Source organism: Taudactylus pleione, unplaced genomic scaffold (genome assembly GCF_031769625.1).
Source record: "Taudactylus pleione unplaced genomic scaffold, aTauple2 ptg000349l, whole genome shotgun sequence".
NCBI lineage: Eukaryota > Metazoa > Chordata > Amphibia > Anura > Myobatrachidae > Taudactylus > Taudactylus pleione.
Window position 1 is genome coordinate 2,997,796 of NW_028284750.1, and position 72,089 is coordinate 3,069,884.

The 72,089-nt window shown below is 45.1% G+C and overlaps 1 protein-coding gene across 1 annotated transcript; it reads left to right on the top strand.

Moving 5' to 3' along the window:
• Positions 1-20,681: 20,681 nt before the first annotated feature.
• ZCCHC10 (zinc finger CCHC-type containing 10) lies at positions 20,682-41,097 on the top strand. Its single transcript, XM_088444104.1, has 4 exons — positions 20,682-20,820; positions 26,162-26,323; positions 29,783-29,824; positions 40,005-41,097. The coding sequence occupies exons 1-4, from the start codon at positions 20,780-20,782 to the stop codon at positions 40,285-40,287; spliced, it is 528 nt and encodes a 175-aa protein (XP_088300230.1). The 5' UTR covers positions 20,682-20,779; the 3' UTR covers positions 40,288-41,097.
• Positions 41,098-72,089: the final 30,992 nt, after the last annotated feature.

Genomic DNA, 72,089 nt, shown 5'->3' on the forward strand with positions numbered 1-72,089 from the left:
GACTCCTCTCCTATCCGTTGTTCCTCAAAAGGATCCTTGAGTGTTACACCTGCTACTGCTGTTGCTATAATTGGATTGTCTGTCACACAGTCCCTTGCATTGGCGAACAAGTATGACAGCAAACACCCAGCTGCACAGCAGATTACTGACACCATAACAGCTATGTTGGTATTAGATGTGCGTCCAGTGTCCGCCATTAATGCAGTGGGTTTTACCCAGTTAATGGAGGTACTGTGTCCCCGCTACAATGTGCCTTCTAGATTCCACTTCTCTAGAATAGCAATTCCCAGTCTGTACAAGGGCATTAAAAAAATCTTTTAATGTCCTCCGAATTGCCATTGTGCCTACTGTCCACTTAACCAGGAGATATGTGGGAGAGGGCAAACTAAAGATTACATGACTGTGACAGCCCACTGGGTAGATGTATTGCCTCAAACTACAAACAGCAACAGCATCTAACAAATGCCAGTTCATTCAGAGGCAGGCTACTCTGTGCATCACCGGTTTCACTAAGAGGCATACTGCTGTGAACCTCTTAGAAAAGCTCAGGGAAATAATTGAAAAATGGCTTACCCCACTTGGACTCTCCTTGGGATTTGTGATTTCTGACAATGCCACCAATATTGTGCGAGCATTACATGTAGGCGAATTCGATCACATCCCATGTTTTGCTCACACAATTAATCTGGTGGTGCAACATTTTTAAAATAAATTACAGGGGCGTGCAGGAGATGCTCTGGGCCTGAAAGATTTCTGGACATTTTCGACATTCAGCAACTGCGTGTCGGAGATTGCAGAACCAGCAAGAACTGTTGAATTTGCCCTGCCATCAGCTGAAGCATGAGGTAGTAACTAGGTGGAATTCTACCCTCTATATGCTTCAGCGGATGGAGGAGCAGAAAAAGGCCATCCAAGGTTACACTACGGCCTATGACATAGGCAAAGTCAAGCACAGTGGATAATAATTTCCATGTTGTGCAAGGTTCTCAAACCCTTTGAACTTGTCACACGTGAAGTTAGTTCAGACACTGCCAGCTTGAGTCAGGTCATTCCCTTAATCAGACTTTTGCAAAAGCAGCTGGAGAAACTGAAGGAGGTGCTGAAACAGAGTGATTCCGTATGTGGGACTTGTAGATCAAGCCCTTCATTCACTTTGACAGGATCCAAGGGTCATCAATCTCTTGAAATCAGAACACTATATTTTGGTGACCATACTTGATCCTAGGTTTAAGTCATACCTTGTGTCTTTCTTTCCGACGGACATAAATCAGGAAAAGATGCAAAGAGCTGGTGGTGAAAAAATTGACAGCTCAAGCGGAACGTGACATGGCAGCATTTCCTCCTACATTTTCCTAAGAGACCCACTGCTGGTGGTGATGCAGATCAGTCAGCAAAATCTAATGACATCTGGTTGGGTCTGAAAGAACTGCCTACAATGAGTGACATGTCTACCGTGACTTTGTCTGATACAGTCACCATTCAGAGAATGGTAGATGACTATTTTAGGGATAGCATCCACATAGGCATATCAGACAGTCCATTTCACAACTGGCAGGAAAAAGAGGCAATTTGGAGTCCCTTACACAAACTGGCTTTGCTGTACTTAAGTTGCCCACCCTCCAGTGTGTACTCTGAAAGAGTTTTTAGCGCAGTCGGGAACCTTGTCAGGGATCGTTGTAGGAGGTTACTTCCCCAAAATGTGGAAAAGAAAATGTTCAACAAAATGAATTACAAATTCCATGAGGAACACCTTTACCAGCACTTAAGTCCAAAAAATACAGAAGCGTCTGACTCTGTAATGGTGGATTCTAGTGGGGACAAATTCATACTGTGTGATGAAGAGTAGAATGCGCACACTGATGGGGATGACAATGACGACATCTAATCTAATGTATTGTAAAGCCAGTTTGTGTATGGGATCATTGCCACCAATGTCCACTGCGTATTGACAGCTTGTTTTGTGGGGGGTCCAAACAAACCAATCATTTCAGCCACAAGTGGCAGTCCCTGTCGATGGAGTGATTGGTTTGTTAAACTGTGAATGTCCTGTTTCATATACAGTATACAACATAAGGGTGGGTTGGAGGGCCCAAGGACAAGTCCATCTTGCACCTTTTTCCTTTCCATTATGTGTTGGTTGGGGCATTGCTGCTTGAAATTTTTTATGTTATGGTTTATGAATGTCCAGAAATTGTAATTGCCACAGACAGCATCTCCTGCATGCCCCTTTCATTTTCGTAAAAGAAAATTCTGAACCTATTGCTGCTTGTTGTGTCAACCCGACGGCACAAGTCGCACAACAGTGACATTCAGCCAAGGGTTTTCAGCCCTTAAGGCTGCTACATGGCCCAAAGACTGCATCCTGCTTCACGGCCCAAAGGCCACCTATCGTCACTCCTCACCAGCCCTCAAGGCTGTAATGGCCGCAACTTGCCAAGAGTTCCAGGCCTCACGGCTGTTGCAGGACTAATCATAGCTCTGTATTCCACTACTACTCAAACTGGAGGCTGCATCAACAATGAACTATCAATTATATATTCTTCAGCCAGTGGCTGCACCAATTATCAATTCTTCAGCCAGGTGCTGCACCAATTATCAATTCTTCAGCCAGGGGCTGCACCAATTATCAATTCTTCAGCCAGGGGCTGCACCAACTATCAATTCTTCAGCCAGGTGTTGTGATTCCAGGAGGGAATCGACTGCATTGATGTGGAGCCGACTGATAACAGCCTTGAGGGCTGGAATGTACTTACTAGTCACGGCCGAGGGTTAAAGATGTGATGCAGCCCTTAGGCCATTGATGCAGCCTTGGGGCTGATTTGCTTCAACTAGTTGTGGCCGTGGGCTGGAGATGTGATGCAGCCTGTGAGCTGTTGGAGCAGCCTTGGGGCTGATAGTGACCTTTATAGTCGTGGCCAAGAGACTAGAGATGTGATGCAGCCTTTGGGCTGTTGTAGCAGCCTTGGGGGCTGATAGCGACTTTTATAGTCGTGGCCAAGGGACCAGAGATGTGATGCAGCCTTTGGGCTGTTGTAGCAGCCTTGGGGGCTAATAGTGACCTGGGCCCCAGGACAGATGCAGCCTTTGGGCTGATGAGTCTAAGCTGAAGTATGCACAAGAATGTGGAGCTGCTACCAATGTCACCAAGATGACACTGGCGACGGTGTGCTAGATTGCACACGAGGAACCTAGAGTTGTTACCAGTGCTGCCGGGATGACACTGGAGACGGTGTGCTAGATCGCGCACCTGGAAAGCAGAGTTGCTACCATTGCCTCCAGGATGACACTGGTGACAATGTGCTAAATTGCGCACCTGGAGCGCAGAGTTGCTACCAGTGCTGCCAAGATGACACTGGCGACGTTGTGCTAGATTGTGCACCTGGAACGCAGAGTGGCTACCAGTGCATCCGGGATGACACTGGCGACGGTGTGCTAAATTGTGTGTGACCAGTGCCGCCAGGTTGACACAAGCCTCTGGATGGTGACAGATGATTCTGAGGCAGGAAGCGCACCGTGCTGCCCAGATGGAGCCGCCTGGATGAAACAAACGGCAATAACAAAACACAGCAAGACTGGCTCAGGAACTCAACTGACAAGCAGGAGACTGGAAAACCAGAAGTACGAGAACCTCTATCACTGGCATGGAGTGAAGAGATGGCTGGAATTTAACAGAACAGGGCCCAACAAGAGCAAGCCTTCCTGAATGACAAAATGGTGTGTATCTGGGCTGTGCACAGACAGGAAAATCAATCAGCGTGCACCTGACACTGCACACAGACAGACAGTAATTGGTGCAGTGTCTCAGCGGAAAATACAATGATCTGCTAAGTGCAGATCCTAACACCAGTGGCTGCACCAATTATCAATTCTTCAGCCAGGGGCTGCACCAACTATCAATTCTTCAGCCAGGGGCTGCACCAATTATCAATTTTTCAGCCAGGGGCTGCACCAACTATCAATTCTTCAGCCAGGGGCTGCACCAATTATCAATTTTTCAGCCAGGGGTTGCACCAATTATCAATTCTTCAGCCAGGGGCTGCACCAATTATCAATTCTTCAGCCAGGGGCTCCACAAAGTATCAACTCTTCTTACTTCAGCCAGTCACTGTGCCAACTATTAATTCTTAAGCCAGTGGTTGCACCAATTACGCTGTACAACAAATTACTACTTTTAATTTGTTTCCTTTCTAAAAATAGTCATACATTACTAATTTGAGGTCAAGAAAAACTAAAATGATTTCAGAATGTTTTTACTAGCTCTATTTTTTGGGCTACACTACTTGCACTAAACTGTATGTACATTAGTAATATAGTCATAGTGAAAAGCTATTTTCAAATTTTCTTTATAGAAAATAAATAACAGTTGTTTTAATTCAATCAATCACAAATAAGAACACAAAACGAAACAAACATACAACATATGAAACAAACATACAGCATACGAAAGTACTATCTAATACAGTGGCCTATTCATGGGGGTGCTTTCTCTTTGCTTGTCTCTTGTACTCCTCTTCTGGGGCATCTCTTGTCACTGTCCAACAGTAGTGATTCACCTACCCTGATATCTTTGTTCCATTGCTGAAATGTCTTGGTGGAATCGCTCACTATGCTTGTCACTCAGTGCACCACAGTTATCTTGTGTGGGTAATCCTGTGGATCGCATATATTTGAATAGGGAAGGGGACAAATAACTGATTCATTTAATTGGGTCATTAGGCCCCGCCCCCTCTGCGCGGAACGCAGATTGCTGGTAAGATTCTATCCATTCTGCCCACTTCACTAGGAATACCCCTACATCGTCATAAATGGGCTATATCTCGGAACTCAGAGCTAACTGAGTTTTAAATGTCATATTCATTCTTTGCTGAAATAAATTAGAGGTAACTATTTTCACATCGGAAACATTTTCATTGTTGTGCAGTGTTATCAAGTATCAACTATTCTTACTTCAGCCATTGGCTGCGCCAACTATCAACAATAAATTCTTACTTCAGCCAGTGATTGTATCAATTATCAACTATCAATTCTTCAGTGCTCAAGGGGAACCCCAACCATCATCTTTGCACAGTCCTCAACTCTATTTATCACTCAGTTTTGAGCCAGCTAGCTGGATGCAACCTTTTGGCCCTTAAATAGATGAAAAAAAAATCAATATTGTGAGCTGTGAGGTGGTCAAAATTTACTGGAAACGAATGGAAATAAATAGTATTGAGGTTAATAATACTGTAGGAACAAAAAAAGGCCAATTTTTTGTGATTTTAGCTGTTTTTATTATTTTTTAATAAAAAATCCAGATCCAAAGCCAAAACTGAAAAACCAGACACGGAGGTGAGGTTTTGGAAAAAACAATCCAGATCCAAAACCAGGGGAGATCCAGATCCAAAATCAAAACACGGGGGTCACTGCACATCTCTAGTCTTAACTGTGCTTCTGATCAGTGCTCTGTTGTTTATTTGTGTTTGACTAGTTGTTTGTGGCTCCTGTATGTCTTTTGGTAATCACAGTTATCTCTTTATAAGCCATTATTATTACCCAAACAGAAGTCCTGGAGGTATCCGAGAAACACATCTGGCTTTATGGTAAAGGTGGGTGTTATAGGTGAAGCTTTTGGTTCTAGTGCTACAGGCTTATCATGGTGGTACCAGTATGAATTATCATGGTGGTACCAGTATGAATTATCATGGTGGTACCAGTATGAATTATCATGGTGGTACCAGTATGAATTATCATGGTGGTACCAGTATGAATTATAGACTGGACAAACAGGTTCAATAAGAAACCGTTTTTGGCAGTGTGGGGGTTCCAACTATATAATGAACAAATAAGTCTATGGTAAAGCAATATAATGACATCAGAAGACCTTGTGGAAGTCCATCTTTAATATGATATTGCCACATGAATTGATATTATTGGAATATATATCTTATATGTGGTCATGAAATCTCCAATTTTTACCCTGCGTTTTACACATTTCTAATGCATCTGGACTTGAGCCTCTGTCTACATAATGTTTATAGTAATTTCCAAAGCCCTGAGTTTTGTTTATAGAATAAATACTTTACAAGCAAAGTTATATTTTACACTTCACAAACTTGTCTAGGATTAACCCTTTCCTGATATGTTCTGAACAAGACTTATGGTGAATAAATGCTTCTTTCAATGTCTGAATTGAAAACAAAAACATTATTTATTAAATTCCTCTAGAAAATATAGATGTTTATTATTTACTGGACTTTCCTGTTTGTCTAGATGAGCCATATGGTTAGTTATCCTCACAATCTTATTCATATATTATACAAAAAACAAGAATAAACTGCGCTCCAATACTAAAGTGGGGACATCAATATTGCACAAAATCAGATGTTAACCAGAAATACATTTTAATCAAATCAATAAAATACAATATATATATATATTAGGGTTGTGCAGGCTCGGTTCTACTCGGTTCCGTTCGTTTTTTTTCCCCGAATCTTATTGGGTTTCAGCTGTCACGAGTTTTGGATAGCCAATAAGATTCGGTAAAAAAAAACGAACGGAACCGAGTAGAACCGAGCCTGCACATCCCTAATATAAATATATATATATATATATATATATATATATATATATATATATATATATATATATAAGCAGCGATGAAAAAATAATAATAAAAATATATATATAAATATTTTAAATTACACTACATACATTTTATGAATTGATAACTTCAGACATTAAGATAGCATGAATGAAAAAAAAGAAAATAAGTGTTAAACTGCAATAAAAGAGCGTTGATCAGACTCTCAGTAAAACAGAATATGTAACAAGCTGTCTCAGGGAGACAAAAATGTTACTGTTACCAGTAACTATTCCAGGTATGGTCGTTTGTATCCAAATGATTGATACTAATATATTTGAGTCTCTCAAACACTGATCGCGCCCCCCTGGCTTTGAGCAGGGCTGAGGGGGCTCAGAGCACCCCCCCCCCTTCGCGGCGCTGCAAAACTTTTTTTCTTTATGTTGGGAAGGGGGCATGGCCACGCCTCCCATGATTAGGCCACGCCCCCTATTAACCGGGCCCGCCGTGGCTCTCAGCGGGCCTGGCCGTTGCTAGACTTCTTGGTGCCCTGTGCCAGAGAGAGCATTGGCACCCCTTCCCCCCAATTTTTAAATAGGGACATACGATAGTGCACCAGAAAAAGGGCCATGGCCTCATGGGGAAGGGCCAGGGAAGCGATAGGGGAGGTCAGGAGATGGTGGGGATAAAAGAAGAGGAAGCTGCAAGTGAGAATGATAGTAAACAGGAAAATTGACAGGCCCAAACAGCGCCCCCTGCCCTGCGGTGCCCTGTGCCATGGCACTGGTCGCACTACCCTAGTTACGGCCCTGAATGACTGTGAGATCATGCAGTCTCAATGATCCCCATATCATATGGCCACCAATGAGCTCCGTAACATACAGTCTACAAATATGATGTGTATAAAGCAACCATACTGTAGGTCCACATGTAGGCCTCCAAATCTTCACCTAGGGTCCCCACTTTCCTTCTTTATGCCCCACAAGTCCTTTCTCAGCTGGTATATTATTATTACTGATAGTAAGGGTAATGTGCAGGCAATACGAAGGTTGGAAGGCCACACAAGTGGGTGTATCTCAAGATGCATACAGCTCTCTAAAGGCAGCATATGCACCCATTTTATACAGACTAGTATTATATGTGCCAGGTTTAATCCAGAAAAAAACAGCAGTGTATGCGACTGGCTTATAGCTGGATCATCCAATAAGGGACTCTAGGCTCCAACATGGGGCTCAGGAGCTCATTTAGACCCACTCGCTAGATGCGTACGCTCGCACCCAGCGTATGCAAATTCGGCTAAGTGATAGCACGGCAGGCGATTGCACAGCAAGGCATAAGCACGCCCATTGTGTCTTGGCGTGCGATCTCTCTGTGTATGTAGATGCCCACCAGCCTGTCATAAGACGCCCACTTGCGCACATCATCTCCAGGAAGTGTATGCAACCATCGGTACATCGGTTACCATCAGATGCGATCGCAGCGCTTGAGGTTGACTATACCCTGCCGCAAGCACTGCGATCACTTCAGTGTGAAATACAACCAGGTCGCGTGTACTATGACGTTGCCCAGGGCAAAGGTTCCCAGTTGCGCGCCCCCCCCCCCAAAAAAAGAAAGAAATAACTTTTTTTAGATCGTGTTCCCCTGCGCGCAAGCTTCCGGAAAGGGGGCGTGTGCTTGCGGAGCACCCCCAATTCATGACACTGTGGGGCATGCCCAGCACTTACGAAGGTGCTGGGCTTCCCCGAAGCTCTCCCCTCATGGCGAATAATTGCCATGTGCTGTAATGCGTCTTACACAGTATGTCTTACACAGTAATGACCTTTATAACACATTATGCCACATGCAGTAATGTCCTGTATAACACATAATGCCACATGCAGTAATGCCCTGTATAACACATTATGCCACATGCAGTAATGCCCTGTATAACACATTATGCCACATGCAGTAATGCCCTTTATAACACATTATGCCACATGCAGTAATGCCCTTTATAACACATTATGCCACATGCAGTAATGCCCTGTATAACACATTATGCCACACGCAGTAATGCCCTGTATAACACATTATGTCACACGCAGTAATGCCCTGTATAACACATTATGCCACATGCAGTAATGCCCTGTATAACACATTATGCCACATGCAGTAATGCCCTTTATAACACATTATGCGACACACAGTAATTCCCTGTATAACACATTCTGCAATACGCAGTATTGCCCTTTATAACACATTATGCGACACACAGTAATGGCCTTTATAACACGTTATGCCACATTCAGTAATGCCCTGTATATCACATTATGCTATACGCAGTAATAACCTGTATAACACATTAAGCCACACACAGTAATGCCCTATATAATACATTCTGCCACACACAGTAATTCCCTTTATAATACATTATCCCAAATTCAAATTACACCACACAGTAGTCCCTTATTCATGTTATGACACACAGTGGTGCCCCTTTTACACAATGCCCAAATTAGTGCCCCTTATACACAAGGCCCACAGTAGTAGTGCTCCTTATACAATGCCCACAGCAGTGATGCCCCTTACACAATGGCCCCGGTAGTGGTGCCCCCCATGCAGTGTCCTCATTAGTAGTGCTCGCAGGGGTAATGCCCCCAGTAGTAATGCCTCCATTGGTAATGCCCCCAATAGTAGTGCCCACAGTAGTAATGCCCCCTATAGTAGTGCCCACAGTTGTACAGTTGTAGTGCCCCCAGTAGTAATGCCCCCTATAGCAGTACTTACCTTAAGCCCCGCTCCTGTGTCCGCTGCCGTCCGGTCCGTCCGCGGCTCCATGGATCTATGGGAGAGACGTCATGACATCCCCTCCCATAGTGCTCTCTGTCGGAGCCGGAGATCAGGAGTGAGCTCCGGCTCCTCGGATCTATGGGAGAGACGTCATGACATCCCTCCCATACTGCTCTCTGTGGGAGCCGGAGCTCAGGAGTGAGCTCCAGTTTTCGGCTGCTGCCGCAAGGAGGGAGCTGGGTGCCTGCAAATGGAGCCTCACTGCGGCGGCTAGCGCGCGCGCGGGGGGGGGCGGCGCTTTTTTTCTTTTTGGAATTTGTTTTATCCTCTGGGGACTCAGTGGTGCCCTCTAGGGGCCAGCGCTCCGGGTGTCGGTCCTATTAGCCTGCCACTAGAACCGCCACCTCTTAATTATGCACGCCTCTGAAATGGCGGTGAGACGCTCAGGCATGCCTGCGTTCGCACCTCCACTCCCCCGTTTCTAGTGACCTGACCCTGTCACCACCCACAAACGGCTTCTCCTGTCACTCACTCTGCTAGGCTATCTATACGCAATGAGCGATCACTTCCCGATCTCTTGCACTGGTTTGCGCATGCACACTGCGATGCATTCACATGTGCAGATTGAGACAATCGGCCAGCTATGAGCGAACGTATCCTAGCAAGCGGGTCTGAATCAGGTCCTCAGTTTTATTTATCTTCAAAAATTAATCCAGGCGCCCTGGTGTCTGAGCAATCCTGGATTATCGTGACCAGCTAAAGGAATAGCAATTTGGCTTTCTTGGAGAATTATGGTTCCACTATGCATCCATGTCAACCTTTCAGTTTGACCACGGCAGCCTACTTAGGCCCTGATTCAGAGCCGGACGCTCTGACAGAGCGCTTGCTCTGAATCAGGGCCGCCTTTCTTGATTTTTAGAGCGACCTCCTGGCCGCTCGTATAGCTGTGGGTGACCACCCACAGCTATAGCGAGCGGCCAGGAAGATGGTCGCGATGGTCAAGACCATCGTGCTTGCGACGAGACCCTTGTGGTAGGGTCTCGTTGCCGCAAGCCCTAGGGTGCTTTCGGCTCAAACAGAGCCGAAAGCACTCCCACTGACATCACTTGTGATGTCAGTGGGGCCGGCCCCAGACGGTAGGCGTTCCCATGGGAACGTCTCCGTCTGGGCAGCCACGCCCCCGGCACGCCCACTAAACGGGGCGTGCTGTCACTCAACATTGACAGCACGCCCCCTTTGGTACGAGACCCGGAGAGACGGTTTGCCCGTCACTATCCGGGTCTCGCACATGCGCACAATGTAGCTGGCTCCGTCGAGCGCATGCGTACTGGGCCAACATCGACCCGCTTGCGAGCGCTCAGTGCTCGCGAGCGGGTCTGAATAAGATCCTTACTTCCTTATACTAATAGGAGAATCCACCCCTGTATGTTGAAAATCCATGAGACTGCATTTGGAGGCCTATCATGACCACAGTTTTTTTCCGTCTGCAGCCACCATCTGGACTTGCACCCGTCCCATGCTTGGTACAAAAGATCCACCTGAAACATGCGTCCCATCTCCATCTGCATGTTATGATCAAGCAAGGAATTTGAAGTATATGACACTCCCACAAGACAGAGGAGTCGCATCGCATGGTGATCGCCCAGCAGTGACATGCGGTGAAGTCAATGGCTGGGGAGGCACACATGTATAGAAACACAGTTTTTGTATCCAGACTCTGAAGCATGACAGGGGGTATAATAGGGGAGGGAGTATGACAGGGGAGGCTCTGGGTTGAGAGATGTCATGCTCCAATCAGCTGCACAGACTGCAGGGTACCTGTCTGGAGTGTCTAAATTACACTCTGGCAGCGCTGTAGCAGCGATCCTGGCTGCAGGGTGCCGTACCAGGCTCCCTGCCAGTCAGAAGCAAGGGCCATGGGGTGGCGATGATGCCAACTGCATAGCACTGCACTCAGTGGCACTGGTCGCACACCTCTAGTTATGGCCCTGAATACGGTGCATGAAGTACTTGCGGGTGCATTCATCATCAATTAATGTAAATGGAAATACATTTACATTTGTAAAATACCGGGGGCAATTGACTGATCGCTCCTGCTTACCTTTGCCGTCTGATGCTGTCCACAGTCCCAATGCACTAGTATGGGGACCTTCATTTATCAAACTCCATAAACTGAACGTTTTTGGAGTTTGACTGCGGGAACCTACACCATCCTATAGGAAGGAGGTCCGGGTTGTGAAGAGGGATATGATCCGCCTGCTCCGGCTTTGCACCCCCTATGGCAGCTGTCCCCACATTGGAGAAATAGTATTATAGTATGCACCATAGCATCTTGCAGTGAGTTGGATACTTAATTATCGGGGGCCGATTGCATAGGCCCCCTAGTGAAGGAAAAAATTGCAACACTGTATAATGCCAGAGTCTATTAGAAAACTTTTTTCCTGCTAGGATCAAATAGACCTGGTGGGGAATCTTTGTATAATTTGTGTAAATCTGGATACGCATTGCTGGAAATTCTAAGTAAAAACAGGAGGAACATACTGGAATAAATAAAGGAGTTGTGGTATTGCATTAATCTTGATTGCAGAATTTGTGGATTTTAAGGGGTAAATTTACTAAAAAGAGAGTTTTTAGAAGTGGAGATGTTGCCCATAGCAACCAATCAGATTCTAGCTATTATCTTCTAGAAGGTGCAAGTTAAATGTTCAGTAGACTCTGATTGGTTGCTGTGGGCAACATCTCCACTTCTAAAAACTCTCACTTTAGTAAATATACCCCTCAGTCTTTATTATATTTTTAATTGCCCTAATAGAAGTAGTAAACATATAACATTGTAACCGGTATTGATCATAAAAAAAAAATTGTGCCATGGATATTTTTGTGTGCTCCACATGCTTTCATAGTTCTATGTGTAATTATTTTTATTGAACAATTAGTCATATGTGATATATATATTAAGCACATCGTCTAATATGTTCCCGCGGTCAGCGACGTCATCACATCTGCTGTTCTGCATAGATGTGACGATCCAGCGGCCAACAGCATGCTTCTGGATGCGTCACTGAACGATATATCACGTGGTCGCACGCTATATAGTCCTGTGTGTGCGGGCGAGTAATGTATGGTCTGCCACGATCCAGGATTGTTTAATGTGTACCCAGCATCAGACTGACTTCATATATTTTGCCTGATAATTTCCTATCCCCCTAGAGTGGAAAGCACAGTGAAATGCTTTTATTATTATTATATGCATTGTAGATATAGAATGGTGAATAGAAGTTTAAAAACGAGATATGGTAAGAACTTACTATTGTTATCTCTGTTTCTAAAAAGTCCTTAGGGTCCACAGGGATACCTTGGGGTATAGGCATGGGCTTGTCCATGGGCACCACACAATTAAAGCTGTCATCTCAGGATGCACCGGGCCCCCTCCTATACCCCGCCCCCAGGCCAAGGCACCTCAGTTTTAGTAGCAAGCCATAGGCCGGAGGAGGAGAACAAAAGGAAGAAGGAAGTCTGGAACACACCAGGATCACATTCTCACAGAAAAGGAGACAGAAACTGGTGACCATATCTTACCATATCTCTTCTTTTCTTCTTTTCTACTCCAGGGTCCTTAGGGATCCACAGGGATACCTTGGGGATGTCCCTAAGCAGTAACCTTCAAGGGTGGGGACGCTCCTGTGCAGAAAGGAGAACTCGCCGCCCGAAGGAAGCATCCTGAGAAGCAAATGTGTCAAAGGCGTAATGCCTGACAAAAGTATGGACAGAGGACCACGTAGCCGCCTTGCAAAGCTGAACAGCCGAGACGCCATGGCGAGCTGCCTACGAAGGACCCACAGACCTCGTAAAATGCGACTTCATGCGAGGGTGGCACTGGAAGACCCTCATGAGCGTAAGCCTCAGAGTTTGCCAGGCAAATCCACCGCGCCAAAGTCTGCTTATTGGCAGGCCAACCCCTCTTTTGAAAGCCATACAGGACAAACAAGGAGTCCAATTTTCGTAAAGAAGTGGTACGGTCCACATAAATCCGCAGCGCCCGTACCACATCCAATGAGGCCTCACCAGCTGAGAGATCTGAGGAATTAAAGGCTGGGACCACAATTTCCTCATTAATATGGAAACTAGACACCACCTTAGGAAGGAAATCAGGGCGGGTCCGAAGAACCGCCCACTCTGAATGAAAAATCAGAAATGGAGGGCGACAGGAGAGAGCCCCCAAATCCGACACTCTTCTGGCCAAAGCAATAGCCAGAAGGAACACTGTCTTTGTCGTAAGCCATTTCAAATCCACGGAACCCAAAGGCTTGAATGGAGGACCTTACAGCGCCCTCAGAACCACAGCCAAATCCCAATGAGCCACTGGAGGAACAAAGGGAGGCTGGATGCGAAGGACACCCTGCATAAAGATGCGGATATCAGGCAGCGTAGCAATCCTATGCTGAAACGAAACCGACAGGGCAGAGACATGCACCTTCAGTGAGGCGAGGCGCAGACCGAGATCCAAGCCTGCCTGTAGGAAAGCCAGCACTCTGGATATCCGAAACTCCTGAGGATCGTACTTCTAGGGCGACACCACTCAAAATAAGTATTCCACACCCTGTGGTAAATGCTAGCCGAAGTAGGTTTCCGAGCTCTGAGCATGGTATTCACCACCGATCTGAAGAAGCCCTTAGACCTTAAGAGGGAAGTTTCAAGACCCACCCCGTCAAAGACAGATGACTCAGGTCCGAGTAGAGGCAAGAACCTTGAGACAACAGGTCCGGGCGTTGAGGCAACAGAAATGGAGTGTTGATGGACAGACACTGAAGATCCGAGTACCAATGCCATCTGGGCCATGCAGGAGCCACCAGCAGGATCTTGCCTCCTTCTTGCTTGAACTTTCAAAGTACTCGAGGCAGAAGGGAGAACGGAGGAAACAGGTACGCGAACTGGAAGGTCCACCATACCGACAGAGCGTCCACCAGGAGAGCCTCTGCATCTCTTGTTCGATATCCGTACGACCACAGCTTGCGGTTGTGTCTGGAAGCCATGAGGTCTATTTCGGGAAGGCCCCACTTGTCCACTAGGAATTGAAATACCTCGTGGTGAAGAGACCATTCCCCCCGTGATGGCTGAGGAAGTCCGCTTCCCAGTTGAGTACTCCTGGAATGAACACTGCTGAGATGGCTGGGAGATTGCCTTCTGCCCAAGTCAGAATGCGGGTTTATCTCCTTTAGAGCCGCCTGACTTCGAGTTCCTCCTTGACTGTTTATGTAAGCCACCGTGGTGGCGTTGTCTGACTGAATTTGCATGGGTTTTCCCTGCAGAAAAAGTCTTGCTTGTTGCAGCGCTCTGAACACTGCCAAAGTTCCAATATATTGATTGGCAGGACAGATTCCTCTGACGTCCACCGTCCCTGGAAGACGTGTGGGGCCGTCATCGAAATCCAAAATAGACGTCCCCTGTTGAGATGAGACTTCTGTAACCACCAAATTAGAGACAGGCGTACCTCCGGAGAGAGCATGATCATCTGTGTCTTCATTCGACGGGAATTCCGTCCCATCTGGAGAGTTTCAACATCTGCAGAGGTCTGGAATGGAACTGGGCATATTCCACCATGTCGAACGTCGACACTATGGAACCCAGTAACTTCATTGCCGAGTGAAGAAACACTCGGCAGTCTGTAGACAATTGCGTATCCTGGACTGCAACAGGGCTATCTTTTCTTCCATCAAGAAGATCCTCTGCTGCTGAGAGTCCAACAATGCTCCGAGATGGACCATCCTCTGAGAAGGAATTAGAGAGGGTTTCTTCCAGTTCACTAGCCAGCCGTGTGCCTGCAACACTGATATTGTCAGTTACAGATGGTTGCAAAGGACCTGCAGTGACCCCACCAACAACAGAAGGTCGTCCAAATAAGGTGACAGACGAACCCCCTGCAACCGCAGGTGTGCAGCCATGACTGGCATTACCTTTGTGAACACCCGAGGGGCTGTAGAAAGGGTGATCGGACACCGCAAATCTGAGGTAACGCTGATGAGCCCTGGCAATGGGGATATGCAGGTAGGCATCCTGAATATCCAGGGACACCATAAAATCCCCAGGCTGCATAGCTAAAACAATACAACGCAGAGTCTCCATTCGGAACCGAGGGACCCTTAAAAACTTGTTCAGGGACTTGAGGTTGAGGATAGGTCGGTATGATCCATTTGGTTTCTGAACCAGAAAGAGGTTGGAGTAATATCCCGTCCCCCTTAGGGTAATGGAACAGGCACTATAACTCCCATATGGAGCATAGAGCACACCACCTCCTGGATTGCTAGAGCCTTCGTTGAATCCGAAAGAAGGCCTGCTGCAAAGAACTGAATAGGAGGCCGTCTGTGGAAGAAGAGGGCATATCCCTGAGATACTACTTCCCTTACCCAAGTGTATGTGGTGGTCTGATACCAGCACTGGGCATATTCCAGAAGTCGGCCTTCCACCTTGGGATCCCCCAAGGGGAGGCCCATCCCGACAGGCTGAGGGTTTGTCGTCCAGCTTGGCGGCCGGATGTCCTGTATTCCAAGCCTGTTTCTTGGGCTTGGCGGTCTTTTTAGGACCTGAAGGTCTCGGAAAGGACTGCACCTTAGATTTGCCCTGTAGGCGATAGGGTCGAAAGGATGGATTCTCACTCACACTCGCTCCGGGGCTCACGCGTGCGCAATGGCCCACCATCGATCCGCTTGCGAGCGCCAAGCGCTCGTAATCGGGTCTGAATCAGGCCCTAAGATCCAAGGACGCTTCGTTAATGTACGTAGCGGAATCCCAGAGATTATTCACTAACACAACCTGTTCACTGGTAACCTCCGAAGCAAATGATGCTTCCAATGTGTCTGCCCATCTTTCCATAGCCTGGGCCACCCAGCAGACTGCCATAGCTGGCCTGGATGCTCCCCCAGCAAGGGAATAGATAGATTTATGGCACACTTCAACCTTACGATCTGTAGCGTCCGTCAGAGAAGACATTGACGGCATAGGTAGAGTCGCGCTCTTTACTAAGTGCGTCACATGAGAATCCACCTGAGGGGGAGATTCCCATTTAGTGAAATAATCCTCCGTAAAGGAGTGTGCATGTGCCAGACGTTTTTTGAGGCTGAAACCTATTACCCGGAAATTTCCACGCCTCCTCCAAGTGATCCACTAGCTGACCAGATAGGGGAAAAACTGCTGCAGCACCTTTAACATCCTTAAAATAAGCATGTGTAGGTGTTGCAGGTAGGTTGTCGTTAGTAATCAACATGGCCGTACGGACTGCCTGTATGAGACCTGGAATATATATTTTGGACTTAACCTCCGCCCCTAATTGAGGAGTGTCAGTGTCAGACAAATCCAGAATCTATCCATCATCAGATGACCCGTCATCATCATCAAACTGTGTAGATGGAAATGACAGTAGCGGTCTTTTAGCAGGTCTTGGATCCTGCTCTGTAATATTCTGCGCCGTAGCAGACACAGAATGCGCCCAAACAGCTCCACCAGAGGAAGAACCTGCTGAGGAGGACACTGCGCCACCACCGTCTGTCCCGGAACCCCTAATACGGGGGAAGGGACAACTGCCTGCTGTGCGAACCCTAATTGGGGAAACGCAGGGGGGGCTGTTAACCTATTCACAAGGATATTCAAGGCTTGTGCAAAGGAAGCCCATGGGGGTTCCTGTGAGGTGCTGGGTACAGCAGAGGTACCAGGAAGGGTCAAACATGTAGTACACATACCATCCTGAAGTACCACCCCCTCCCCCACACCTGCTTTACACCTAGAGCAGGAAAACAGGAGATGTGCTCCCATAGACACAGTGGACCTCATTCAGAGTCGGTCGTAAGCGGCCGCTCGGTTGTACGCATCCGATGTTTCCAAACCACGCATGCGCACGGTTAGTTGTGTGCATGTGCGTACGAGGCTTTGCGATCCAAAATGCTGTAGATCGTACGGCTTACGAGCAGGAAGTGGCTTCCGAGAGTTGATTGACATGAAAGGCCGTTTGTGGGTGTTGACGGGGGTGGTGGTCAGAAAACGCAGGCGTGCCTCAGTGTTTTGAGGGCGTTTTACGGACGTACATAAATTACCTGCTACGACCGACTTAGAAGGCCGGAAGTAGTAAAACGTCACTCTGCGAGCAGGTTCGAGGCCTGGCTGATCGTACAGCTTGAGGTTGGGTACGTGCTCTCGCAAGCCCGAGAGTACAATCGATACTATCGAATGTTATTGATGTTAGGATTGATGTTTCTATTTTGAGCCACACAATGCAAGCAGCTAATAATCGTTTGTTGAAGCTAATAACACTGCTAATTGGCTTGTAATTAATTCAGCTGCGTTTGCATTAGCGAATAATAAGAATAAATAAATTTCATGGGGATGGCTTTTTCTATGCCTTTTTTTTAAAATTTTTGTGGGTATCAACACAACACAAGCGGCCGCAACCATCAGAAGAAAATTAACATACAGCGACTGACAACGAATGACTCGATTGCTAGCTGCTATCACTCGCTAGCTAGAGGAGGTGCATTGTTCACGTATGGGCGTCACTTTGGTTGCGACCGACCGGCCGTGCGATTGCTTTCTTTTTCAGTTTCTCGGTCGTTAGGCGTACAACCGAGCGGCCGCTTACGACCGACTCTGAATGAGATCCAGAGTCCTCACTGGACATATTTGGTATGTGACCTTCCCATAGTAATAAACACTTGAAACTGTGAGGTAACTTCCCACCCTGACAGTACTGGCACCGAGAGGGCTGAACAGGAAAAAATAGGGATAGTAAAATGGCTGACAGGAGAGAAATCAGACACACAGCGCTAGCATAAAGTCACATACAATGCAGAAATTGCCTGCACTAATTGCACTATCAACTGCACAGACCAGCATACCGGTAGTGATAGCGCTACATATGCTGACATGAAATTATGGAGGAGAGGTATGTAAGGGGAACCCAGGCTCCGCACCCCGACACCACCATCTAGCTCATACAAGATGGTTGACCGAGGAATCAAAGGAGGCGGGCCCGGGGGGAGGATCGCTGCCTCAGCCCGCCAAGCCTCTGTGGAAGGCGCTGAGAGCAGCGGGGGAGGGGTCTCCTGTACTAAACAGGGAAGGCGCTCTCCCCTGGAAGGGAATTAACGCCCCGGGATGCTGGGGCGTGTTCCGCAACGCTCCAGCCCTGCATCCCTGGTGGTCTAGTGTGAGCGTAGGCTCAGTGCCTGGCTCCACTATATTGCCGTCCCCAGGGAGCCCCAGCCCTGGTGACAATGGACTGTGTATCAGCGGGCGCATACAACACACACCCGCTGCTTACCTGAGTTGCTCCATCTGCGTTCCGGCCACAGTCCTAGACCCCCAGGAGTTCCACTAGCTGGAACCCCCAAGAGCCCGCCGAGTTCCCCGGATCAGTACCGGTGGTCGGCGCCGGCAGGGGTGTCGGAGCGGTAGTGCGGACGTGCTCTGGACTATCCATGCTGCTCTTAAAGTTCTTTCAAGTTCTTCAGGGGCTGTGAAACACAGCCCCCCTGTGTGGTGGCCCAGCTCCGGCCGGGCACCTACTGAAACTCCTACCCTCCAACATGTCCCCTTCCATCTGGTACAAAATGCTCTGCTCCTGGGTTTCCCACCTAATTAATGATTGCAGACACATGTGTTGAGCTTGTTAATAGATTAGGCACAGATGGCTGCAATCATCAATTAAGAGAGAAATCCAGGAGCAGAGCTTTTTGTACCTGGTGAAAGGGGTCATGTTGGAGAGTCTGGAAACTGAGGTGCCTTGGCCTGGGGGCGGGGTATAGGTGGGGGCCTGATGCATCCTGGGATGACAGCTTTAACTGTGTGGTGCCCATGGACAAGCACATGCCTATACCCCAAGGTATCCCTGTGGATCCCTAAGGACCCTGGAGTAGAAAAACATTTTTATTTCACTCTGCAAATTTCATCCAAAACGATTTTTTTTTTTGTCTTAAGGCCCCCATACATCAGAGATGGATTGCAGCAATCGTGCAATTTGCAGTCGATTGTGTATAAAAATCTGCAATGTATGGGCTTCACAGATCGCAGATTGCAACCAAAAAGTGATTGGAATTGTTTAATCAGATTGTCCAACATGTTGGATTTCACAGATCGATTGGGGCTGTAGATCGCTAGTGTATGGACATGATCAGCAGACTTGCAGACCGTTTCTAGCAAAATGATGGGCCTTTCAAGATTGCCAGATCTGTGTTTGCTGCAATCGATCTGCAAATCACTGAAAAAGATCTGTAGTGTATGGGCGCAGATTACTCGATTGGGAAATCCTGAGATCGGGCAATAAATCTTCAAATTGTTCAATTGTGGTTTTCAGATTGCTGATGTATGGGGGCCTTAAGTTGGGGTAAGCCTTTAATTAGTTCTGGCAGTAAAGTCCCCTATACATCAGCAATCTGAAAACCACAATTGAACAATTTGAAGATTTATTGCCCGATCTTAGGATTTCCCAATCGAGCAATCTACGCCCATACACTACAGATCTTTTTCAGTGATTTGCAGATCGATTGCAGCAAACACAGATCTGGCAATCTTGAAAGGCCCATCATTTTCATGGTAACGGTCTGCAAATCTGCTGATCATGTCCATACACTAGCAATCTAGAGCCCCAATCAATCTGTAAAATCCAACATGTTGGACAATCTGATGAAACAATTCCAATCACTTTTTGGTTGCAATCTGCAATCTGTGAAGCCCATACATTGCAGATTTTTATACACAATCGATTGCAAACTGCACGATTGCTGCAATCCATCTCTGATGTATGGGGGCCTTTATACACAGGTTTTTCCGATTTGTCCATGGGAACCGGTAATCAATATTATTGACCAACTGAACAGTACAAATGCTCTTACCTTCAAACATATGGGTCTATTTACTAAGCAGTGTTAGGAAACAGAGTGAAAAGTGATAAGGAAGTGATAAGGTGCCAGCCAATCAGCTCCCAACTGTCATCTCACAGACTGTGTTTGAAAAATGACAGTTGGGAGCTGATTGGCTGGCACCTTATCACTTTCTTATCACTTTTCACTCTGTCTCCTAACACTGCTTAGTAAATAGACCCCTGAATGTTTATTCTCTGAGCTTATAAAATTAGTTTTAATTGAATATCAGTATTCAAACTATGACCCTACTGTAACTAAGTTCACTTAACTGAACTCACAAATGATGAGGAATGTCTAGTACCTGTCATGTACCTTTCCACACTAGGATGCAATTGTTTTAAAATATTAGTAGCATTGTCGGTGAAAAGACTGCCGAAACTCCCCAGGCCTGGTGAATAACATAACATAATGTATCAGCTGCCCTCGTCAAACATGGCGGCCAGGGTTACGAGTCGCCGTTTGCAGTCGCGTTTTGCCACTACTTCCTGCTGACTGCCGTGGCCCGCCATGCAGCGGGGCAGCCGCGTCTGGCCCTCATCAAAACATGGCTACTCCCATGCACCGGCTGATCGCCCGTAGGCAGGCGTAAGTGGAACGCGGAGTACGGAGAGGGAGGAGTGTGCTAGGCTGGTTATAGGCTCAGTGGCGGCATTTTGGTTCCGGCTGAGCGCCAGCAGTTCCTGCATTAGTACCATGCCATGGACAGCTACTGTAATGATGCTGGAGAGGAGGAGGGGGCCAGGTGGTGTCTGGATGTAATGGCTAGTGAGATGATCCAAGTCACAGTGGCTGTACTTGGATTCTCCTGTGCCATTACTGGGGCAGAACACATGATCTCACATATACATAGTCTTACATAGGACATTGCGTAATGTTTTTTGTAGAGGTACTGTATGCACTTTCATATTTATCGTAATAGATATTCGTGTACTAATGTATGCAGATTATATATATAAAAATTTTTTTTTTTAACTTCTATAGCTAATTACTGCACGTTAATTATAAATAATTACTTATGTAAAGTAATGTATTTACAAACTGCTATCAATAGTATTGGCCTAAGTCTGAACAAAATAAGTTATTCAGTGGTCTATCTCTTAAAGTAAGGTAAAGTGTCACACTGCAAGTTGCACCAGCAGTAAGTGTAATTGTATGATGTGCTACATTAGTGTGTCACTCTAGAATGGTAAATCTGTCATCTAATAAATACAGTAGGTAAACACACTAACCTCTAATAACATTTGGGGATTGATTCAATAAGGGAAATGTACGGGCTTTGCCCTCGATGTACTGTGGTGGACAGTATTGGAATGCCAGCAATGACACTTTAAATCACTTGGATTTTGTATCTAAATTGCAATTTTAGTTTGCGGCCATATAGGGGTGAATACTAAAATACACCAGTTGAGGCTACTGTATGTATGGCTATGTGCGCACTGTACATCAACCATACATTGCCCTTTACAGGCATTGCTCTTTATTGAATCAACCTTAAAGTTGGTGAAGTTATTCTGTTTTCACCAATGTGGTGCTTAATTAGAAACAAACATCAATTATGTACTTACTATAGTCTTGTATGAAGAAAATGTTGCCACCAAACTAAAAAAAAATTTTTTTTATGGAAAGCTATAAACAAAATTGCAAAAACACTACATATGTATTATAAAATCTTAACTCCATTGATATGGCCTAAAATTGTGCTAGCACTTAATGTGTCTTCTGATTGGCCCTCCCACTACCACTCCCCCTTAGCAGTTTCACCCAGTTTTCATCCGGGTTTGTGGGACAAACCACAGAGTCCCGGAAGGAATGACTGTATACAGAGCAGCCCTGTGAATGGTGAATCATATTATTCAATTGACACAACTATTTTGAAGTGGTAGGAATAGGACAAGCTGTAGCCAATGAAATTATTAAACTGTTAACAACACACTGATTATTTAATGAGATGTCTTTAAATGGTAATGTCTAAATTCCCTTTGCGGAGTGGACCCTGACGTCATTAGCTACTGTCCAACGTCGTTCCCTACCATCCATGTGGGCATAGAGGGGTAATATAATCTTGTGGTGCACGTAGCGAGCCAACGAGCCAGAAGCGTGGCGAGCAGCCAACTTTCTTCTTTAGGTGGCCTTAATGAGAATGGAACTTCACTTCCGCCCTCATCATGTCACTTCCAGGTCCCTAGGTCAAAGGGGAAATAAGCTCCACTGTCTTAAAATTGACACTTTTGACTGGGAAAGTTCATGATATGAGGAAGTGGTTAGAGGTATGCAGGAAGACACAGATGTAATGTTAGATATTTGGGTCCTGTTCCTTCAGGTAAGAGGACAGAGTAAGTGTGCGAGGTTCCTGGCACACACCATTCCATCTGAAACAAAGTTCATAGATTCGACTTGTTGTCGATCTTTTGTTTGTCTGTGTCTACCTTTTTATGAAGTGGGCAGAGAGAGACCTTTAGGCAGTGAAATCATCTGAATATTTACAGCAGCACAGAGTACATCCGGAGATGAGGCTTTTTTCTTTTACATTTATACATAACTACCCGCAAATTATATAGCTACGTAGAGGCCACAAAACGAGACTTGGCCCTGCTCGCTAGAACTTACTTTCTATCTAGAGGATGTGTCAGTGTCATGTTAGTGTTCATTCTAGCACCCTGCACCTGTCACAACCCATGCAGTTTCTCTTTTGCGCTTGGGGTGTCCCTCTGCTCTGGTGCTTCTAGCACACTCTGGTCCGTACATCAGCAGTTTGTTGCATCAACTGAGTGTGCAGGAAGAGTAGAGAGCGACACCCCAGGCAGGAATGAGGAACTGCATGGGTTGTGACAGGTGCAGGGTGCTAGAATGAACACTACGTTGTAGGGGGGGAGAATGCAAGCTAGAAGTAACTATGCCTGGAAAACCTATGCAGGCTAACTGTGTTGTCCCCTTGGCAACCAGTAATAAGTAGGGATGGTTTGTGCATTAGCTACAACCTCTACAGTGAACTCCACTATGAAAAACTTAAGGTGCGTACACGATATCTATGAACGATAATGATCTATCGTTAATATTATTAATTTTTATGCAGTGAACGATAACGATATCTATGATCGTTCGTACATGCTGGCCAATTTGGACGATATTGTTAGCTTTGCCTGTTCAGAGATGTGGCAGGATGACTTCGCTGCAAGATATCTTTCAAGTCGTTGGTGGTACAGATCGTTCCGTTTGTACCTAGCATTAGGCCTCCATGCTTTACTGGTGACATTTATGATAGAAGGTAGTAGAACCTCTTTGTGGCTTGTGCACTGACAGAAAATTGTATAGTGGATGGCCAACATAAGTGTCAGGTTATATTTATAGCAGAAAGACACACAAAGCCATTGATGTCCCTGGAGCCTCTAGACCACAGGTTCTCAAACTCGGTCCTTAGCATCCCAGACAGTGCATGTTTTTCAGGTCTCACCACAGAATCACAAGGATCACAGAATCACAAGGGAAATTATGAGCTTCATCTTTTAAAATGTTTCAGTGAGTAATGGGTATACCTGTGCACGTGCTGAGGACAGAGTTTGAGAACCACTTCTCTAGACAGCACGGGTTGGGTATGGATTCCTGGCGGTCGGGATGTCGCTGGTCAGACTACGTAAGTATAGTAGCACTAAACCTAACCCTCCTGTCCCGGTGCCTAAACCTAACATAACCTACCCGTACCCTAAACTTAACACTCCCTCCCTGGTGCCTTCACCTAACCCCCCCACCCCCCCAGTGCCTAAACCTACCCGTACCCTAAACCTAGCCTCCCCCTAGTGCCTGACCCCTAAACCTAACCCTCCCCTCACTCCTGATACCTTCGGGATGCCGGCTGTCGGGATACTGGAGCCGGGATCCTAACGCTGTCGGGATTTCACCGCTGGTATTTAGACCGTCGGCATCCCACATGTCCCAGGCAGCACAAGTGTATGGAGGTTTGGAAAAGAAATTCAGCATTACTACCACCAACTCTGCTTGCTGGAGCACTGCAATAAACGGAGTGTCCAAGGCCTGTGTGAGAACGGTGGGCTTCTGCGGAATTGGTATGAAATACCGTGAGCCGCATGGCCGGCGGTTCGATTCCCGTCAGCGGCAGCCCGACAGGAGCAGAGTGCGACGCAACGGAAGCCCGACAGCGCTGGAAATCCCGATCGTGTATAGGTAAGTATCCACTAACCTAACCCTAACCCTCCTTAGGGGTGCCTAACCCTAACTTCCCCCCCAAGTGCCTAACCCTAATCCCCCCTCTAAGTGCCTAACCCTAACCACCCCCTTCCCCGCTGCCTAAACCTAAGTCCCCCGGGGGGGTGCCTAACCCTAAGTCCCCACCGGGGGTGCCTAACCCTCCCTCCCCCTAGCCTAACCCTAATCCTCCCGGGGGGGTGCCTAACCCTAAGTCCCCCCCGGGAGCCCTAAACCTAACCCTCCCCCCCCCCGCGGCGCCCGGCATCAGTACGATCGTGATGCCGGGCGCCGGTCTCCCAGCGTCGGGGAAATGCGGGCGTCTATATGTAGACGCCCGGCATTTCACCCATGCTGGGATATGACAGTCGGGAAGCCGGCTGCCGGTATTTAGGCAGTCGGCTTGCCTATTGCCTCCCGCTTCTGCAGTGTGGTTGCTGCAATGTCTACAGCAGTTATTCACAAACGTTTCTGTCCCACCGCCCTTTTGGCACCTTACATTTATTTCAGTGCCCCTATGCATTTTTACAGATAAATACAAATTTTGCGTAAAGCTTTTATTTTAAAATTAAAAACATAACAGTATAGAATGTTATTACATATTTTGTACTATATTTAAGAGGATACTGAGCAAAATAAAGTGTAACATAGTTATACGTTTGGTTAAATTATAAGTTTTCTGGAAAGCTAATTATTTTACACAAAAGCATCAACCTTTTATATTTTTAGCTTCCATCAGTGTCAATATAGTGTTCATTCTAGCACCCTGCACCTGTCACAACCTGTGCAGTTCCTTTATCATGCCCGGGTGTCACTCTCTACTCTGGTGCTTCTAGCACACCCAGCGGATGCAACAAACTGCCGATATGTAGCAGTTTGTGTGCTAGAAGCACCAGAGCATAGAGGGAAGCCCCAGACAGGAAAGAGGAACTGCAAGGGTTCTGACAGGTGCAGGGTGTTAGAATGAACACTATCAATAACTTATCGCCTGTCAATAGTGACTAGTTGGACTTAGACAGCCGGCTAGTTGATCAAATAGAGCAGCATATATTGGCAGGTGAAAAGGACTGTTGTGCAGGGCTCTGATACAGGGGCCATATTAATTAATTATTAATTTGATGGGTTTTATTGTTATAATATATACAGGGTACTACAACTGTAGAGGAAATGGTCACTGTTTTCTTTTAATTTTTTTATATATAATTCCGAATGCATTTATAGACTAAAATGGCTATCTGTAATTGTATTTTTTTTTCCCAAACACTACCTGCATTCTCGCCCTCAGTATTTCATCTGCCAATGTCATTGGGTTTCAAATCCTCAGTGAGGAGAGTTAGTCATGCCTATGACATTGGGGTAAAGGCTAACATGTATGCCGGCTACATGTAATCTCGCCTACTGAAAGCCAGAAATGTTTGTTACAGACACTGTTTGATACACTGTAACAAACAGAGGGGTAAATGTATCAAGCCTTGGAGAAGTTGTGCAAAGCAACCAATCAGCTTGTAACTCATTTATATTGCACAGTCTTTGAAATGACAGACAATGATTGGTTGCTTTGGTCAACGCACTGACTAAAAAAAAATGAAATGTTAAAACAAAATAAAGTGTAAATCCTACTTTAATAGGCTAATGTAATGAACATGCATATGCAGAAAATAATGATCGTTTATTGTTAGCTTGTTTGATCTAAGCCAATATACCTTTTGTCTGTTTTTATTTCCAGTGAAGCAAATAAACAGAATGTACGTTGTCAGAAGTGTCTAGAGCTCGGCCACTGGAGCTACGAATGTACTGGGAAAAGAAAATATCTGTACAGACCCTCTAGAACAACTGAACTAAAGAGAGAATTAAAAGAAAAAGAAGCAAGGTTGTTATTAGGGCAAAGGTAAATATACACCTTAGAATGGCATCTTGTGTGTTATCCAAGGTAGTATGCTCGCAGTCAGCTTTCTAGGGCAGGATGGAGGTTTTTGTTAAAGGCTATATAGCCGTCACAAAACTGAAATGGCTATTATTTGGAAACAAAACTTTCAGGACTGTTTATTAAAGGGGGAGTTTAGATTGTACACCCTAATTATAAACATAGTAAGAGGTTCTGTCATGCTGAGACTTGTAGTGCCATGCAGAAAATTGACAATATATGCGCATACTCTAAGCACTAAGAACACTGATGGTAAAAGCAACTGTGATAAACTCTACAATTCACATGGAGTATATGTTGTTAGCGCCTACTTGTCTAAACATGTGAACCCTTCCATCAGGTGAAGGTGAATCCCATCAGGTGGATCTTTAATACTGCTAATCCTAAAGCTGCATACACACACAACAATTTAGTAAATTGAACGATTTTAGTAAACTATTTTCGTTCATTTTTTCAAGGGAAAAATTATCGAAAATAGTTTACTAAAATCGTTCATTTATTAAATGTAATGAATGATTTTTTTTTTTAACTAGAAACGGTTTTTGCATATTCCCTTACTGAAAATCGTTGAGTTGGTCAGTCTGACTGAACTACAAGCGACAAACGTGAACGCGCATGAACGATAATCGTTCATCGTTTTAACTCAGAAAGTGAATGATTTTTTGAACGATAAACGATATCGTTACCGATAATCGTTCAAAAAATCGTTGTGTGTGTGTGTATGCACCTTAACAGATTATATCCATGTATCAAGGATTTACCATAATAGTGCCGCTAATTTGTGCTGATTAAAATGACTTAAGTGCAGACAGGTGGGGTGCTAGTACCAAGCAGAAGAAATATACCTTCAAGTGTTCTTCATATACACAAATAGGGAGGAAGGCGGAGGTGCGGCCTTGTTTTTACTATCAGTGTTCTAAGTGCTTAGGGTGTGCAACAGCAATTTATTTTTCCTGCTTCATTATTAAAGTGTAATTATCAGATCCACAACTCAATTTAATTAGAATTTACAAAAGTGGAAATATGCAGTGTAAATGCCAGAGTAGTAAGGCGGAGCTGTCAATAGGATTTTCTGGGTTAAACAGAGGTGTCTGTGGGGTGGAACCTTGCACCTTCTGATTGGAGGAAATCAGTAGATGAGGGATTTTCCTTGCTGCGTTGTGATTGGGTGCATGATTGCACTTCTGTGCTCGCATGAAAGCTGAGGTTTTGGATGTGGGGTGAGGTGTTGTAGATGGTGCATTCATGGGATATTCCCTGTTACTCTGGAGGGCACACATCAATTTTATGCCTTCAAAACATATTGCCTTTCCCATGTTCTTTAAGGTGGTGGTCATAAGGCCTCATAGTGGCAATTGCACGTGTCTTACAACTTCTAATTGCACTTTGATGGGAAAGCATATTTTAGGCCTGATTCAATTAGCCGTGCTGCTTACTGTGGGCTTGTACCTCCAGGCATTAATGCTCAAAGCTATCCAGTTACAAGCCTGTTTGCGTGATAAGGCTGCGGCTAACGTGCATTAACTAAAAGATCTCTGGGTTAACTGCCTGGAGCTATGGGTTAATGCACTTGTGACTGCCGGGCAGATTTCTGCGTCCACCTCAGGAGGGTGCAAACAGAAATATGTGGTAAGTGCAGTGTGTAGGCTTACAACGGGCGCAATTGAATAGTCCGGGGCACTTTACCCAGGAGCTACAAGCCCGCAGTAAGCAACATGGGGAATTGAATCTGTCCCTTTTGGCATAAAACATTTAAACACGCAAGGTGACATGTAATGAATGTAGTCCTGATATCCTCTCATCATTCTAGATATAAAACATAAAGGAGGCTAAGCCAAGCAGTTATGAACAAACGGAGGTGATAAATTATTGGCAGGCTGGAATGTGCCGTGATGATGTTACACATTCTACCATACCAAATCTACTGGCTGCAAATTCCCTCTCTGTGGTAGAAGAATATGTAGCTAGGATATCCTCCTACAATCGACTGCTAGTACTCATAACCTTAAAGTGGTACACCATAATACTTGGGGGTATATTTACTAAAGTGCAGGTTTTTAGACATGGAGGTGGTACCCAAAGCAACCAATCAGATTCTACTTCTCATTTAACTAGCTCTTTCTAGAAGGTAATAGCTAGAATCTGATTGGTTTCTATGGGCAACATCTCTATTTCTAAGAACGTGCACTTTAGTAAATATACCTCTTAGAGTTTAACATTGGGTGAAATTCAGTGGTGTGGTCTGTGCCTTACCTTCTGAGCTTGAAGGTGCAAGTGATAGGGGAATTCTTAGAGAGCAGGCATCGACATGTTTGTCTGTTTGAAACACGCAAGCAGTAACTGTACAGGATAGAATAGTGCTGGATCGATGAAGACTTAGTGGATCTGGCAGATCAGATGAATAGAGCACAACATGCCCTCTAGGGGTGTGGTATACAAGATCCGCATTCATCATGTCCACATTGTGAATGTCAACAGGGCTATAAAGACGACAGATTCCATGTCCAGGTTCACGAAGTCGCCGCTAACATAATGACACGTTTGCATGTCGACAATGCTATCTAAGCCTAAGGCTGATAAGTTCATAATGTAGACAAGTTGTTGGCACTCCTGCACATCTTTATGGTGTGCAAGGGAAATTTGGCAATGTTGATGGTAACAAAGTTCTGGCGTTTCAACTGCACTTCTCGGACTTGCAATCGAATACTTCCCTTCTACAGTAGGGATCTTAAGTTAACGAGCTAAACATCGCTGGATACTATTTATCTAACTTTTGGGCCGTGTTTTCATTAGGTGTTTATATTCCAAATGATAAGCTTGAAAAAAAAATAATGATCACCTTGGAAACCACTACCCGCAGATTTGATCCCTGGTCATTTCAGATGTTGTACATTAATCCGATATGAAATGTTTTCCCTTGTCCATTTTGTTTTTTTGCCTTCACACAAGATTTCTTCACTGACCCTTAATCATAGCCTTTTAGTAGACCTCTTTATGGCTTTCTGCTGCTCTTCTATAACTTTCTAGTGTTCATTCTAGCACCCTGACCACGTGCAATCTAATGTACCATCTAAATAATTTCATTAAAATGCATGAATGTCGTGTTTTGTATGTTCTCTCAGCCCTGTCACCACTTGATTCTACCTTCTAAAAGCTATTGAGAGGTCCTAGATACTACATCTGTTCATCATTAATTGTGTATATGAGACATACTGATAACACTTTATGTCCTGAATATACTCCCCAGAGTATATACATCTCTCTCTTGATCACATACCAAAGTCTTTTTACAGTGAGTAAACATGTCAAATGAAATAGGTAATATCTGAAATAAACCTGAAGGATATGCCAGTTCTAGTAGTTTTATTATTATTATTATTATTATTATTATTATTATTATATATATTTTTTTTTTTTTTGCAGTAGCACCAACAATATGCCAGACACAAAGATGAGGAAGAAGAGGTATGTTTCTTTGTATTTAAATATAAATGTAATTTCTCATCTGAAAATCTTTTTTTTTTTTCTACTTCAGGGTCCATAGGGTGTCCACAGGATACCTTGGGGTATAGGCGATGGCGGCAGACATCGGGCACCTCCGAGTTAATTTTTCAGCCTCCCAGTATGCAATAGGGTCCCTCTACTATATCCCGCCCCCGAGCCATGGCAAATCAGTTTCGTAGGTCCCCGGCTCGGAGTCAGATCACCTCTTCAGAGGGGGGCTGTTGGACAGCCCCTGACGTTTCTTCCAGCAGCTTTTGCTGCGATGATATGAGCGGGCAGCATGGACAGGCTAATTAGAGGTCCATGCTGCCGCTCCTTCACCCTGCCGGGCCAGAACGCCGATACTGATCCGGGGATGCTGGCGGGTACCAGGGTCTCAGCTAGCGGGGACCCCGGTATTCCAGACTGTGGCCGGATTCACGGGGATTCAGGTAAGCGACGGGAACCCGCGGTGGGTTACCGCCGATTCACAGTCTTATTTGTCCCTAGGCAGGGGGCTCCCTGGGGACAGGCTGCACGTGGAGCAAGGTACTGATTCTCTGCTTCCACTAGACCACCAGGGACAGCGGGCTGCAGCAGTATGGAAAATGCTCCAGCGTCCTAGGGGTTAATAGCCTGCCAGGGGTGTGTGCTTTCCCTGTCTCACAGGCGGCGCCTTCCCTGCTGCATAGTGCCTTTCCACAGCGGTCTGGCAGGCTGTGGCAGCGTTCCTCACCTCGGCCTGTCTCCTATCAGCTCCTCGGCGGCCATTTTATACAAGTGGCGAACGCTGCTGGATTCTGATACAGGTGGCATCGCGGTCCGGGTCCCCCGCATACCGCTTCTCCGCTGAGGTCAGTGTATGCAGCACTGTTTCCTACCAGGCTCTGTGTCTGTGTAGTTGATCATAGTGCTTGTAGTGCAGGTGATTTATTTCTGCATTGTATGTGACTATATGCTAGCGCTGTCTGACTGTACTTTCACTTCTGTCAGCCATTTTACTTTCCCTGTCATTCTCTCCCTTGCGGTGCTGCAGGGTGCTTATTGCCTCACAGATAAAATTAAGTGTCTTTCTGTGTGTTGCATCACATACACATCGTTTACACTCATCATGTCTGAGAGTGAACGTGATTATTCTCCTCAGCTAAAACGTACCACATGCTCAGTACTGTTAGCGGAGGGTGATGTGAACACTGAGGGTTTCTCACATTTATATAGTATATGTATTTGTGAGAATTGGTATTGCACTCTGTCATATTTATGCAGTAAGTTCCTGCAGCTTGACAAGCAACAGACAGGGCTAGTATTTTGCTTTACTACTATAATGTGTATATATGTATGTATATGCTATGTGGTCGCATTATACCCAGTGCATGCTGGGTGCTATTACCATGCGGTTGTGCCTGCAGGTATGACGTACACCCTGCTGCTCCACTCTACCTGTTAGTTACAAGGCAGGTATTTGGGAGAATTAGCTAATTCTCCCTCCCTGGTAGTTCACGCAGTGTTCACAGTAGTGTCTCTCTCTACCTTTGTACAGAGACTGACTACTACCTCCAGTCCATGTTGCAGGGATTTCCCTTAAGCCAACATGGGGCACGCTTTAGGTGAAATCCTCATATTGCGTCCTTTCCCCTACTCTTCGCTTCGGCAATGAAGTTTCGCGGGTATGTCACGCTAGGTAGGCGGTCTGGGATTCACCATAGCGATACTTTTTCACTGCGCGATACTTTTTCGCCTGCTCGATACTTTTTCACAAAAGCGAGACCTTTTCGCAAATGCGAGGTTTCGCGGGCGCAAAACTTTTATATGTAATGGGTATTCTGCGGAATTCCCTTCGTCGGTGATATCACAGGAATGTTAGCTGCATTTTATCCATTCCTGTAGTTCATTACATGCCTAGTGAGTACTGCAACCTTGCCTATGTTCTCTCGAATGCTACATATCGCCAAGTGGTACTTTGTTGGAAGTCCATATACTCCCTTACAGGAAGGGGCTTCCAGACCAGTTATGACTAAGCTGGGTAGCCAGACAATGGACAGGGGGCAGATGCCTTGGTTATAGGTCTCCTCACTTCTAGAATTTCCTCGGCAGCAGTGGCGGCACGCCGCTCCCTGTGGTGGCGCTCATAGAGAGCTGCTGCAGACTCCAAGAAAGGGTTGGAATGCTTACCCTTTAATGGTGAGGTCTCTTTGTCCCTGATCTGGGAAAAAATTGAGAGCACTTTGGCAGCAGCTAAATCCGTGTGTCTGTCATCGGCCCAAGTTCCTTCAGGGTCTGGGACTTTGTCCTTTTGGCCCTGTTGGGCCCAGGGTAAGTCCAGAGACAGTCCTGACGGGATGGGCCTCCCCCTAGGGGACCCCAGGGTGGGAGGCCGACTTCTTCATTTCGCCCAGTGCTGGTATCAGACTACTACAGACACTTGGGTAGGAGAAGTGGTCTCTCACGGGTACGCCCTCTCCTTCCGCAGAAGGCCTACCAGCCGGTTTTTCACCACAGGCCTTCAGTCAGTCAAAGACAAGGCCCTGGAATTCCAGAAAGTAAGGCACTCTATGCTCCAAGCGGGGGTTATAGTGCCTGTTTTGTTGCCTCTTGAGAGGAACAGGGTTTTACACAGGGGCATATCTATAATGGGTGCGGGGCCCCCTCTGCACCCATAGTATTACTTACCTCTCCGGAGTCCCACGTCGGTGCAGGGGTTGGGCGCTGTAAAAAAGACTGGAAAATGGCCGCCGCTGCCATTTTCCCGTCGTATGCGCAGTACAGGGAAAATGGCCACGGCTGACATTTTCCCGGTGACCTGCTCATACGTTATAGATTCTGGGTGCACTCTAGTGCCCAGAGTCTATAACTCTAACTATAACTAGCTTGGTGCTCTGCCGGCCACCGGACAGAGAGGAGGGGGCCCATGTCAGAGACTGCACACGGGCCCCCTCCTCTCTAGAAACGCCCCTGGTTTTACACCCGACCCCTTCCTGGTTCTGACACCCAATGGGTCCTACCAGCCTATGCTTAACCTCAAGTCCTTCAACAAGTCTTTGAGGGTCCCTTGGATCAGGATGGAGACCCTGCGTTCCATCATATTGGCTATGGAGCCTGGGGATTTTATGGTGTCCTTGGACATTCAGGATGTCTACCCGCATGTCACAGTTGCTTTAGCTCACCAGCGGACCCTCAGGTTCGCAGTGGTCAATCAACCTCTCCAGTTTCAGGTACTGCCCTTTGGCCTTTCCACAGCACCTAGGGTGTTTACCAAGTTCGTGGCAGTTATGGCAGCCCACCTGCGGATGCAGGGGGTCCGCCTGTTACCCTATCTGGACGACCTTCTGCACTTAGCAGGGTCTATGGGGGTACTTCAGGGCCATCTGCACCGGACAATATATGTGTTGCAGACTCACGGCTGACTGATAAACTGGAAGTGGTTCCTCACAGACAACGAAGAATCTTTGTGATGGAGGAAAAGATCTCTGCTTTACAGGCAAAGATTCTTATTTGTCTTCAGAGTCGCCGAGTGTCTCTTCACTCGGCAGTCAGGTTACTGGGGTCCATGGTGTCGAAGTTCACCATGGTAGAGTATGCCCAGTTTTCACTCCAGACCTCTGGAGAAGTTGATCTTCTCCAGATCGAATGGGTTGCCCCATCGGATAAAGACCTTGACCTTGGTGCTTTCTCCAGAGGTACGGCTGTCTCTGGCCTGGTAGCTACAGATGTCCCACCTCAACAAGGGACGCCCCTTTTGGATCTCAGACTGGGTCCTCCTGATGACGGACGCCAGTCTCCAAGGTTGGGGGCTGTGACAGGTCCACACTTCTTTAGGGAAGGTGGCCGTCAGCAGAATCTGCTCTTCCAATCAACATATTGGTACTTCGAGCCATATTCACAGCTCTTCAGCAAGCTAGACTAGTTCTTCACGGAAAACCCGTGCAGGTCCAGTGAGACTACACCACCACAGTGGCTTACATAAATCGCCAAGGAGGAACCAGAAGTCAGGCGGCCCTGACACAGGTGTCCCGCATTCTGGCTTGGGCGGAAGGCAATCTCCCAGCTGTCTCGGCAGTGTTCATGCCAGGAGTCCTCAACCAGGAAGCAGACTTCCACAGCCGTCAGGACGTGCATCCACGGGAATGGTTGCTTCACCAGGAGGTGTTTTTAATTCCTAGTGAACAAGTGGGGCCTTCCAGAAATAAACCTCATGGTCTTCTGACAAGACAACAAGCTGTCTATGTGCTGGTCAACAACAAGAGACGAGGAGGTTCTTCTGGTAGACTGTCAGTCTGGTGAACCTTCCAGTTTGCGTACCTCTTCCCTCCGTTCTCCCTTCTTCCTCGAGTACTTCAGAAGTTCAAGCAAGAAGGTGGCATGTTCCTGTTGATTTGGTCACTGGTACTCAGATCTTCGGAGTCTCTCCATAGACACTCCGATGCTGTTGCCTCAACGTCCGGACCTATTGTTTCAATGTCCTTGCCATTACCCGGACCTGGGTCGTCTGTCTTTGACGGCGTGGTTGTTGAGGCAGCCCCTTTTTAAGGTCCATGGGTTTTTTCTGGCTCTGTAGTTAACACCATGCTCAGAGCTCGGAAGCCTGCTTCTGCAAGAATTTACCACAGAGTGGCAAACTTTCTTTGAATGGTGTCAACCTAGAGGCTATTATCCTCAGGTGTTTAGGATATCCAGGGCTTTGGCTTTCCTACAGGCGGGTTTAGATCACGGTCTTCGCCTTGCTTCCCTGAAGGGGTAGATTTCTGCCCTATCAGTGTGGTTTCAGCATAGGATTGCTACCCTTCCTGATGTCCGCACCTTTATGCAAGGTTTCCTCGTTTTTAGCTTCCCTTTGTTCCACCAGTGGCTCCTTGGGATTTGGCTGTGGTTCTGAGGGCTCTACAAGGACCGCCGTTTGAACCACTGGGCTCAGTGGATTTAAAATGGCTTACAGCTCAGACTGTGTTTCTTCTGGCCATTGCTTCGGCCAGAAGGGTGTCAGATTTTGGGCTCTCCCGTGTCACCCTTCCTTTATGATTTTTCATAGAGATAGGGCAGTGCTTCGCACTCACCCTCGTTTCCTACCTAAGGTGGTATCTAGGTTCCACATTAATGGGGAAATTATAGTACCGGCCTTTAATTCCCCAGACCTCTCAGCTGGTGAGGCCTCCTTGGATGTGGTACATGCTCTAAGGATTTATGTTGACCGTACCAATTCATTTAGGAAGTCGGACTCTTTGTTTGTCCTCTATGGTTTCCGTAAGAAGGGTTGGCCTGCCACTAAGCAGACTTTGGCATGGTGGATTCGCATGGCGATTTCTGAGGCTTACATTCATGAGGGCCTTCCTGTACCATCCTCTGTTGAAGCTCATTCTACTCGGTCTGTGGGTCCTTCGTGGGCAGCTCGTTGTGGTGCTTCTGCTATTCAGCTCTGCAAGGCAGCACATGGTCTTCAGTCCATACCTTTGTGAGGTATTATGCATTTGATATCTTTGCCTCTCAGGAAGCTTCCTTCGGGCGGCGGATTCTCCTTTCAGCACAGGAGCGTCCTGGTCATGAGGGAAGCTAGAGCGACGCATGAGTGTAGCTGGCTGGAGTGACATTTGAAGGGGCTGAATTGACAAGGGGATTTCGGCTAGATTGACACATGAGGGGAGCTGGGCTGGAGTGACACATGAGGGGAACTGGGCAGGTGTGACCCATAAGGGGGGCTGGGCTGGAGTGACATATAAAGGGGCTGGATTGACAAATGAGGGGATTTTGGCTAGAATGACACAGGAGCTGGGCTGGAGTGACACATGAGAGGCTGGGATGGAGTTACATATGAGGGAGCTGTAGCGACACATGAGGGAAGCTAGAGTGTCACATTATGGTAGCTGGGCTGGAGTTTCACATAAGGGCAGCTGGGCTGGAGTGACAAATGAGGGTATTTCGGCTAGAGTAACATGAGGGAGTTGACATGGGTCTGTAGTGACACATGAGCAAAGCTAGAGAGACACTGGAGCTGTGTTGGAGTGACACATGAGGGGACTGTAGCGACACATGGGAGCTGGACTGCAGTGACACATGAGGGGAACTGGGCTGGAGTGACACATAGCTATTTCAATGTATTTTATGTGGAACAGGCATTTTTCAATGTAGTTTATGTGGATCATGGTGTGCACTAACCTGACATACGTAAACTCGTAATATAACCTAAGTAAACTTTACTCGTGAAACAGAGGTGGAGGGGGCCTCAGACTTGTATCTTGTTTGTGGATAAGGTAGGAGGGATTGGATGTGCGATGTAGATAAGATAGAAGAGATTGAATGTGTGATGTGGATGGGATCGTGGATAAAGTAAGAGGGATAGGTATGTGGATAAGGTAGGAGGGATTGGATGTGTGATGTGCATAAATTAGGAGGGATTGGATGTGCGATGTGTATAAGGTAGGATGGATTGGATGTGTGATGTGTATAAGGTAGGAGGGATTGGATGTGTGATGTGTATAAGGTAGGATGGATTGGATTTGTGATGTGGATATAGGAGGGACTGGATGTAATATGGATGGGAACATGGATAATATAGGAGGGATTGGATGTGTGATATGGATAAAGTAAGAGGGATGGTATGTGGATAAGATAAAAGCGATTGGATGTGTGATGTGCATAAAGTAGGAGGGATTGGATGTGTGATGTGGATAATCTAGGAGAGATTGGATGTGTGATGTGTATAAGGTAGGTTGGATTGGATGTGTGATGTGTATAAGGTAGGAGGGATTGGATGTGCGATGTGGATAAGGTAGGATGGATTGGATGTGTGATGTGTATAAGGTAGGATGGATTGGATGTGTGATGTGTATAAGGTAGGAGGGATTGATTGTGTGATGTGGATGGGATCGTGGCTAAAGTAAGAGGGATAGGTATGTGGATAAGGTAGGAGGGATTGGATGTGTGATGTGCATAAAGTAGGAGGGATTGGATGTGTGATGTGTATAAGGTAGGATGGATTGGATGTGTGATGTGTATAAGGTAGGAGGGATTGGATGTGTGATGTGTATAAGGTAGGATGGATTGGATGTGTGATGTGTATAAGGTAGGAGGGATTGGATGTGTGATGTGTATAAGGTAGGAGGGATTGGATGTGTGATGTGTATAAGGTAGGAGGGATTGGATGTGTGATGTGTATAAGGTAGGATGGATTGGATTTGTGATGTGGATATAGGAGGGACTGGATGTAATATGGATGGGAACATGGATAATATAGGATGGATTGGATGTGTGATGTGTATAAGGTAGGAGGGATTGGATGTGCGATGTAGATAAAATAGAAGAGATTGAATGTGTGATGTGGATGGGATCGTGGCTAAAGTAAGAGGGATAGGTATGTGGATAAGGTAGGAGGAATTGGATGTGTGATGTGCATAAATTAGGAGGGATTGGATGTGCGATGTGTATAAGGTAGGATGGATTGGATGTGTGATGTGTATAAGGTAGGAGGGATTGGATGTGTGATGTGTATAAGGTAGGATGGATTGGATTTGTGATGTGGATATAGGAGGGATTGGATGTAATATGGATGGGAACATGGATAATATAGGATGGATTGGATGTGTGATGTGTATAAGGTAGGAGGGATTGGATGTGCGATGTAGATAAAATAGAAGAGATTGAATGTGTGATGTGGATGGGATCGTGGCTAAAGTAAGAGGGATAGGTATGTGGATAAGGTAGGAGGGATTGGATGTGTGATGTGCATAAAGTAGGAGGGATTGGATGTGTGATGTGGATAAGGAAGGAGAGATTGGATGTGTGATGTGGATAAGGAAGGAGGGATCGGATGTGGATAATATAGGAGAGATTGGATGTGTGATGTGGATAATCTAGGAGGGATTGGATGTGTGATGTGGATAATATAGGAGGGATTGGATGTGTGATGTGGAAAAGGAAGGAGGGATTGGATGTGTGATGTGGATAAGGTAGGAGGGATTGGATATATGATCTTGATGGGATTGTAGATAAATGTAGGAGGGATTGGATGTGTGATATGGATAATATAGGAGAGATTGGATGTGTGATGTGGATAAGGAAGGAGGGATTGGATGTGTGATGTGGATAAGGTAGGATGTATTGGATGTGTGATGTAGATAAAATAGAAGAGATTGAATGTGTGATGTGGATGGGATCGTGGCTAAAGTAAGAGGGATAGGTATGTGGATAAGGTAGGAGGAATTGGATGTGTGATGTGCATAAATTAGGAGGGATTGGATGTGCGATGTGTATAAGGTAGGATGGATTGGATGTGTGATGTGTATAAGGTAGGAGGGATTGGATGTGTGATGTGTATAAGGTAGGATGGATTGGATTTGTGATGTGGATATAGGAGGGATTGGATGTAATATGGATGGGAACATGGATAATATAGGATGGATTGGATGTGTGATGTGTATAAGGTAGGAGGGATTGGATGTGCGATGTAGATAAAATAGAAGAGATTGAATGTGTGATGTGGATGGGATCGTGGCTAAAGTAAGAGGGATAGGTATGTGGATAAGGTAGGAGGGATTGGATGTGTGATGTGCATAAATTAGGAGGGATTGGATGTGCGATGTGTATAAGGTAGGATGGATTGGATGTGTGATGTGTATAAGGTAGGAGGGATTGGATGTGTGATGTGTATAAGGTAGGATGGATTGGATTTGTGATGTGGATATAGGAGGGACTGGATGTAATATGGATGGGAACATGGATAATATAGGAGGGATTGGATGTGTGATATGGATAAAGTAAGAGGGATGTGATGTGGATGGGTATGTGGATAAGATAAAAGCGATTGGATGTGTGATGTGCATAAAGTAGGAGGGATTGGATGTGTGATGTGGATAATCTAGGAGAGATTGGATGTGTGATGTGGATAATCTAGGAGGGATTGGATGTGTGATGTGGATAATATAGGAGAGATTGGATGTGTGACGTGGATAATCTAGGAGGGATTGGATGTGTGATGTGGATAAGGTAGGATGGATTGGATGTGTGATGTGTATAAGGTAGGATGGATTGGATGTGTGATGTGGATATAGGAGAGATTGGATGTAATATGGATGGGAACATGGATAATATAGGAGGGATTGGATGTGTGATATGGATAATGTAAGAGGGATGTGATGTGGATGGGTATGTGGATAAGATAAAAGCGATTGGATGTGTGATGTGCATAAAGTAGGAGGGATTGGATGTGTGATGTGGATAAGCAAGGAGAGATTGGATGTGTGATGTGGATAAGGAAGGAGGGATCGGATGTTTATAATATAGGAGAGATTGGATGTGTGATGTGGATAATCTAGGAGGGATTGGATGTGTGATGTGGATAATATAGGAGGGATTGGATGTGTGATGTGGAAAAGGAAGGAGGGATTGGATGTGTGATGTGGATAATATAGGAGGGATTGGATGTGTGATGTGGAAAAGGAAGGAGGGATTGGATGTGTGATGTGGATAAGGTAGGAGGGATTGGATATATGATCTTGATGGGATTGTAGATAAATGTAGGAGGGATTGGATGTGTGATATGGATAATATAGGAGAGATTGGATGTGTGATGTGGATAATATAGGAGGGATTGGATGTGTGATGTGGATAAGGTAGGAGGGATTGGATGTATGATCTTGATGGGATTGTAGATAAATGTAGGAGGGATTGGATGTGTGATATGGATGGGATCACGGATAAGGACATAAAAGCTAGGCAGCAGTAGTCCCTTTAAGAAAGGTGGTAATAGTCATAAAATCACCCTGGCCGCACATTCCAGGTTCCTATTCCATTCCTCCTTTGGCTGACTTCTGTCTCCTCTGTAGTATAAGCATTTGGACCACTGTTCTGGGACAGGAAGTGTGGAGATAGCGCCTCATTGTTTGCTTATAGCAAAGCCTTCTAGCTCATCATTGGTGATATATGATATGTGCACTGTACATAAAGCATTTCTGATAGGAAAGTGGTACTCATTGACGACATTTGATAAAATATCATGTCAAATGAACTAAATGAATGTGGTATCCAAAAATAAAAAGTGCTCTTAAACACAGCATATTAAGAAGCTAAAAATGTTTGAAAAAGTTTATTAAGCTTCCTAAAAGCCAACAGAATGTGAGTACATTGTAATGTGGATGCACCATTTAGAAGGTGACTTTTTTACTTTATTTTTCAGGTCTAAAAGTGTCACAAGCTCCAGTAGTGACAGCACAAGCAGCAACAGCTCAGATAACGACCCTTCCTCAGACAGCGAGGACACCTCCAGCTCCTCCTCTTCTTCCGAGGACACCTCTTCCAGCTCCTCCTCTTCATCCGATAACTCCTCTTCAGAATCTGAGTCTGAGTCGGACTCTGAGACGGAAAGCAGCAGCAGCGGCAGCGGTACTACCAGCAGTAGCAGCAGCTCAGAAGACAGCAGCTCAGAAGACGAGCCACTTAGGAAGAAAAGAAAGAATTAGAGGTGTTGCCGTCTCGGAGCGTTCTCAAGCCATCCGCGTTGGGATAATTTCATTCTTTGCAGAGAAATTAAAAAAGGAACCTATATAATGAAATGCCTGTGCAGCGCCAAATTGGTGTTCTCCTCCTTCGTTTAAAAGTTTTCGGTCCACATGGATTTAAGTACTGAATGTTATGTTCTCACTAGAAATATAGATTACAAGAGTTTTTAAGTAATGTATTTTACTCTCTGGATATAAAGGTGGCAGATTTATTATTTTTTTTTTCTGCATTTCTTTAGTAAGACCAAATATGACATGTAATTTCCACGTTGATACGAAAGCAACTTGGACGTCATATTGTCTGCAGTCCATCTGCCATGGAGTGTAACTTAATATGTACATATGTTGTCTGTGCAAAGTAAAAAAAAAGATAGTTTAACAAGAGCTAACAGGGTGTAAAGGTCTGACCTCTCAGCTGTAGAGTCATGTAACACAGCTTGGGGGATTATTTTTATAGAGGAATATAATGAAGGATTTATGGGAATAAATGCTAAATGGGGTGACGTCAGGCTGTATCCACAAACGCTAAGTGGGGTTACAGTGTTCTATTTTTATGAAGAGTTAGAGATATAAATGGGCCCATACTTGTAGCTGTTTTTTTATGTGCATTTACCACATTGCAAAGATGAGTTTCATTGTGATTTTTAAAGTGCCATGTTTGTAAATAGGCCTGCGACTATATCCTGTGGTGCGGTCTAGTCCAACCCAACAAGGTATAATGTCACCTTGTATTATGTCTTGGGTTAATAAACATTTGTCTATTTGCTATTAGTATTATTAATGTTATTATTTAAACAGTATGTGCAGCCATATCCAGTGTCAGATGACCTATATAGAAATATTTGGAATAACCTTACCATTCAGGTTCGCTTTTGTTTTCATTGTTTAACACCTCTTTCCACAATAAGCATTAAAAGCAATTCATTTGAACCTCACGGTAGCAAGACAAATAAGCACAAATTTCCAAACCATATATCTAAAGTGCAATACTTTAAATCTGTTTTTTTTAATGAGTTTAAACAATATACTACATTGTTACAAGTCATCAGTTTTATAATAAGGATCCAATTAAATAAATACCACTCACAAACGTGACTTTTTCATGTCTTTATGGAATTCATTGCTACAGCATTTACTGTAGGTCATTTAGGAATGTGAAAAATGGTGGCAGTTCAGCGCAAGTTATTGTGTGATGCGCTATTTGAGCACCAGACACATACACTGGAGCACAGCCCCCTTTTGATGTCTACATGTGCACATGCTTTGTACAACACCTTGCAGGGGTTTCAGTTTGTGATACAAAAGTGCATGTGGATAAATGACACGTTTTGATCACACCACTTTTAGGGGTTGTATAGTCTGCGGGAACGGTGCCGGTTTTGAGAGCATCTAGTTTGAAAACAGGAGGTGGCTTCTCTGCTGTAGTGTAGAGGGTTCCTGGTTGGTCATGACCAGGTCTATGGCATTCCAACACTACCTAGTCTTTCACACCTACTCCAGTTGGCTTTTAAAAGCAGCATTGGTAACTAAAAATAAAGATCATAGCTATGTCTTATGGATTATCACGTTGGTTATATCGTTATATGGAAATGTAAATACATAAGAGCATCAGTGCTCACATGAGGGGAACTCTGTACAGAAAACAAAGGAATGCACTGCCTAAGGTACAGGCAGTGGTGCCCTAAGGTACAGGCAGTGGTGCCCTAAGGTACAGGCAGTGAGTGGTGCCTGAGGTACAGGCAGTGAGTGGTGCCCTAAGATACAGGCAGTGAGTGGTGCCTAAGGTACAGGCAGTGAGTGGTGCCTGAGGTACAGGCAGTGAGTGGTGCCTGAGGTACAGGCAGTGGTGCCCTAAGATACAGGCAGTGAGTGGTGCCTAAGGTACAGGCAGTGAGTGGTGCCTGAGGTACAGGCAGTGGTGCCTAAGGCACCTTTGTGACACATCTCCAAAGGTGCCCCACATTCAGCAGTCCTATGACTTCATCAAAAGCTCTTTACACACATTTTATATGTTCATTGAGCAACTTCTACACACACAGAAAACGATCACCATTTGATGGCATTGTCACAGTGGCATGTGCAGAAGAGTGTGTTTGAGTTATGAGCTTTCCATTTACACAGTGAAACCTGTTTTCAAGTACTGGACAATCAAAATTTTCAAACTTGGACAATCATATTCATGAATGATCTTTTCAAGCTTTAGAATAAGATATTGTCAGTATCGTGCACGTAGCAATAATTCTAAGACCTCTTCTAAGATTTGATTAGTGCTTTCTCTCTCTCTTGTTGAAACCATTGCTATGCACTCTCTGGGGCTCGTAGAGAGCTGAATGTTAATGCGTTTTGCATCTCCTCCCCTTCGCATGCATCTTTTTGCACTGCACATGCATACCAAATAGCCAGTCTCATGCCACCAGAGATGTATGTAGCACTTATGACTCATTGTATCAAGGGGGCTGAGACGTGAGTGGGGGCCTGTAGGAATTGACAAATACAGTAAAGGCATGTTTACACAAAAAGTACCAATCAGACGCATATTCTATTTAGAGGAAACCCACTTGCAGGTTCTCGACTGCTGATTCAAGATAATTGGATGAATGCATCTAAATCACATCTAGTTATGCTAATCTCATTATGCTGCTGTAAGGCATTTGCAGGATCCTATACCTTTACTTGATGCTAAATGAATTCTTGGAACTTTTAATTGTCTATTATGGCAATTTATTATTGTTTACTTAGGATCTGTCATACTGTTTGCTTGACCAGAAGGAATCAGATATTACCCCAATAGCCAAGTTATTATGGTAATAGTGGTATACATTTTATGCTACTATAATGCTGGGTACACACTAAGTCGGTTGGCCATTTGGCTTACCCAATGACCTATCTGACTATTGCATACACACTTACCAATCGTCCACCTGATGTGTCGGGCATGACTTCACAACTGGGAGGCCATTTAAATTGTCTGCTCGTTTGAGCTGTCACTCACTGCCGGGTCCCTGCAGCATGCGTACGGGGGATCGGCAAGTTGCCCTTACACACCAGCCGATGCACCGATATATCTGCAGATATATATGGGCTATCTGCTGTGTTGCACAGCCGATGCGATATGTCTGTGAATTAGGTCATTCACAGGTATATCGGGGCTACACACCTACCGATGCACTCGCAATGTATTGATTGTTCGATTGAATGCCTGATACATCACCCAATGTGTGCCCAGCTTAAAGCTGGGTACACTCTACACAATTATAAGCCTGATCAGTCAATTATTGGTGTCGGCATGATGGATTTGCAGAAATGCAGAGAAGGTAGGCCTGAAACGCTTGGCTCCGATTATCCGATCGAGTTTCTGATATGCCGGCCATCATGGTGTAGTGTGTGGGCATTCCCAATAATCTGACCCTATTTCCTTTTTTATTTCATAATTTTTGTGAGCATTCATATACAAAGTCACTTTGAAAATCGGCAGGCTTTTACCCAAAAAAAGTTGCTCAGTGTGTAGCACCAACATCTTTCACTGGCAGTAAATCGTACCAGTTATCGGGTTGCTAGGAAAATCGCTGTAGTCTGTAGCCTGCTTTAGTCAAATGTAGGGTAGTCGTCTTTTATCAACAAAAGACTAGCTTCCAAGCTAATGTTTTTTCCCCCATTGATTTAGAATAGCTCTGTGCATAGATGGAATAAATCCTGCTTAACTTTGTGTTTCTATAAAACATTTAAGTGCAAAGCATCTAAACTAGAAATAGAAGCATGCCTCTAAAATTTAAAATTTCTGACCTAGGCCCGTATTCAATTAGCCACGGAAAGTCACGGAACTTCGTCTGTTGATCTTTCCGCTGCCTTTGCCTGTTTGGAACGCGAACTCGTGGCATGCGCATCCCTGCGTTTCGCCCTATTCAATTGCAGAACAGGCGAAAACGCAAATCGGCGAATGCATAACAGGCGTAAAGTACTGGATAGAATGAGGGAATCAGTCTGTACCCTGAAATAAGATGCTCTGACACTGGAAATCATTACATATGTGTACTATTAGCCCTAATAAAAGTACTTTGTGTCCTTAAGTTGTGTTAAAAGCTTTCTAGAAGCTTTTTTGTAAAAGTGGTGAAGATTGATAGAAAACAGTGTTTTTTGGTGAAAATAAATAGTCCTGTCAAATTTGGGGTACTTGAAAATGGGTGCTATCATATTTTTGTGTCTCTAAACTGCACTTTTAGAAAAAGTGAAAAATTCACTTGCTGCATGCACCTGCAATCCTAAAAACACCTGGCACATCCAAACCCCCAAGAAACCTATTTAGCTAGTTTATATCCTTGTCCCCCCCACTATTTTCATTTTCGCCCCCATTTTTTTTGGGGTGTTCTGATGTAAAAAAAATTCCCTGATTTGTCCTTTTGGGGGGGGGGGGTCCAAAGGGTTCTGAATCAGTTCCCCACATTTGCACCCCAAAATAGAGATTTTGTACGTTTTTCCACCTGCCATTCATTGGAGATACTTCTCCGCCTGTTACAGTGCATTGAGGTGCCATACACGCGAAAACGTCCTGGAATTGAATTTGGTGTTAAGATGCACACAGGCGAAAAGCGGTAATAGGTGAAGCTTTTTTGCGGATTAAGGCTCCCATACACTGTGCGTTTTTTTTTTACATGATTTGGCCGTTTTCGATCGATTGGAATGACCAATTATAAAGGGCCGTGTGTGGGGATGATCACTGTGCTGATGCGCGCCCCCGCTGTCGTAGATCGTCATCGCTGATCATTTAAACCTGCAGAAAGATATCGACCTATCTTTCACGATTTGGCACATATTTTTTTTTGTGTGTGTGCGCATGATGAACGATGCGTTGGACGATATGTTGTCACTTTTCCTCCCATTATTTAAATTTCAGCATGTTGTTTGCTACAAACTATATATCGTTTACGACCCATCTATGAGCCATATTCAATTTGAGCGGACCCGCGATACTTTTCCGCCTCCCGAACTTTTCGCCTACATCATGTGTTTTGCGAGCGGAAAAGTTTTGCGCGTGTATCCCCGTATTCAATTTGAAAGTATGCGAAAACGGGACGAGCGAAACTTAAACAAGCGGAAAGTACTGTCAGATTTGGGGATTGCTCTGTCAGATACTCTGACATGGGGGTCAGCTATGGTTACCCCTGATTTGGCTTGCTGAAGGTATTTGGTGTTTTTAAACGGGCTCAATAGCTGCTAAATAGCGTTTTTGTATAAGTGGCGCAGAATAGTATTCAGGAGTTTTGTTTGCAGAAAGTAACTTATCCCAGCAAATTTGGGGTACTTGAAAATGGGGGCCAGCATATTTTAAAGTTGCTAAAGTAAAGTTTAAAAAAATCATGAAAAATCCACCTGCCGCAAGCATCTGTAATGAAAAAAATACATGGGGCATACTTGGGGACCCCCCCAGAGCCTAGTTCGCTAGTTTTTAACTTTGTCCCCCAACATTTTTTTTTTCGCCCCTAAATTCAAAGTGATATTTTGGGGTGTTCTTAAGTGTTTTTTTTTTTTTTTTTTTTTTTTTTGACAGTTTACCTTTGGGGGACTGTCTGAAGGCTGTACAGGGGTTCTCACAACGTTGCACCCCAAACCCCCAATTCTGCACTTTTTTCCGCCTGCTATTCATAGGCAAAACCTATTACATTGCATTGCAAAGTCTTTCAAATTGAATACGGCGATACTTTTCCGCCTGGCGAAATGACATCATCGGCTAAACTTTTCCGCGGATTCAGGCTTTTCGCCTCAAATTGAATACGGGCCTATGTCGTTTGGTCGTTTGTACAATCGTTCCGTGTGTGAGCACAATATCATTTGGCCGGGAGAGTTCAGGAATTCAAGGGAAATCGCAAACAAGATTGGATCGTTTGCAAATCGCACCGTATATGGGGCCTTTAGGGGCTGATTCAGAGTCAGATGCAGCCATGTTTCGTGTCTACCTATTTTAGCTGTTGCCTATCTGCAACTTTATGCAAATGCCATTACACAGCCCTTCCCTTGTGCGCAGCAGTGAGTTCAAATGTGCAAGGACTGAAACGTCCACTGTCAGCATCCGTAGACACTGAAATGCTGACTGGTTCCGGTCGCATCATCGAAACGTGCACCAACTGCATGGCTGGGACCGTTGTTCTTTTCAAGTATGGCCACCTATGTGAGCGTTTGAGTATCTCTGTACTCAATGCTTTCAGTGACACTCCCATAACATGCCCATAAGACAGAATTTTATTACCAGTTATTTATATAGCGCACACATATTATACAGCGCTTTACAGAGAATATTTGGCCATTCACATCAGTTACTTTTCATTTCTATTTCTCACTGTGCCTTACTATAGACTATAACTATTGTCCATAGCTTTGTGTAGGTAAGCCCCAGGTAACCTCCCCAAATGCTGTAGGATCAGTAGAGCAGAATAGCAGTTGGGGAAGCAGTGACCAGTCTCATAGTGCTTACACCACGCCACATAGGACTTGGTTAGTAAGCATAAAACTTCTCATTCTGGTAAAGGGCATTGTGGGCTCCAGTGCAAGGGATCTGTATTCATTAGGGGTACAGACACCCAAGATGGCTTAGGGCCAAGGACCAGTGGAATCTAATGGGTAGAAGGAAGGTCTCACTAGGATTTCAGGTGGACACAGTGGACAGTTCATAGGGATGATTACCATCTAAGGTCTGGATCCTGGGAGGAGGAGTTCCCACTCTTTATGCACTTCTTTCCTGGCAGACTCTCACAGAGTGTGCAGAAGCCCGCTAAAAGTAGAGGCCATATTAGGAGCTCCAGCACTCCTTTCTGTAGCCTGTCAGCTGGGATGTACTTAGATTTACTGAGCTCTGTGGACTTTTGTATTTCTTTTCATGTTCTGCTTTTGTTCTGTGGCTGTTTCTCTGCTTTCCTGACATATCTGACAAGGGTATGCAGTCGGGAAGCCGGCGTACCTAATCCCGACAGTCGGCTTCCCGAATGCTTAATCCCGGCAAGGGTTAAATGATAGGCACCTAAATCTAGATGCCTGTCATTTTAATGATGCCGGCGCGGACAGCCGCGCGGGGGGGGGAGGGTTAGGTGTAGGGCTCCAGGGGGGGGACTTAGGGTTAGGCATCCCCCCGGGAGGTTAGGGTTAGGCTAGGGGGAGGGGGGGTTAGGGTTAGGCACCCCCCAGGCGGACTTAGGTTTAGGCACTTAAAGGGTTAGAGGAGGTAATTAGGTTAGTCTATACTTACCTTAGGGACGATCGGGATTTTCATCCATGTCGGGCAGCCGTTGTCGGGATTCCAGCTGGGGTTTCCTGTGTCATCTGTTCTGGAGTGCTCTACATCCAAACTGGCAGAAACATCCTAGGTAAGATACATAGTTGCCTTCATAGACCAGTTTCTTCAGCTGTTTTCTGTTCATTGGTGGGGTTCTCCTTCATCTAGTTGCTCAATGAAAAGCTTCTGTGCTTGAGCTTATCAATGCCTCCATGCAGACATCTTTGTGTGTGGCTGCCCAGTTTGTGCAAGTGTCCACAAGTGCTTTCTTTCTTGGGATTGTCAGGTTCTGATGCTTTAACCAATGAGGAAGGTGAAGTAGTTACCGATTTGGATGTAGCGGTTTCATCTCAGTCTTAATAGTAAGACCTCAGGTAAGCAGGGCGAAGATGTCTTGGTTTGCTCAGTGCGCCATAACCATCACGGAATTAGAAGTTTGCAGCTCTTCTCGATTTAAGCTTATGGTATGGTTTTTTGTCTTCCCTCTTCACATATTGAGGATCTCTTTACCTAGTCCTGGGGACAGCCTGACCCTAAGTTCCAGGTCCCCATAGATTTTTGACTAGTAATCCTCTTCCTAGTGAAGATACAGCTCATTTGAGGTTGTGCAAGAACACTAACATTCCCATGCCTGGTGGTGTGTGTCTTAAGGATAGCAGAGATAGGAGAGGGGATAGCCTCTCTAAAAACTTAACTGATGTGGTTGTATGGGATGTGAATGCAGCCAGCTGTGCTTCAGCTGACAAGGTGCAACCGCACCACCCCGCTGTGCTTTTGAAGAGGAAATTTGTTCTACACATGTGCAGAACGGATCTTCTCTGATTTCCCGGACTCTCCTGCGGACCTGGCAATTTCCGAGCAGTTTTGCTGGAAAAATTGTCAGTTAAGGGTTTCATCTTGATTTTTGTAGCAGCTGGGCACTCCCTCAGGCTTAGCATGACTTCTGTATGTGTTACTAAAGTGGTGGAGAAATAGGTGATTAATAGCCTAAATATACACCTGCCCAAGAGCACAGTTGCACAGGATGTTCTAGAGCAGTCATGTCAAACATGCGGCCTGAATGAAATTTTATGAGGCCCGACAGAGTGGGCCCACATATATATAATATGCGACCCACACCCCTGCCACAATCAGGGCTCGGCTCCGATCGGGCAGTGTTTACTTTTTTAAAGCTGGCAACGCTGGTCTCTGAAGTGATCAGAAGCCTCTAATTGCTTCAAAGGCCAGCGTTCCTAGTGATGCAGTGCGCGGGTGACTTCATGACTTAACCCGCGTCTCCCGCGATAAGAGGAGCCTGCGCTTGCCACCCTGGATCTAATTAGATCGAGTCAGCGGCAGCGTCTACTCGGGACGGTGGGAGTGAAGACGGCGTGGACTGGAGCGGTGCCCATCGGCCATCGTGAAGAAAGGTAAGTACTGCACAGGCGAGTGGGGCCTGTTCTATACTGGGAGGGGGCACAGCATAAGGGGCACTACTAAGGACATTAATGGAGGCTCTGCATAAGGGGCATTACTGGGAGCACTGCATAAGAGGCATTACTGGGGGCACTGCATAATGGGCACTACTAGGGCACTGCATAATGGGCACAAATTCAGGGGCATTGCATAAGGGGCTAAGGGGCACTACTACAGGGGGAACTGCATTGGTTTTTATCAATAGTAAACCTTTCAAAATTGCATATAAAACTTTTAATTTTGTTGCGACCCACACACTCTTCTTAAGGCCTTGAATATTCGGCCCGATTTTTATTTTGAGTTTGACATGCCTGCTCTAAAGTACCTAGGTGATGCAGCTTTGGATGCCTGTCATGTGGGAGCCACAGTTTCTGTGAGCTCAGACCCTGTGATTCAAACTCTGGGAGGCAGATATGGAGTTTAAGAAGACTGAAATATCTTATGTTCTCAGGTGGGGTCTTATTCAACCAAGAGCTGTATAAGATAATTTTGCAGTCTCAGATGGCACAAGGGATCAGTTCTTTTTGAGGTCAACCCTCTGCCCCCCTGTTGTCCAGCTTCCAAGAAGCCTTCCAAGCAGTCCGTGTCATGGGCAAAAGTGCCGCTCAGTATTTGTCTGCTTTCCTCTGGGATCAGTGCTTTGATTTCACCAAAGTTCTTCCCAGAGACAACTGCGGATAGTCATTAAGTCTTTACTCTCCTCTAGGGTTGTCATTCCTTTTGCAGATGGACAGAAGTGTGTGAGGGTGTACTCAAATCTTCTTTTGGTGCTTTCGTCCCATTCTCAACTTGACAGCTTAGATGGAACCCCTGAGTTATGTCATTCACAGTATGGAGAATGTCGAGTTCATGGTATCTAAAGATATTAAGGACTTCTATTTGCATGTGCTCAAGTTTGCGTTTGAAAACTAGCATTACCAGTTCAAGGCACATACAATCTGGCGACACAACAGGTATTCAAGAGGATCATGACTATGATGGGGGCTTGTCAGGACTTCGACTATTTCAGTACATAAAGATAAACTACACTTGCCAAAGTTCCATTGTGGTCATTGGAGGATCTATCCTGGTTGCTGGCGTTCATCACATGCAGTGTGCAGAGAGTTAAAGTGATCATCTGTCTCTTAGGTGTCATCAGGTTGTTGGATTCCTTGATTGCTTATTATTCCAAACCTGATTCTATTTGGGTCACATGTTCTGAACTTCCTATGGATCACAGACCTCTAGTATAAAGCCTGTTACTAACTATGCCTCATTGTCTGTGCAATGTTACTTTCAGGTCTTCCTTGAACTCCTGCCAGATCCCTGCTGTGCCTGGTGTATGCTGTGGACCTCGCTACATTCCTACTCGTGTTCCGGTTCAAGTTCTGATACACTACAACTGCACTACAGAGCTCAGTATTGCCATTGTCTTTCCGTTGTTATCCTGCTCGATTACTGATATTCCATTCTACGCTACACTATTGGGTTTACTTGTTATAATTGGAAACAAATGAGGGAGTGGCGCTCGTTAAATAGCAGCTGTAGGAGGAGAGTGTTAAACTCCTCAAAGATAGTATATAACTGAAACAAAGTAACAGCGCTAATGGATAGAGAGATATTTGAAATAAATGTATATCATATACACATGGCTTGGTCAAAATGAACACAATTTAATAGGAACGTATAAAAACATGAATATAAAAGCTAAAATGTGCAATATTGCAATAGGGATTGGCCCCACAACACTATAATGAGTCACTGAGTCCAGTATCAAGTGAATAGCCGGTGAAAGTCCCAGTAAGAGGAGTACATTACCAAGTGGGTACTGTAGCAGGAGGTCCTTGCATACAAAGTATGTACTTTAACTTGGATAAGTTAATGCCATATAGCGGTTGACTCCAAATTCCTGGTCCGGAAAATTGAATGTGTCCTCCAAGTGCTCTGGAATGTGGGGGTCCGTATGAAGGCTCAACGCGTTTCCGTGCGGAAGTATCCCTCACCTTCGTCAGGAGCAAGTGTTTGTGAGCCACAAAGGCACTGTTATTTAAACTGTTCTAATTGCAAAATTGGTTACAGATGCACAAAATCAAATGACCAATTGACCAAGCCATGTCAAAAAGATTATTTACTTTTGCTTATATATAACAATATTGTCTAATAAAATGAAGGCAATCATATAAGGGACCACACTGTTGAGATAAGATACAGAAACGAATGTTCTTACCATATAAATTAAAAGCATATTGCTGTGTGTTTATTCTCAGGATGCAGTCACATGGTCGGCTTCCCGATCATGTGATCCGCAGTCTCTTGAGCACTCATTATAGGTCAACTAGCAACATGTGACTTAGAGTGTGAATAAGAGGATGTATATGGTAGACCACAATGAATGGGTTTAACTCATACATGCCTACCCTCCCGGTTTTCGCGGGAGGCTCCCGATTTTTCGGGTAACCCCCCGCACCCCCGGAAGGGTAGGCATTTCTCCCGCATTCTGCCCACTTCCTAGTGAAGTGGGCAGAATTAGGAGAATACCCGCGGCAATCGCGGGTCTCCGTGAAGGGGGCGGGGCTTAAGCTGTGATTCTGCATGAATCACAGCATTTGGCCCCGCCCCCTGTGTAAATTATGCCCAACCGCGGCAATTTTACCGCGAGGGGGCGGGGCTTAATGACGCGAATCGTCAAGCCCCGCCCCCGTCGGCCCCCTGCTGCATCTCTTACCCGGGCTTCTCCCGGGAAGAGAATGTTAAAGGTAGGCAACCCTGGTTTAACTGCTTTCTTTTCACGTTAGCGATCACATGACCAATCCTCATATAGAGTGAGTGGACATAGTACAACTATAGGAATATACAATTCACATAAAAAATCATAAATAAACATAAGAGGATAATGGTGAAATATATTCACTGACTTGTGTAAATATTGATGTTAATACTATTGTATAGATCGAGGAATATGTACAGTGAATAGAAGTTGGAACAGAAAAAAGTACATATCGCTAAAGATTTAAAACAAAAAATAAGGAATAATGATAATAAAATAGAAAGTGTTAATAAAACATACCATATATACTAAAAACTTGTAAGTGACCAATCACGCTGGTAGTTTAAAGAGTATAATTCATACTATTGGTAACCCTATGTTCATATCCGATGTAGGATTAAACATCGATACATCCGATGTCCAGAATAGAACCACTGTATATATAATTAACACTTGATAAAACAATAAGTATAAAGAGTATATATGAGAAATGTGTAAAAGGTTGCATACACATAGGTGTGTAAACAGATGCACATACATATTAGAAAAAATTATATATCTCTTATTCAACATATAATACTCAAAATGCAAAAACAAAATAAATTAAAACCAAAATTACAAGGATATTGATGTTGTAATTAGTAGGTCACATAATAAATAATTATAATTATTGTAATTATAGTCCTATCAGAAAGGCAAAGAAGAGAGTTTGCCGGGGAGAGCTAGTGTAACCCAATATTAAATAAACTAGTGCTAACCAAAAATTTAACAAATCTCTGTGGATAAGACATGCTATTTGTAGCATATTATAAAGGTGATGGGGAACCTATCTACCTTATATTGTCTACAAATCAAACTTATCACATGATGGTATTCAATTCCACAGATTCGTTCAAACCATCTGGATATAGAGTGTTTAACTGAAAAATCCAATAGACCTCCTGGCGACATAGGGTACGGTACCTATCTCCCCCACGTATTGATTGGGGGATATGTTCTATAGCAGTAATTTGCAGGCTACTGCTATCTCCATTGTGAACCTGAGAGAAATGTCTCGGTACACTGTGGTTGACTAAACGATTAGTGATGTTACGGCGATGTTCCATAAATCTTGTCTTAATCGCTCTGGTGGTTCGGCCAACGTATTTAAGACCGCATCCACAAGTAAGTAAATAGATAACAAATATAGTGTCACAGTTAATAAACTGGTTGATAGTATGTGATTCACTTTGATGGCACAAGTTAACAGAAATGGTACGTCTTGGAATATAGGTGCATAAAGTGCACCTGTTCTTACCGCACCTAAAAAAGCCAGGTGGTCTGTTGGGTAACCACTGTTCTTTTTTGGGGTCTGTAGGGTTGGTATTAAGAGACTTGACTGTCTTTAGGTGACTTGGTGCGAGTATCTTGCGCAGAGATTTGTTCTTTCTGTATATAATGCGTGGTTTCTTAGGTATTATTTCTCTTAAAACATTATCACAACACAATATTTTGTAATTCCTTGTGACAATGTTTCTTATTTCTTAGACGTATACTTGCAAATAAAAGCCAAATCTCTATCAAAAGCAGGTTCCTTTATGTCTCTTATATTAGGTCGTAATCTTTTCTTCACCCACACATATGACAGGAAGCGCATTGACTTCCTGGATGTGACCCTCGAGATAATAGAGAATTCTATTCATACATCTAACTATATAAAACCAGTAAATACCCAGTCTTACCTTCATTTCCAGAGCGCAAATCATAAACCATGGAAAACTAATAACCCATTAGGACAATTAACAAGATTACGTAGAAACTGTTCCCGTGACGATATATTTAAGGAACAAGCTATAAAAATGTTGGATGCTTTTAGATCTAGGGGGTATCCGGAAACCATCCTTCAAAAAGCTTATACAGAGTTTCAGAAAATTAATAGAGCTGATTTATTATGACCTAAGATAAGAGACATAAAGGAACCTGCTTTTGATAGAGATTTGGCTTTTATTTGCAAGTATACGTCTAAACATGAAGAAATAAGAAACATTGTCACAAGGAATTACAAAATATTGTGTTGTGATAATGTTTTAAGAGAAATAATACCTAAGAAACCACGCATTATATACAGAAAGAACAAATCTCTGCGCAACATACTCGCACCAAGTCACCTAAAGACAGTCAAGTCTCTTAATACCAACCCTACAGACCCCAAAAAAGAACAGTGGTTACCCAACAGACCACCTGGCTTTTTTAGGTGCGGTAAGAACAGGTGCACTTTATGCACCTATATTCCAAGACGTACCATTTCTGTTAACTTGTGCCATCAAAGTGAATCACATACTATCAACCAGTTTATTAACTGTGACACTACATTTGTTATCTATTTACTTACTTGTGGATGCGGCCTTAAATACGTTGGCCAAACCACCAGAGCGATTAAGACATTTCTCTCAGGTTCACAATGGAGATAGCAGTAGCCTGCAAATTACTGCTATAGAACATATCCCCCAATCAATACCTGGGGGAGATAGGTACCGTACCCTATGTCGCCAGGAGGTCTATTGGATTTTTCAGTTAAACACCCTATATCCAGATGGTTTGAACAAATCTGTGGAATTGAACACCATCATGTGATAAGTTTGATTTGTAGACAATATAAGGTAGATAGGTTCCCCATCACCTTTATAATATGCTACAAATAGCATGTCTTATCCACAGAGATTTGTTACATTTTTGGTTAGCACTAGTTTATTTAATATTGGGTTACACTATCTCTCCCTGGCAAACTCTCTTCTTTGCCTTTCTGATAGGACTATAATTACAATATTATAATTATTTATTATGTGACCTACTAATCACAACATCAATATCCTTGTGATTTTGGTTTTAATTTATTTTGTTTTTGCATTTTGAGTATTATACGTTGAATAAGAGATATATAATTTTTTCTAATATGTATGTGCATCTGTTTACACCCCTATGTGTATGCAACCTTTTACACATTTCTCATATATACTCTTTATACTTATTGTTTTATCAAGTGTTAATTATATATATACAGTGGTTCTGTTCTGGACATCGGATGTATCGATGTTTAATCCTACATCGGATATGCACATAGGGTTATAAGTAGTATGAATTATACTCTTTAAACTACCAGCGTGATTGGTCACTTACAAGTTTTTAGTATATATGGTATGTTTTATTAACACTTTCTATTTTATTATCATTATTCCCTATTTTTTGTTTTAAATCTTTAGCGATATGTACTTTTTTCTGTTCCAACTTCTATTCACTGTACATATTCCTCGATCTATACAATAGTATTAACATCAATCTTTACACAAGTCAGTGAATATATTTCACTTATATTTCACCATTATCCGCTTAAGTTTATTTATGATTTTTAATGTGAATTGTATATTCCTATAGTTGTACTATGTCCACTCACTCTATATGAGGATTGGTCATGTGATCGCTAACGTGAAAAGAAAGCAGTTAAACCCATTCATTGTGGTCTACCATATACATCCTCTTATTCACACTCTAAGTCACATGTTGCTAGTTGACCTATAATGAGTGCTCAAGAGACTGTGGATCACATGATCGGGAAGCCGATCATGTGACTGCATCCTGAGAATAAACACACAGCAATATGCTTTTAATTTATATGGTAAGAACATTCGTTTCTGTATCTTATCTCAACAGTGTGGTCCCTTATATGATTGCCTTCATTTTATTAGACAATATTGTTATATATAAGCAAAAGTAAATAATCTTTTTGACATGGCTTGGTCAATTGGTCATCTGATTTTGTGCATCTGTAACCAATTTTGCAATTAGAACAGTTTAAATAACAGTGCCTTTGTGGCTCACACACACACTTGCTCCTGACGAAGGTGCGGGATACTTCCGCACGGAAACGCGTTGAGCCTTCATACGGACCACCACATACCAGAGCACTTGGAGGACACTTATTCAATTTTCCGGACCAGGAATTTGGAGTCAACCGCTATATGGCAACAGCTTATCCAAGTTAAAGTATTTATTTTGTATGCAAGGACCTCCTGCTACAGTACCCACTTGGTAATGTACTCCTCTTACTGGGACTTTCACCGGCTATTCACTTGATACTGGACTCAGTGACTCATTATAGTGTTGTGGGGCCAATCCCTATTGCAATATTGCACATTTTAGCTTTTATATTCATGTTTTTATACATTCCTATTAAATTGTGTTCATTTTGACCAAGCCATGTGTATATGATATACATTTATTTCAAATATCTCTCTATCCATTACAGCTGTTACTTTACTTGTTATAATTGACTCATACGGACAGTGGGGTTACTTCTTCTACAGTTGTTAACTGCACTGTTACAGTCTATCCTCATCGGAACCCCATCACATCGCATGGCTCAACCCTGCTCCGGACGTTCATCCTGCCGCAGGGCTCAACCCTGCTCCGGACCTTCATTACGCCGCAGGGCTCAACCCTGCTCCGGACCTTCATTATGCCGCAGAGTTCAACCCTGGGCTTACGACGAGACCCTAGGGTAGGGTCTCCCTTGTCGTAAGCCCCGGAGAGCTTCTGGCTCTGTCTGAGCCGGAAGCTCTCCACTGACATCACTAGTGATGTCAGTGGGGCCGCCCCAAAACGGTAGGCGCTTTCATGGGAACGCTTCCATTTGGGCTCCCACCCTCTCGGCCCGCCTTCCAAACGGGGCGAGCTGTCAATCAACATCGACAGCTCGCCCCCTTTGGATCGAGACCCGCTACGACCGGCGCTGTCGGTCGTAGCGGGTCTCACGCATGCGCACGATGGCGCCGGCACCATCATGCACATGCTCTGTGGGGGGCCATCGACCCGGTCCGAGCGCATCGGCGCTAACGAACGGATCTGAATGACCCCCTTAATGTGGAACTTTGCCATACAGTTTTTGTTGTTGAATAAATTCTACGTACTTTTATTTTGTGTTAGTGATATTTCATGAAAAGGTCATTCCTAAAACCACCTCAGTTCATACTACCTAGTAAGCCTGACTCTTCCCAGGAGTCTCAAGTATCTGTCGCCATGACAGGGCTCTTCTATGGATAATAATATCCTGTCCGGACAATACTTTGATCAAAGCCAGTTCGTCATCTTTACTCCAGACCTATGGAATAGACAGGTCTGTTCCGGCGTTCAGAATGCAGGCTTACCCAACCCATAATGGACACAGGGCCTGATTCAGAGCAGGACGCTATTTGCGGACAATCGTTCCAAAAAAGGGGCCGGCTATTTAAATTGAGCGCTCGCTCATTGTGGTTTGTTGACTCCTCTATGTCTGAGCGAGCGAACGAAAAATGCGCTCGCTATTTTGTAAAGACGCCCCTTTGCCATTCGCATCACACGTCATCTCCGGTATTTATTTGATTAATCGGGTACATCGAAAGGCATCTGAACTGCTCGCAGTGCTTGTGGTAGGTTTTCCTACTGCTATCACTGCGAGCAGTTCAGGCTAAAAGACAACCAAGTGACGTGGTCGATGACGCTCCTTTACTAATTATGCACTCCCATTAAACGCCCTTTTGACCATTTGGCACGCCTGCGTTCGGATCTCCACTCCCCCGTTTACAAGCACCTTCCCGTTACCACCCACAAACGGTACATTCTGTCAATCAAATTAGCAGCCCCTCGCTGTTTTGCGAGCGCACGATTTCCGACCGCAATGACTGGTTTGTGCATGCGCATTACGACCCATACGCCCGCGTAGTTGAGCGAACATCGCTCATAGCGAACGAGCGGCCGCTTACGAGCAGCTCTGAATCAGGCCCACAGTGCAGACACTGGAATACAGCGGTTGGATTGCCAATTACAATATGGCAAAATTGCGCCTACCCTGCATATGGTTTCCTGGGGCTCTACAGAAAGTGTTTTTGCTGGACAAAAAGATAATTTTATTAATGAAATAAAGATAAGACAATCTTTATGGTCCAAACTTTGGAATTTAATGGATGATCCCCTCCCCTGGTCTAATTTTTGGGGTCACCAGATGGCTTCTCTCCCATTTTATTTTTGCTACTTGAGATCATTAATGATTTAACCTAAACTATTGCCATAGAGTAATGCTACCAATGGATTACGTCATGTTATTGTTCAACACCTTACATCCTTTTGGCATTGTTTTACAATTTCTTAATGTTTCAGGCTTGAGATTTAACTGAACAATGTTATATTTTGATATACTCTGTTTGCTGTAACACAATGCTTTGTTGTTAATAAAAATTATTGAAAGATTTCTGTCTTTTGGGTCTCCTTTTATCACTTTCCGTCGTGGTTGGGCTAATCTTTAGACCCAGCCTTCATTTCAGCCAAAAGTAGTTTTACGGTTTTGCATTAATATTCTGGCTTTGGAATGTCGTAATTCTAATGATGAAAAAGATGAAGAAGTCTTTCTTCATTCCTTGGATGTGGATAGAGCTTTGCAATTTTATATTAGGGGAAAAGTGATATCCGCAAGGTGGATGATCTCTTGATTCTTTGATATGCACTTTCCAAAGGCGTATCTATACTGTGTGTAGGGTGTGTGGTCTGGCCCCTGTGGCAAGTGGCCACACACCCTACATTCACAACAGACCTCATTATGTGTAGAATAGCACCCCTTCCCCCAGCGGAATTCAACATTTAGCACTGCAGCTGGAGGGACACATGATGAATGTCCAGTTTTACCTATAGGCTGGTTGCGGGGCCGAGTAGGGTGCCACATAGAGGAGGGCACCCTGGGTCAGCCACACCAGCGACATACAAGTTAGAAAATATTTGGAGCCCTCAGGCAGACTGTCACTGTGACACAGCTACCTGCACAGGCACAACGTAGCACTCAGGAGGGCGCTGTCGCCGCCAGACCAGTCTGCCATCGCCAGTGGGGCTGTAACAAGGGCTGCTGTTAGGGGCTGTGATGAGTGGTGCTGAGCAATGAGGGGCTCCATGGGGGGAATGAGTGAGATGAGATGGAGGTCATTAAGGGGCGCCAAAATCTATATCCGGTTACCAAAAAAATTTACTTGGTTTTATCAGTGTTCATGTCCACCACTACACCACTTCACATTAATTTACAGAGAAGAGAAGACTTCCTTATTATATTATATCAACCATCTATGGTTAACAAGCAAATATGGTTTGCCACCGATGGTTATACCATGGAAGGCAGAGATCCATTTATTCTCTGCCATTGATGGCACACAGCCCAGCAATGTTTTTTTCTCCCCTGGCATCGGAGGCACGGAACTTAAATCTTCCCAATTTCCTGATTAGCCCATCGAGTTCCATTTTAAGCCACCACTACTGATGGCCATCAATGGAGTAAACCGGGGATATTCAATATGCAGCCCCCGAGGTGTTGTGGTACTGTTGAGGCAGCACGGATGGTGTAATGGTTAGCATTACAGCCTCACAACACTAAGGTACATTTCCTACTATGGCCCTAACTTTGTGGAGTAGTAGTGCATGGGTTTCCTCAGGCACATTGGTTTCCTAGTACAATCCAAAAATATACTGGTAGGTTAATTGGCTCCCAATGAAAAAATTAACCCTAGTGTGTATGTGTGTACATGTGGTGTGGGCTATATAAATGACTGTTAATAAATAATAAATGAGCAACACATCCCAGCATGCCCTGAAACAGTTTTGCTATTAGAGCATGCCAAAAATCAGTCAGGGCATGCTGGGATTTGTAGGACCACAACAGCTGGAGGGTCATTTGTTGATACCCCTGGTGTAAATAATTGATGGTTTCCTGACATCAATGTAACCCACCGATGGCACCATTGATAGAGGTGACCCATTAATAGCTATCACAACAGCATACCTCCCAACTGTCCCACATTCAGCTGGACAGTCCCGTTATTGTGGGACTCTCCCGCTGTCCCACCTGCAGGCCGTAGTGTCCCGTAGTGGGGGGAAACCACACCGCTGTTTTGTATAGCAGAGCAGTGGGTAAGCTGGGGGAGAATTGATGCCGTGCGCATCCGCAAGATGCTGCAAAGTGGGCATCTCAGTTTTGCAGAAATGGGCCATGGCATTGGCATAAAGATACAGATGCGGCAGTGGGAAATTATGTAGATGGTTTTTTTGCTTGATCAAAAACTTTCCCATATTGTGCTGGATTAAAATGGTCTATTAGTTGTTGAAGCACTGCAATAAGCTGCATCATGCAGAAGTGCTGTCTCAGCACTACAATTCCCAGTATGTTAGCTTTACTGATTTTATTTTTTGTTATTTTAACTAATATTTCTAAATAGATGTAAAAATTAGAGAATAAGAAATAAATAATAATAATAATAATAATTGTATCTTATCTGCAGAATATTGAATTGTATTGTGCAGTTGGTCAATATTCACAAATAGGGAGATTCCAGGGGTGAACCTTTAAAACATGGGCAGGAGTGGATTGGCTATTGAGCTTATCGGGAAGCTTTTTGGTAGGCTAATGGCCTCAAGGGGCTGTTTGAGTTTCTATTTATTTTACTTTCTTTTTTACATGACACAGGACCTTTCTGTTTGTAACGCTGGACGCAGTCACAGGCAGTATATGTGCGGCTAGTGTCAGTGCAGCAGTCATTCACTGCCAATCTCTGCCATGGTACTGGTCCTATAGCTTACTTACCGACTTTGCTGCCCCCTCCTCCGGGAGGGCAGCAAAGTTGTTGAATCACAGCAAATCGCATCATTGGATCCCCCCTGACTGCCCACTTGTGCTCTGCAAGTGGGCAGCCGCAGGAAGGTGCGAGCAGGTGGAGAGGGGGCCGCAGGGGTGGGTGCTGGATCAAGGAACGGGAGACTTTCCTGCTTTTCCGGGTGGCCGGGAGCACCACATGATTTTCAGGAGCATCCTGGCCATTCTGGGAGAGTAGGCAAGTATGTCCTATAGGTAACCCCGTAAGACCAATACTGTGTCAGCGAATGACGCATCAGCACAGGTCTTGTATTATGAGCAAGTGGTTACATCCAGCATTACCACTAGACCTCCAGGCTTGTATATACTGAAAATAAATTACTGCAACAGGGATTATGCAGTCCCAAAAGATATGTTTGGAAGAGTGTCCTACCACTTGCTGGTTGCTAAATTGCAGCTCCAACCGCACTGTGGGGCTGATTCAGCAGCAGTATCGGGAATCTGCGCGTGCAGAATAGGTCCAGGGTAGTCGCACACAGCCCCTTCTGTGCCACTGCCTGATTGACAGGCAGAGGCATTTAAGGGGCGGTCGGCGTTCCTGGAAACATGGGCGTGTCCATTCAGGTTTCCAGGAGTGGCAAGGCCAGGGACTGCGTTGACCGACTCAGTGTCCTGGCCTCACAAGCTGGCCAGCCTGAGTAAGCTGAGGCTTACTAAGCTGGCTGGCGGCCCGGTACTGCCCACCATCACGCATGCGCATGGCATCTATTCACAGTGGAGGGGGGGCCTGGGGGCAGCCCAGCACCCCCTTTCGCCCCCACAGTGACGCAAATGAGGGTGCAGAGAGGCTCCGCCCCCATTTTTGCAAGGCCCCATCCCCTTTCCACAAAGATCCTCCCTCTTTTCGGGCATGCAAAATGAGCCACGTCCTAAATTAAAAAGTTGGGAGGTATGCAACAGTGAAGAACGAAAAAAGACAACTTTTATATTACAACGGTGACTGTGACTTTCTGTGAATTTAATCATTTCTAGGAAAAAAAATGTTATTGCCAAAGTGGAACTTCTTGTTTCAGCAGGCACTGTTTAAGATGGCAACTCAAGATGGTGGTTCCTCAATAGCTGAGGCAATGCCATTTGGGGAGTTAGTGCTGCTCAAAATAGGACATGAAACTTTAGGTTTTGGATCCAACATTCTTGTTAGCCAAAACCAGCAATTCTGCAAGGTCCCTACAAACAGGCAATTGCTTCGGGTGAATGAGATGCAGGAGGTAAAGGGCCTGACTGAGAGTCACATGCTATGCCAATATGAGAGCAGTTGGCTGATGCTTGAAGCACTGCACATACGTCCGAATCACACCGTGGATGCGTCCAGGTTGTTACCGCACGAAGATGAAGGGAGTGTGGATTTTAGTGACATTCCTGGGAGGTACCAGAAGGGTGGCTAGGCAGTTGCGGGCGTGTCACAGTTGTGTTGCTGATAGTGGCTGCATCTAATGACGCACAACCGCTTACACAGGATGCCATACTCAGAGGGAGAAACTGCACCTGCCATATGGCTGGTGCAAATTTTGATGTTGAGTCTTGCAAGATCCTGTAAGTGGGCATCTCAGTTTGGAAGAACTGGGCTGCTGCATTGGCATAAAGATGCAGATGCAGCATGGGAAATTATGTAGATGTGGCCCAGGTCACGTGCAACTCAGAATCAGGCCTAACATGTTTTTTTGCTTGATCAATAACTTTCCCATATTGTGCTAAATTAAAATGGTCTATTAGTTGTTGAAGCACTGCAATAAGCTGCATCATGCACAGTGCTGTCTCAGCACTACAGTTCCCAGCATGTTAACTTTACTGAATTTAATTTTTGTATTTTATTTTTTAACTAATATTTCTAAATAGATGTAACAATTAGAGAATCTACAGTGGTGGCCAAAATTGCAGACACTTTTTGAAATTTGAATGTTTTTCAACTTTGAATGCTTATAAAAACTATTACACTTCAGTGCAATGACTCATATATCAAATGAAAGAAATGTAATGCTGAATTCAACACAATAACAGAGGTCAAATATTTGCATTACAAGGGAAGTTATGCAGTGAAATCAACACTTAGGGTGAAAATCTGTGTGTACTTATGATGTTACTGTCCTATCAGTATTTCGTTGGGTATCATTTATTTTTCAATTATGTCCGCAATTTTGGCCACCAGTGTATATATAAAAGCGAAAATTTGTCCTTCTGTCATTCTGTCTTTCTATACAAATCCACAGTTTACAACCCAAGATCGTGAAATTTTACATACGAGCATATTAAAACACGGCAGAGGCAACTAAAAAAATTTGAAATTGAAATTAATTACTGTTAATTTTTTAAATAATTAAAAAACACAATTTTTGCATAGCATGCGCCCTCTACAGGTCAGGTACGGAATTAGAAAAGGATTTAGGGCCTGATTCAGAGTTGGGAATAGAGGGCCTGATTCAGAGCCGAACGCTCTGACCAGAGCGCTCGCTCTGAATCAGTGCCCTCCTACCTGAAAATGGAGCGGCTACCTGGCCGCTCGCATAGCTGTGGGAGACCAAAAAGATGGTCGCGATGGTCAAGAACATTGCGACCATCGGGCTTTCGACGAGACCCTGCGGCCGCAAGCCCAGTAGTGATTTTGGCTCTATCAGAGCCAAAATCACTCCGACTGACATCATTACTGATGTCAGTGGGGCCGGCTTCAGACGGTAGGCGTTCCCATGGGAACGCCTCCGTCTGGCAGCCACGCCCCCGGCTCGCCCACCAAAGGGGGCGTGCTGTCATTCACCATCAACAGCACGCCCCCTTTGGTGCGAGACTCCGAGCGACGTATTCCTCGTCGCTTGCCGGGTCTCGCGCAAGCTCCCTCCGTCATGCGCATTCGCACATCGACCCACTTTGCTCGCGAGCGGGTCTGAATGACCCCCAGAGTGAGATATCTCTCTCAACTGTGAACCTGAACAAACCATATTGCAATGCAAGGGGTGTAAATACATACATTTTTTTACTTGTGGGGTAAATACTGGCTGCTTTGGCATGTAGCCCACAAATACTGCACAGCTTTATTACTACTCTACAATTTAGATGTCAGTTTGGAAACACTCCTCCAAATCTAAATCTCTCTGCACATTTTAAATCTGAACCACCTGCAGTGCAGCATGGTTTCACCAAGATGATCAGTTGAGAGAGATATCTCACTCTAATGGTGCATACACACGGTCAGATTCTTCTTCAGATCTGAACGATAATGATTTAAAAAATTGTTCAATCGTTCATATCTGAAGGAAAATCTGACACATCTGACATGCCTGAACGATGGATGATGAACGATGCGCATTCCCGATGGTCAGATAATGATATCTGACATCTCATGTGTTTGCAGTCAGACTTGGACGATTCCATTCATTTTAATGCAGTCAAAAATTGTTCAATCGTTCAAATCGTTCAAATCTTTGGTCAAATCGTTCAATCTTTCATCTGACAGATCTGACAAATCTGACCGTGTGTATGCGCCATAATCCCAAGTCTGAATCAGGCCCTTAGCCCACAGTTTACAAGCCATGATCTCTCATGGTTCTACACCTAAAACACCAAAGAAGAATAAAAGCATTGTCCTGTTTGGTTTATTGTTCGATGCAGATTTGGATACCATTCTTCTTGGGTCATCTGTAAGGTCAATAATAAAAATATTAAAATGTTATTTTTGTTTAATAATTTGATTTCATAACATGCATTTTGCTACATACTGAGGAATTATGGAATTGTATTCTGTAGGATATAATCTAAGTCTCTGAACATCATTTACTATGGCTCTCGCGTGGAGTTTACAGTACCTTTTAGGGGTGAGCGGGTTCGGATTTCTGAAATCCGAACCCCCCCGAGCCCCCCCGATCCGAGTCCGATCCGAATCAGGCTCGACTTTTCCCGCCTGACTCGGATCTGAAATCGAGGCAAAACGTCATCATCCCGCCTTCCGAGTCTCGCGGGTTTTGGATCCTATATAAGGTACCCACGTCGGCGCCATTTTCTCACTCGGCTGTGGACAGTGAAGAGGGAGGGTGGGAGTTAGGGCTGTGTAGTGTAGTGTAGTGTAGTGCTGCTGTTGTCCACTACTTCAAAGTCCATAGGGGCTGGCTGTGTTGTGCTGTGCTGCTGTTGTTAATAGGGGCTGTGTCCACTACTTCAAAGTCCATAGGGGCTGGCTGGACTGTGTTGTGCAGTCAGTTCTCCATAGGGGCTGTGTCCACTCCAAAGTCCTGTGCAGTGTCCCAGTCCTAAAGAGGTGCTGTAGTGTTGTCCAGGGGGTGCTCTGTCCATCAGGGGTGCTCCCCCCAAGTGCTAAAAAAATAATATATTTTCTGTGTTTGTGAATTGTGTGTGCAGTAGCCGCACGTGCATCAACAAAGTAGTGCCAAGCGTGCGCCTGTGTCATAAGTAAAGGGCCGGCTGGCTTGACCGTTAAAGGGTGCTGTAACCCCCGAAAGTACACTCCAGTCCAAACCAAAAAAAAATTATTTTCTGTGTTTGTGAATTGTGTGCGCAGTAGCCGCACGTGCATCAACAAAGTAGTGCCAAGCGTGCGCCTGTGTCATAAGTAAAGGGCCGGCTGGCTTGACCGTTAAGGGTGCTGTAACCCCCGAAAGTACACTCCAGTCCAAACCAAAAAAAAATTTATTTTCTGTGTTTGTGAATTGTGTGCGCAGTAGCCGCACGTGCATCAACAAAGTAGTGCCAAGCGTGCGCCTGTGTCATAAGTAAAGGGCCGGCTGGCTTGACCGTTAAAGGGTGCTGTAACCCCCGAAAGTACACTCCAGTCCAAACCAAAAAAAAAATTATTTTCTGTGTTTGTGAATTGTGTGCGCAGTAGCCGCACGTGCATCAACAAAGTAGTGCCAAGCGTGCGCCTGTGTCATAAGTAAAGGGCCGGCTGGCTTGACCGTTAAAGGGTGCTGTAACCCCCAAAGTACACTCCAGTCCAAACCAAAAAAAAATTATTTTCTGTGTTTGTGAATTGTGTGCGCAGTAGCCGCACGTGCATCAACAAAGTAGTGCCAAGCGTGCGCCTGTGTCATAAGTAAAGGGCCGGCTGGCTTGACCGTTAAAGGGTGCTGTAACCCCCAAAGTACACTCCAGTCCAAACCGAAAAAAAATTATTTTCTGTGTTTGTGAATTGTGTGCGCAGTAGCCGCACGTGCATCAACAAAGTAGTGCCAAGTGTGCGCCTGTGTCATAAGTAAAGGGCCGGCTGGCTTGACCGTTAAAGGGTGCTGTAACCCCCGAAAGTACACTCCAGTCCAAACCAAAAAAAAAATTATTTTCTGTGTTTGTGAATTGTGTGCGCAGTAGCCGCACGTGCATCAACAAAGTAGTGCCAAGCGTGCGCCTGTGTCATAAGTAAAGGGCCGGCTGGCTTGACCGTTAAAGGGTGCTGTAACCCCCGAAAGTACACTCCAGTCCAAACCAAAAAAAAAATTATTTTCTGTGTTTGTGAATTGTGTGCGCAGTAGCCGCACGTGCATCAACAAAGTAGTGCCAAGCGTGCGCCTGTGTCATAAGTAAAGGGCCGGCTGGCTTGACCGTTAAAGGGTTCTGTAACCCCCAAAGTACACTCCAAACCAAAAAAATATATATTTTCTGTGTTTGTGACTTGTGTGCACTGTGGCTGCACGTGCATCAACAAAGGAGCAGCGCCAAGCGTGCGCCTGTGTCCCATAAGTAAAGAGCCGGCTGGCTCATTTCTTAAAGGGTGGTGTAACCCACAAAGTGCACTACTCTCCAGCAAAAATAAAAAAATATTTTCTGTGTTTGTGTGCGCTTTAGCCGCACGTATATATATCAATATAACATAAATGGAGGACCAAACTTTCTCTGATAAAAATAAAATAGGGAAAGATCAAGAACCACTTCCTACTAGTGCTGTTGCTGCTGCTGGGAGTTGTTCATCATCCCAGAGAGGAAGTAGGAACATCACTACTTTTACTAAACAATTGACCCTCCAACAGTCCCTAGCGATGAGGATGAAGTACGACAGCAGTCATCCTGAAGCAAAACGTATAACTGAGGCCTTGACTGCTATGTTGGTGTTAGACGTGCGTCCGGTATCCGACATTAGTGCAGTGGGATTTAGACAATTGATGGAGGTAGTGTGTCCTCGGTTCCAAATCCCGTCTAGATTCCACCTGCATCCTCAAAGCAGCAGCGACAAGCGTGCGTCTGTCTGTTAAAGGGTGGTGACACCCTCAAAGTGTGCTACACAAACAATTAAAATATTGTTCTTTTTTTTTCTGTCTTTGTGAAATGTGCGGGCTGTAGCTGCACCTGCATCCTTAAAGCAGCAGCATCAAGCGTGCGTCTGCCTGTTAAAGGGTGGTGACACCCTCAAAGTGTGCTACACAAACAATTAAAATATTGTTCTTTTTTTTTCTGTCTTTGTGAATTGTGTGGGCTGTAGCCGCACTTGCATCCTCAAAGCAGCAGCGACAAGCGTGCGTCTGTCTGTTAAAGGGTGTTGTAACTCTCAAAGTGCTCCAAAAAATCAAAAAAATTTTTTTAATGTGTTTGTGACTTGTGTGCGATGTAGCCACACTTGCATCCTCAAAGCAGCAGCGACAAGCGTGCGTCTGTCTGTTAAAGGGTGGTGACACCCTCAAAGTGTGCTACACAAACAATAAAAATATTCTTCTTCTTTTTTCTGTCTTTGTGAATTGTGTGGGCTGTAGCCGCACCTGCATCCTTAAAGCAGCAGCGACAAGCGTGCGTCTGTCTGTTAAAGGGTGGTGTAACTCACGAAGTGCTCCAAAAAATAAAAAACTATTTTTTTAATGTGTTTGTGACTTGTGTGCGATGTAGCCGCACTTGCATCCTCAAAGCAGCAGCGACAAGCGTGCGTCTGTCTGTTAAAGGGTGGTGACACCCTCAAAGTGTGCTACACAAACAATAAAAATATTCTTCTTTTTTCTGTCTTTGTGAATTGTGTGGGCTGTAGCCGCACCTGCATCCTTAAAGCAGCAGCGACAAGCGTGCGTCTGTCTGTTAAAGGGTGGTGACACCCTCAAAGTGTGCTACACAAACAATTAAAATATTGTTCTTTTTTTTTCGGTCTTTGTGAAATGTGTGGGCTGTAGCCGCACCTGCATCCTTAAAGCAGCAGCGACAAGCGTGCGTCTGTCTGTTAAAGGGTGGTGACACCCTCAAAGTGTGCTACACAAAGAATAAAAATATTCTTCTTCTTTTTTCTGTCTTTGTGAATTGTGTGGGCTGTAGCCGCACTTGCATCCTCAAAGCAGCAGCGACAAGCGTGCGTCTGTCTGTTAGAGGGTGGTGTAACCCTCAAAGTGTGCTCCACAAACAATAAAAATATTCTTTTTTTTTTTCTGTCTTTGTGAATTGTGTGGGCTGTAGCCGCACTTGAATCCTCAAAGCAGCAGCGACAAGCGTGCGTCTGTCTGTTAAAGGATTACATCGGTGACAGCATCCAAGTAGGCATGTCAGACAGTCCGTACCTGTACTGGCAGGAAAAAGAAGCAATTTGGAGGTCCCTGTACAAACTGGCTCTATTTTACCTGAGTTGCCCCCCCTCCAGTGTGTACTCCGAAAGAGTGTTTAGTGCAGCCGGGAACCTTGTTAGCGAAAGGCGTAGGAGGTTGCTTCCACAAAATGTGGAGAAGATGATGTTCATAAAATGAATGATCAACTCTTCCAGGGAGACCAGCCTCCAGAACGTACAGAGGGACCTGTGGTTCCAGCAGGGACGAATTAATACTCTGTGAGGATGAGGATGTACATAACACTGAAGAGGGTGAGGAATCTCTGGATGAGGAGGATGAGGACGACTTCTTGCCTCCGTAGAGCCAGTTTGTGCAGGGACAGATTAATTGCCAGCTTGTTTTGTGGGGGCCCAAACGAACCAATCATTTCAGCCACAGTTGTGTGGCAGACCCTGGTGCTGAAATGATTGGTTTGTTAAAGTGTGCATGTCCTGTTTATACAACATAAGGGTGGGTGGGAGGGCCCAAGGACAATTCCATCTTGCACCTCTTTTTTTTCTTTGCATTATGTACAGTTTGGGGCCTAGTTTTTCAATGCCATCCTGTCTGCCACTGCAGTTTCACGCCTAGATGGGTCACGTGTTTGTGCCGCCCACTCGTGTCGCTTAGCATAGTCATCCAGCTACCTCGGTGCAACCTTTTGGACATAAAAACACTATTGTGAGGTGTGAGGTATTCAGAATAGACTGGAAATGAGTGGAAATTAAGGTTATTGAGGTTAATAATAGCATAGGAGCAGAAAAACCTACAAATTCTGTGATTTTAGCTGTTTTTATGCTTTTTTTCAAAAAAATACAGATCCAAAACACAAAACCCAGAACCCAAAACACGGAAGGGTGGTTTTGGCAAAACCAATCCAGATCCAAAACACGAAGAAAGATCCAGATCCAAAACCAAAACACAAAACACGAAAAGTGGCCGGTGCACACCCCTAGTACCTTTTAAATGCTGTATGAATTTATTAGGGATGAGCGGGTTTGGTTCTCAGAGAACCGAACCCATACGAATTTTGGGGATGCCTGCCCTGGATCCCTCACCCGAGGCAGAACCTCGCGATGCCGCTGTCGGGTCACGAGGTTTTGCATTGAGCTGGCTAAACGCTGATTAGCTGAGAGAGCCGTCTGTCACGGCTCTCAGCCAATCAGCGTTAAGCCCATTTAATATGCACACAGGAAGCAAAAGAAGATGGCGCCCGCCATCCCTCACTGCTTGACACCGCCGGCACCCCCCGCTGCCGACACTGCCGGCACCTCCACTGGCAGCATCCGCTGCTGCCGACACCACCGCTGCTGACACTGCCGGTACCCCTGCAATGCTTCCCCACGTACTAAAGACACCATTAGCGACCCCCACACTGCCGACACTGCCGGCACTCCCACACTGAGGACACCACCAGCACCCCTGCACTGCCGACACTGTCAGCACACATGCACTGAGGACATCGCTGGCACCCTGCATTGAGAACACCCCTGCACTGCCGACACAGTCAGCAAACCTGCACTGAGGACACCGCTGGCACCCCCGCACTGCCATCACCGGTACCCTTCACTGAGGACACTGCCAGCACCGCAGCACTGCCATTCCATGTACTGAGGACACCGCCAGCAACCCCCGCACTGCCGAAACAGCCAGCAAACCTGTACTGAAGACACCGCTGGCACCCCCGCACTGCCGACATTGCCGGTACCCTTCACTGAGGACACTGCCAGCACTGCAATTCCACATATTAAGGACACCTCCAGCAACCCCTGCACTGCCGACACAGCCAGCAAACCTGTACTGAAGACACCACTGGCACCCCCGCACTGCTGACATTGCCAGTACCCTTCACCGAGGACACTGCCAGCACTGCAATTCCACGTATTAAGGACACCATCAGCAACCCCCACACTGCCGACACAGTCAGCAAACCTGCACTAAAGACACCGCTGGCACATCTGCACTGCCGACATCGCTGGTACCCTTAACTGAGGACATTGCCAGCACCGCAGCACTGCCATACAATGTACTGAGGACACCGTCAGCAACCCCTACACTGCCAACACAGCCAACAAACCTGCACTAAAGACACTGCTGGCACCCCTGCTCTGCTGACACTGCCGATACCCTGCATTGAGGACACTGCCAGCACTGCGGCACTGCCATTCCATGTACTGAGGATACCGTCAGCAACCCTGCTCTGCCGAATAATCTATCACAGTAAGTGCACTATTGGTGTATCCAGCCCACACTGTATAACACACCGTATCTGTGTAGGAAATTGGAAGCTGAACTGCCACATGTTAGTGCCGCCCACTGTGTCACTTACCTTAGTCAGCCAGCTAGCTGTATGCAACCTTTTGGCCTTAACTAGATTAAAAAAATAATATTGTGAGGTGGTCAAACTTTATTGGAAATGACTGGAAATAAATGTTATTGAGGTTAATAATACTATAGGAACAAAAACAGGGCATTTTATGTGATTTTAGCTGTTTTTATGATATTTTAAGAAAAAATCCAGATCCAAAACCCAAACCGAAAAACAAAACACCAACGAAAAAAAACAGATTCAGATCCAAAACCAGGGGAGATCCAGATCCAAAACCAAAACACGAGGGTTGGCGCACATCTCTAGAATTTATAACCACTATTGATATTAAGCCAGGCTTATTATGAGTCTGAATACGGTAAAAATTCATATCTGCATCCATGAAGAGAGATCCATCTGATTTACAATCAGGTCCATAAAGATGGCAACTATACTGGGATGCAAAAACGCAGCTCTGCAGCACAAATTTTTATTTATACTTGCTCATTCATTAGGTTACACAACTAGGTGGTGTCAACAGTGGCGACCAAACTGTTTTGTCTACCTCCTGGGTTGCTGGACTGCACTATGGAATGCACAGAGGCTACTTCCGGTTCATTCCTTTGTCAGCCCCTGAAGGGTAAAACCGATTGGATGAATCTTATATACCATGGGACCCTGAATGCCGGAAACAGCTGCACAAGGAACTGGAAGTAGTTGCTGTGCATTTCATAGTGCGATCCAGCAACCAAGAAGTACACAGTCATCCTGGTATCAGAGCAACAGAAGCTCTTGGCTGTGTTTACACCCTACATCCGACAAATTTTGAATGCTTCTATCTCCGAAGTTTGCTTTACACTGTTACAGGTCCTACTGCCTTCGAAGACCTTAAGACTGTGGATGGGGAAGTTTGTCACACTTTTGTGAGACCTACCTAAAATCCCGGGCAACGCCGGGTACTCCAGCTTGTAAGAAATAAATAATAAAAATAAAAATAATTGTATCTTATCTGCAGTATAAGGAATTGTATTGTGCAGTTGGTCAATATTCACAAATAGGGAGATTTCCAGGGGTGAATCTTTAAAACATGGGCAGGAGTGGATTGGCTATAGAGCTCATCGGGAAGTTTCCTGGTAGGCTAATGGCCTCAAGGGGCTGGTACTGGTCTTATAGCTTACTTACCGACTTCGCTGCCCCCTCCTCCGGGCAGCAAAGTTGGTGAATCACTGCGAATTGCATCATTGGAACCCCCCCGGACTGTCCACTTGTGCTCTGCAAGTGTGTAGCCACAGAGAGGTGCGATCGGGTAGAGGGGGGGGGGGGGGGGCGCAGGGATGGGTGGTGAATGAAGGAGCAGGAGACTTGCCTTCTTTTCCGGGTGGCCAGGAGCACCACCCGATTTTCAGGAGCACCCTGGCCATTCCGGGAGAGCAGGCAAGTATGTCCTATAGTGCTCCCATATGGGAACCCTGTGCCTCTGCCTGTACGTCCCGTTTTCCGGGAGTGGCAAGGCCAGGGACTGAGTCGACCGATGCTGTGTCCTGGTCTCGCAAGCCGTTCAATCTGAGTAAGCTGAAGCTTATTCAGCTGGCTGGCAGCCTAGCGCCATCCACCATCGCGACCATCAATCACCGATGGTCGCGACGGTGATCTCAGCCTGCGACCTACATCTCAGTGCTGGGATCGCAAATGCAGCAGGGGGTGTCATACACCTTCTGCTGCATTTGCATATTAGCAAGTATGAAATTGCAAAGCTGCCTACATGCAGCTTTGCAATTGCGATCCTTGCTTAATCATCCCCTGTGCACTGT

Bases quoted from the DNA above. Each gene is read 5' to 3' on its own strand.
- ZCCHC10 (XM_088444104.1), top strand. From the start codon at position 20,780: ATGGCTACTCCCATGCACCGGCTGATCGCCCGTAGGCAGGC. The intron at 26,324-29,782 runs GTAAATATACAC...TTTTTTTTGCAG, and splicing joins AGGTTGTTATTAGGGCAAAG to TAGCACCAACAATATGCCAG. The intron at 29,825-40,004 runs GTATGTTTCTTT...TTTATTTTTCAG, and splicing joins ACAAAGATGAGGAAGAAGAG to GTCTAAAAGTGTCACAAGCT.